Below are 72,089 nucleotides of genomic sequence, written 5' to 3'. Positions count from 1 at the left end.
GGTTTGGGGGAGGCTTTCAAGGCCTACCTCCCTCAGGACACCCTGAAGGAACAGGCCCCAGAGACACTGTTCTGTGCCGCCACTACAGCTCGCCGACCAAGCTGAACAAAGGACCCAGACCCCCATTCTCCATCTCTCTGTCTCTGTGTCTCTCATGCACACAGGGGCATCTGTCTCATATTTCTCCTTTTAATTAAACGAAATTTTTAGTTTCGGTAAAATATTCATCACATAAAATGGACTGTTTGAACCATTTTTTATAAAGATTTTATTTATTTATTTGACAGACAGAGATCACAAGTAGGCAGAGAGGCAGGCAGAGAGAGAGGGGGAAAGCAGGCTCCCTGCTGACCCAGGACCCTGAGATCATGACCTAAGCCGAAGGCAGAGGCTTTAACCCACTGAGCCACCCAGGCTCCCTTGAACCATTTTTAAGTGCAGAATTCAGTTGTTTAAATACACCCATACTGCTACCAACCACCAGAATGCTTTTCAACTTGCAAATCTGAAACCATGTCCATGAACCGCACCTCCCATCCTCCCCAGCCCCTGGCCACCAGTGTTCTGCTGTTTGCCGCCATGCATTGACCTGCTCCCGGTGTTTCTCGGAAGTGGAACCACAGAGTCTCACTTGTGCTCAGCTTATTTCCCTGAGCATCGTGTCTCCAAGGTCCCTCCATGTTGTAGAAGGTGTCAGAGCACCTTCCCTGTTTAAGGCTGAACACCCTTCCATTGTGAGTGTATGCCACACTTTGTGTATCCATCTATCTGTGGCTGGGTTGCTTTTAGCTACTTTAGAGCTAAAATATAATGCAGCTATTGAAGTCTATACTAGCTTTTAGCATTATTTAGGATAATGCTGCTATGAATGTAGGTGTACAAATATCTCTTCAAGACCCTGCTTTTCCTTCTTTTTGGTATATACCCAGAAGCAGAATGGCTGGCTCACACACGAATTCCATTTTCTGGAACGGCTACACCATTTTATACTCCAACCAACAGTGCACAAGTGTTCCAATTTCTCCACATCCTTGCCAACACTTACTGGCTGGGTTTTTCTGTTTCTTGTTTGTCTGTTGGTTGGTTGGTTGGTTTTGATGGCAGCCATCTTCATATATACGAGGTGGTTTCTATTTGCCTGGTGTCCATTTCTTCTTGACTCCTCGTCTTCAGTTGTGCTCTCTTGCTATCGTCCTTAACAAGTCTGTCAGCTCCTTCAGGGCTTGGTGTTTGCTAAACGGTCCAAGGCATTCATTATTGGCTTCTCTACACATTTTGGAAGCCAAAGACTTTTCTGACAGACATGTTGCTGTTTCCACTTTAGATGACTTCTGACACGAAGTGGTGGAACAGATGATCTAGAAGATCCAGGGTGGGAAAGCCAGTTCCAGCTAATTCTAGAATATCCATTTCTCAGCAGTACCTTTGCCTGGAGGTTTGCTTCTTCTAGTGAATATTTGTTGAGATTTGGGGCTTGTTTTTTTTGTGTTGTTGTTTTTTTTGTTGTTGTTGTTTTGGTTTTTGTTGTATTTTGTTGTTTTTTGACAGTATGGGCAGATTTTAGTAATCTCCCTGAGGACCAGAGAACCTGAAGTATAAGTGGTGTTCTAAGACTCTATTATGAAGGAAGGGGCCATGTGAATGTCTGAGCGAAATCACCCCAGGAGGGCACAGTGAGTGCAAAGGTCCTACAGTAGGATCTTGCCTGGAGTCCCGACTGCAGAGGACTGTGGGACTGTAGTGCCACTCAGGGACAGGGCAGTGGGGAGATGGGGACAGAGGCGGTTGCCATGGTGACGGAGGTGGATCCTTCACCGGTGCTGCTAACTGGATGTCTTCAAACAATCACAACTTGCTGTCCATGGCTCTGGAGGTCCAAAATTGAAGCATCGGGATGCCTGGGTGGCTCAGTTGGTTAAGCAGCTGCCTTGGGCTCAAGTCATGATCCTAGCATCCTGGGATCGAGTCCCATATCGGGCTCCTTCCTCGGCAGGGAGCCTGCTTCTCCCTCTGCCTCAGCCTACCTCTCTGCCTACTTGTGATCTTTCTCTCTCTGTCTATCTCTCTCTGATAAATAAATAAAATCTTTAAAAAAACAAAACAAAAAAAAAAACCCAAAATTGAAGCATCAGCAGGGTTGGTTCCTTCTGGAGGCTGGGAGGGAGCACCCATCCCTTGCTTCTCACCTAGCGCCTGGTGGCCATGGCTGATCCTTGGCATTCCCTGGCTTGTAGATTCTTCCTCCCAGTGTCTGCCACTGTCTCTCACGGTGTTGTCCCTGTGCATCTGTGTCTAAATTTCCCTCTTTTGCTAAAGACATCATCATATCCCTTCTCCCATAGGACCTCATCTCACCTAATTACATGGGTAGTCCCCTCATTTCCAAATAAAAGCACATTCTGAAGTACTGGGGGTTAGGGCTTCAATGTATCTTATTGGAGAGCACAGAAAAAGAAAAAGGCAATACTGTGCTGAACTAAGAAGCTAAGAGAGAGAGAAGAAGAAGAAGAGGAGGAGGAGGAAAAAGAAGAGGAAGAAGAAGGGGAGAAAGAAGACATTATTTAATCATAGGCTAAACAGATGCCTCACAGTGGACAGAGGCTCAGAGATCACACAAGTACAGCCTCCTTGCACCTAGATATTGGGGGGATGGGTGTCTGGGAACCAGAACAATCACTGAAACCAGGAGATGAAGGTGGAAGGAACACTTGGCAAGCCCACAGACCTATGCAGGCTGGGCTCAATGGAAACATAAGTGGGTCAGAATGTGGCATAGTAGGATAGATGTTAAGAGCAAGGACTCTTGAACTAGACTCCCTGGGTTCAAAATCAAATGTTACCATTTAGAGTTGTGTGTTCTCAGGCAAGTTCCATATTCTCTGTTTCTTGGTTTCTTTATCTGAAAATTGGGAAAAATAGTAGAATCTGTCTCAAGGGTTGTCACAAGGATTTAATAGGTCAATATGGGAAAAGTGCTCTCTTTCCTCCAACCTCCTGATTTCCTGGTGGTAACTTCCCATTGCTGCTGCCGACTTCCCAGTGTTCATTTTCCACTGACTGAACCCAACGGAGGGTTGAGGAGCAGAAGGAATAGGAGATTCCAAGTCCCAGAAGGGCAGAGTATGGATCTGGAAGTTAAGTGCAGAGTTAAGAGCTCCCCCTCTGTACCTTGGACTTGTCTTACTGGGAAATCCAAGGCACTATCATGAAAACAGTGTACGTTCACCTGGAAAGGATGATGTGGCAGTTAGCGCTCACCCCAAATTCCACGTGCTTCCTACAGTCAGTTTGGGGCCACACACCTACTTTGGGCCAATGGACTGGGGGCAGAGATAATGCGTGTCACTTACTAGCCCAAGTGGTTATGAGCCACTGAGCGTCCTCCATCTCTCTCTTCCTCTCCTGCAGTGACGCGGTGCTCTGGAGACCACGGTTTCCAGACATGGCAACTTCAAGCTGGAGGAGGCTGTCCAGCCTAGATTTAACCTACGTGGGGAAAAGCCCTCTTTGGGGAGAAGCCTCAGAGATTTGAAGGTGCACCTATTACAGCAGCATTGCCTATCATGTCCTGAGGTGAGCTAGATATGGAGATGGCCAGGCAGGGGAGAAAAGTCCCAGTTGAGACCTAGAAATATATCAGAGATGGTAAGAAATCACCCTACCTACCTCCATCCTTGGGGGTGATGGGAAGTTGCCTGTTCTTTCTGACTATCCTAACTGCTATGTTGTCAGAGGGAGTGGGTCTCATGAAAGGAGAGGCTGGGAGCAGAGAGTGGGGGGGGGGGACCTGACTCAAGGTGCAATGGGGGAGGTAAGCCAGGGTGGGGAGGATTGAGGGAGGACATGGGTGGGGCATTTCCACAGCCTCCTCAGCCCGGCAAGGGCCCTAATTAGAAATGATGCATTTCAGCAATGGAGCACTTTTTTTTTTCTTTTTAAAAGGAGCCAAGAAGCTGAGGTTAGTATTATACCCTTTGAAGATCTATTTGTGTTGTGAACATCAAAGGGTAAGGAGGGTCCCTTTCTGAAATTTAAATATAAGGTTTTACCTCTGGCATTTTAAATGTCTAGAACATCACAGGATTCACAAAGGAAGCAGAAGTCCAGCTGCATGACCAGGGCTCAGAGGGAGCAGACCTTTGGACAAGTCCAACCAGTGAGTGCACCCCCTCCCAAGGCCCAGCAGGAGGCATAGGGCAGCTGGACCCACACAGGTCAGAGCCTGGAGTCCAGTGATCAATGGTAGGGCCCCAAGCCCAGAAACCCAACACACACACACACACATGCACACACAGATTTGGACCCAGAAACAGAAGCCTTGACCTGAACCTTGGGGCTGACACCTTTGGTGGGGCTCTCCCAGGACCCTGACATGGGCAGAGAAGATGGCCGTGCTGGAGAAAGGGAGGCAAGGCTGAGAGAAGGCACCCAGGAGAGGAAAATTTCCCAACTGAGTGGGGAGCTGCCCTTACTCTCTCGGAAGATGCACGGCCTAAGCTGGCAGAACCCCACTGTCCTAACCCACACATCATGAGCCTCGCACGGTCTCCACACAGCCGCTGGAAGCACGGTTCTCTACGCGCCGCACAGGGGACAAATGTGGAAAGTATTAAACATTGCTGATACCTACGTCACACCCCAAATCCCTTCAGTCAGAATCTCATTGGTGTATAAACCTCCCTGGCGCCTCTCAGGTGCAGCTGGGCCTGCAGGGCTCGGGGAGAAGAGCAGCGGTTCTCAAAGTGTGATCCCAGGGAGGGGTAGCCCTGGGGCACTCTTTGGGAAACTCCTTCTCTGGCCCCGCCCCACTCGGCTGAATCCTCCAGTCATGGGTTTTAACCAGCCCCCCGGCGATTCTCAGGCTCAGTGAAGTTGGAGAACCACCTCATTTGGGTGGATGAGTCTGCCGTCTGCTCTGCCTCTCAGGGTCGGGATGGGCCATCCCTGCGGGAGAACAGCGCGGCAGCGGCCCCTCGACCGCCGGCATTGGTGCAACCCGTGCTGAGCTAAGGGCTTGCGGTGCCTCATGGGACTGGAGAAACCTCACAGCATATCTAAGACGTAGGTCTTAAGACGCACATTTTAGTTTTTCAAGACGCTGAATGACCTAAGGGCACAGCCAGCAAGCGGGCAGAAGCTGGAGTTCCAGAAAGCTCCCAGGGTCCTGGCCCCCTCTCTGAGGCAAGGGCTTGATTTTTTTTTTTTTTTTTTTTTTTTTAACAATCTGGAAATGCCCCGAGCAAGTCACAGGGTGGTGTGAGGAGGGCATGACACCGCAGGGCTGCTCTGTGGGCTTCCGTCCCCCCTTCTCCTCCAGCCCCCGCTGTCTCTAAAGAGCAGTCACACTCCGGGGGCCTCCGGGCCGGTTGCTAGGAATGACTAAACCCGTCTGCTGCTTCCCGATGCGCTGAGCCTTTCAGAGGGTGCCAGCTGTTCCTTTTCATCTCAGCCCCGACTTCCCTGCCAGCCTTGGTCGGTTGCTCCCCTGCATTCTGTGGAGCAGGTGTTCCCGGACCGGAGAAACTCTGCACTCCCCTTGCTGCGTCGCGGGGCCCCTGTGCCCTCTGGATGGTCTCAACACCGTGATCCAAGAGATAGGGATGAAAGCCGGTGCCTCGGAGCACGGGGGAGGCCTGGGCAGGTTCCTGCCACTTTCTCCACACCCGAAATGCAGGTTGGAGTTAGAGCTGGCTGAGGGGGAGAGAGTAAGAATCCAATTTCTCAAGAAACGTCCATCAGCACTGTATTAGCCAGGGCCCTCCAGAGAAACAGAACCAACAGGAGATTTTAGAATACAAAGTATGCTGGTCTGAGAGAATGATACACGGGAGCAGAGGGAAATAGGGAAGAGAAGGAAACAGACAGAGTTCCAATTATGCTGGATCTCCTGGTTCCTGGAATCCCCGGCCTTCCCCTTCTTCTGATTCCTTTTATGTGAGTGAATCAATTCCAGCTTTTGACTTAATAGGTGTGTATTTGATTTCTGTTGCTTGCACGGAGAGAGGCCAGAGTTCTCCAAGGAGGAAGTGGGAACTGGGCCAGGACTTGGGTGAGACAAGCAAGCACCCAGGGCCCCGGAGGGAAGGAGGCCTCCCAGCCAAGCTGATGCAAGTCCATGGCTGGCCTCTGAAGTGAGCACCTTCTCCCATTCTGTGCCCTTGGCCTCTTGGGCCTTCCTTTCCCCGGCCCCGGCTACAAATGGAAGGTTTGACTCTGGGGAAGTCAAAACTATAATCACCCACTGACTCATTTGTTTGTTCATTTACTAAACAAGCATTGATTGAGTGCCTCCTGAGTACCCAAGGCTGTGGTAGGTGCCAGAAGGGGCAGAGAAGAGGTTTCTGTCCCTAAGGGGCTGACTGCTTGGCCAGGAAGACAAACTGGGGGGAAAAAAAACAAAACTGAGAGACATGTCTTAAAGAAAGGGAAGCGTGGTGTGCGGTGGGCACCTGTGGCAGGAGGACCTGGAAACTGTAGCTGAAGACTGAAGGAGAAATACAATGTAGATTAGAGACAGAGAGAGAGAGAGAAGCAAACGCACACTGGAGAAGAGTAAGTTGCCCCAGATAGAGAGGCAGCACAGAGAACCTCCTCAGATATTTTCTGTGTCCACTTGATAAACACTTGTTCAAAGCGTATTAGGAACCAAGCACAGGTTAGTCTTTGCAAATTATAGAGACAAAAACCTTACCCTCAAGGAATTGACCCTAACAGTGAAGGAAGCAGGTAGGAGAACTTGACCAAGCAAAGCAATGGATTCTAGCGGGGCGGGTTGTGGCTACAGAACAGGGTATTCAATTCATCCAGAGTGGACTAAGACAGGCTTCCGAGAGGGGCTGGATTTTGAAGGATAAGTAGGTATTATTCAGTCAAAGAAATCGGGGCAAGCCAAGAGAGACCAGTCAGCAGAAGGCAGGGAGGCGAGGGAATGCAGTGGGGTGCTTTCGGGGATGGTCCGGTGCCCAAGCTAGCCCATGGGGTACAATATGGACCTGAAGGACTATAGATGTTTACAACAGTAGAGAATTCTACAGGGGAGTCTTAGCCACTTTGTCTGTCGGTAAGTCCCACACGTCAGCTTTTCTTCCAGCCCAGAGCAGGTAACCATTTCTTTACCCGGGCACAGGATGAAGCACTTGGCTTGCATCCCAGGATTTGTACCGTGTGCTGTAATATGTCATTAAACTGGAATGAAATTCGGTGCCTGGGGATGTTGTTCCCTTAGAGTCTGACAAGCGAGAAGGAACTGGGATGGACCAAGGGAACCTCAGATTTATAGCTGGGAGGTGCCACACACTCTCTAGGGCACGGCTAAGTGGGAACAATGGCAGGCAATTGTCTACACTTTAAAAAGTGTTTCTCTCTCTCATTATCTCTTGTTACCTACGGATGAAAATTTGCCTATGATGCAATTTTTCTCTGTGCCAAGAGACATAGCCTCTTAGGAAAGCAGATGGTGAGACCAGCTGCCTGGCTTGAATCCCAGCTCCACTCTCCGTGTCCTCGGGGACTTCCTTCTCTCTGCCTCGGTCTCCTCATCCGAAAGAGGAGGATAATGATACTGTTAGGAGAAATAAATTAGTGCTTAAGAGAATGATTACACAAGGGAAGCACTCTCTAATTTATTTTTTCAAAAAGATTGTATTATTTACATGAGAGAGTGAGAGAGAGAGCACAGAGGGAGAGGGATAAGCAGACTCCCTGCTGAGCAGGGAGCCCCCGATGTAGGACTCCATCCTAGGACCCTTGGATCATGACCCAAGCGAAAGGGACATGCTTAACTGACTGAGCCACCCAGGTGCCCCGAGAGACCCTCTTTTAAATGCGAGTCATCGCCATTGTATCTACTGGTCTATTATTTTAAACTGACTTAGAACACCCATGTTACCACCATTTAGACTGTTTCTGTGGAAAAGGCAGGAACGAGACTGGTGCCCCCAACAGGAGCCATTGTGGAAGTGTGGATGGCACAGGGAAGATGGAGGAGACAAGGTTGGGGTTTTGACAGTTGCGGGGAAGGAAGGAAAGTTGAGGAGCCTGACATCCTCTCCCATGCCATCCTCCGGCCCTGGATCAGGGCTCCAGCACAGATCATCAGCGTCTGTCATTCCGCAGCGAGGGCAGTGAGGGGAGGGTGAGGCCAGATAGCCAAGGTCTGTCTGGCAACTCTTTATCTGCCCCATAGCGGGCCAGCTTTGCCCGGAACAAAACACTGAGAGCTTTGTCAGAGCTGGCCAGAGGTAACCCCTCGGAAGGTAAGTTGTCTTTGATGTGTCCTCCAATTCCTCTGATGTCCTGCCTGTCTCGTCTTAGCCCCACAAGACTAGAGTCTTTGTCCCACGAACTCAGACTTGGCACCCGTGAATCCATTCCTCCCTCTCCTCGGCCAAGCCCTTGCTCCCCTCTCAGACCCCTTCAGCCTCCGGCCCTGCCAACCAGAGTGCACAGGAGCCTTGACACCACCTGAAATCTTATTAGAAATGCAGAATCCTCTTGAATGGCTCTGTATTTTAAAAAGATCCCCAGGTACATTGTATGCACGTTACAGTTCGAGAGACACGGTGCTAAACTTACACGATCGGTTTCTTTTTTGGACTGCTCTCCCCTGGTCCTCGCCAATCCGTAAACTGGCTTTACCCGCTGCACCCAGAGAATGGTCCTCCTGTTATTGTCCCTTTGGGTTCAGGCTCGGAGTTCACCTCATACCTTCGGCCCGTCCAGCAGCTGCCCCCGCCCCGTCCTCCCCGTCTTGAGAACACGCTTCTCCCCTGAGTTTCCCATGGCAGCATGTATAACTGGAATTGAAGTCTTAGGCTATTACAATGGAGCACAGTGAAATGTAAAAAAAAAAAAAAAAAAAAAAAAAAAATTATGTTTTAAATTGCTTTTTTAAATCAAAGTATCACATCAAAGTTTCAACAGTCAATAACGACTAAAAAAAAAAAAACAAAAACAAAAAAACAAACCCAAACTAAATAATAGTAATACCCTGTTCCTTTCTGAAAGTCAACCATTCTTCTAGGGTTTTCTTCAGGCAGACATTTCCATATACCACTATTTCTTGATACAGTTATTTTTAAGCTTTATCTAATGGCATCCTCTTTTGGGTACACAAGGAGTTCCTTCTTTAAAAATCTGTCCGCAAAATTTGCCCATCCATTCCTCCCTCTAGTTCCCTCGCGGGTTTCCATTTTCGTGTGTTGCAGTTCAGGGTAACAAAGGTGCATCTGAGATGTATTGTTTGCTTTCCTCCTTCTCCTTGTTTGAGAGTGTTTTTTTCTTTTCTTTTTTTAAGACTTTATTTGAGAGAGTGCACTGCAGGGGGAGCGGGAAAGGGGAAGCAGGCTTCCCGCTGAGCAGGGAGTCCAATGTGGGACTTGATTCCAGGATCCCGGGATCATGACCTGAGCCGAAGTCAGATACTTAACTGACTGAGCCACCCAGGTGTCCCAGAGAGTGATTTTTGACACAAGGAGGAAGGGGCAAAGTGCCTGATTCCACCATCTAAAAATTCAGCAGACACATTACAGACTCTTTTCTTTTTTTTTTTTTTAATATTTTATTTATTTGACAGAGAGAAATCACAACTAGGCAGAGAAGCAGGCAGAAAGAGAGGAGGAAGCAGGCTCCCTGTGGAGCAGAGAGCCCGATGTGGGGCTCGATCCCAGGACCCTGGGATCATGACCTGAGCCGAAGGCAGAGGCCTTAACCCACTGAGCCACCCAGGAGCCCCCAGACTCTTTTCTTAAAGCCCCTGTGCAATCCTTGCCAGTGACGGATTTCACGTTCACCATATTTTCCCCTCGCACGGTTTCCTGCAGGGGGAAGGCCTTTACTCCCTCTGGATTCCCTACATACAACCTCACCCCTCCACTTCACTTGCTTGTCCTTCTCCCTGTGGAGCAGTTCAGACCTCTCTGTTTCCAGTTCTTTCCAGGGATCTTTTCTCACTCAAACGGTGTCCTTGTTTCCTAGAGCTGCTGTAACATCTTTCACAAACCCGGGGGCTTAAAACAACAGAAATAGATTCTTTCCCAGTTCTGGACACTGGAAGTTCAAAAGCAAGGCTTCAGCTGGGTCATGTTCTCTCTGAAGTTTAGGGAAGAATCTTTCCTTGCATCTTCCCGGCTTCTGGTGGTTGCTGGCAATCCCTGTCCTTCCTCGCCTACAGTTGCCTCACTCCAGTCTTTTCTTCAGTGTCACATGTCCTGTGAACATCTTCCCTCTGCGTGAGCCTGTGTGTTTTCAAATCTTCCTTTCCTTATAAGCTCACCAGTCACATTGGATCTAGGACCTGCCCTAAGCCGGCGAGACTTCATCTTAACCTGATCAGTGGATGTGATTCTTGAGGAGACAGTATTAGACCCAGTACAAATGGTTTATAAAATGTTTTGCTGAGCAAAGTCTAGTTGTCTCTCTAAAAAGAACTCCCCTTTTAGCTCTGAAAGTAATATCTGCTTTCTCCTCACTGCAGGAATTGTTTTATTTCTTAAGCCTATTAGTTTAGTTTCTCCAATTATTCTGAAGTGACATGATCCCCCGGACCCCTGCCATGCTTAGCGCAAAGCTATGCTTCATAGTTAGGTCCTCAATAAATATAGAAAATAAACTTTGCTCTCATATTTGCCCAATGCTCTGGTGGATCTGTTCTCTGGTGGGAGAGTGATCTGATGCGCTCACTCCCTCTAAAACTGATGATTATTGCCCTCCTAAAGCTTCCACATTATCATAGTTCCCATGGGCAATATTTTGTGGGTCCTCAGTGACCACCAAAGAAAATTAAAACTCAGCCCACCCAACATGTAAAGTTCTTTACAGTCAAGGGTGGGGGGACTTTCCTAGTCTTTTCTGCCATTTAGCCTTTGCTGTCTTTGCCCATTCCCCAAACCAGCCAGTTCTTAGTTCGGTCCTGGAGTTCTCTCCCATCCCCTAGTGAACTTCTATTCATCCCTCAAGACCCAGTTCAAGGGCCACTTCCTCTGTGAAGCCTTTTTTAACGGCTATAAGCAGAACTCGTTTCTTCTGCTTTGATGTTCCCCACCATTGTGAACACAGTTCCATTTTAACACTTGCCCCATTGTGAGGGAATTAGTAGTGTCTGCTCCCACTGCCTACTAGACTAGGAGGAGGTCCTGCCACGCTGACTAAGCACGGTGCCTGGCTTAAAGTAGACTTGATTAAATATGCCCAAGGAGGTCATCATGGTGACACTGATGGAAAGCAGGCATAGAGCCTTTTAGGGTTTCTCAACCCATACCCAGAGAACTCCCATGTAATTTTTTAGCACGGTGACTGGGAATTAGAGGAGGGACTGAGGGATTGTGTCAGTGATTCAAACTCTATTATTTAAGAATCAATCCAAGGTGACAGTCTTTTATGGTTTTTAAATCCCAGACAATATAGGGTATAGCCCGTTCCCTGTGGGAGGCTGGGGAGGGTACGGAGTTCTGGAGAAGAGGAGTGACTCCTTCTGTCTTCCCTCTCAATGTCTTGCTTGCACTTGTCCAAATCTTGGGGACTTATTGTAATGAATCTCAAGATCTAGGTAACTGTAAAAAATAGAGAGCCCAAGGGGCTGACCATTCCATCATCATCTGCCTCACACCGAGCTCTCACTCTTCCCTCTTAGTGAGGCAGATACCTCAGGCACCTTGCCTGTGGCTGTCTGATCTTTCAATGTGCTTCTGTTCCTTCCACGGCCGGTATAAGCATCTCTGTACCTAGGGAGCTTTTGTCTGAGGCCATGTGAGGCAGTTCTTCCTTCCTCCCTCCCTCCCTCCATCTCCCTCCCTCTCTTCCTTCCTTCCTTCCATTTTCTTCTTTCCTTCCTTCCTCTTCCTTCCTTCCTTCCTTCCTTCCTTCCTTCCTTCCTTCCTTCCTCTTCCTTCTAAACTAACTTCCTTCCTTCCTAGATTTATTTATTTATTTGAGAGAGAGAAAGCATTTACATGAGTGAGGGGAGAAGCAGAGGGAGAGAGTCTCAAGCAGTCTCCCTGTTGAGTGTGGAGCCCGATGGGGGCCTCAGTCTCAAGACCTATGAAATCATGTCCTGAGCCAAAACCAGGAGTCAGATGCTTAACTGACTAAGACACCGGGTACCTGGAAGGCAGCTCTTTCTACAAACTGCAGGTCAGAGTGCCAAGGAATTAAACTCTGCGGGCACAGCCCTCCACCAGTGATTTCCAGAAGTTGCTGTATGGATGCCCCAACCCTGTTATCGCTTGGCTAGGGCCAACCCAGGTGTGTGTATTCAGATATCCCCTTGGAATAAGACCTTGTCGCCTCCTTCGGTGGCAGGCTTGATAATGCACCATTTCGTGGCTGCCTTTTCTAGTCCATATCCCTTCCCACTCCTCTTCTACAGTTTCCTGGGACCACTGACCCAATATTTTGAGTGCAGATTTGCACACAGATCCTTGTCTCGGAGTATGCTCCTACAGAACACAAACCAAGAAACATGGCAACTTTGGTCTCTTGAACTTCTGCTCTCTTCTCTTTTTACCATTCAGGTTCTCCTTGCCGCTCATCTCTGCAACCTTTCCAAAAACTCATAGGTCTGCTCTCATGGCTTTTGCTTTCTCATTTTAATGATTATTTGTACTTTCTCATAATCCGCACCGTCTGTCACTCCTCGTGGCCCTCCCTGTCACAGTGCGGCGTCTCCAGTCCTTTCACCTACTATTCCCACTGCCAACTGCCTCACTCTTCTCTAATTTTTCAGTTCACATCCTCTGTCGGAATTTGATGGGCCAGCTCATCTTTTTTGTATAGAGACTTGGCCAGTGCACAGATTGGCTGCGGCGGGGTCAGGGGATCACAGCCCATGCAATCAGCTGTGCGGAGGCAAGGAGATGGGACAGGAAATGCCTGAAGGTTTGATGGCCGACACAGAGGAGAAAGTTGTGGAAGGTTTAGCCTCTCCCATAGTCTTTTATATGGACAGTTGATGTTTTCTCCATTTTTTATGTTGTTTTTTAGATGTTTTCTTCATTTATTTTGAGTGTAACTTCAAATTCCCAATCAGATTGTCCCGTTAGATCACTCCAAGGGTGAAATTCTTTTTTTTTTCTTTTTTTTAAAAAGATTTTATTTATTTATTTGACAGAGACCACAAGTAGGCAGAGAGGCAGGCAGAGAGAGAGGAGGAAGTAGGCTCCCTGTAGAGCAGAGAGCCCGACACGGGGCTCGATCCCAGGACCCTGAGATCCTGACCTGAGCCGAAGGCAGAGGCTTTAACCCACTGAGCCACCCAGGCGCCCCTCCAAGGGTGAAATTCTAAAGCCACCATGGGTCGGTGTAAATTAACACATGGCGGGCCACCTAGGATCTGGATCTTCAGCCAAGTTGTGGGCAAGGACTTCCTGTGTATAATGAAGCCAATGTATTTGATAGGGTTAGTACCCCAAGCCTGCTGTGAAGAAAAAAAAAGAAAGAAAGAAGAGGAAAAAAAGTAAAGAAAAAGAAAAAAAAGAAAAGAAAAGCCGCATGGAGCCCCAGCGCACTGAGATAATCACTCCTTGCGTTTTAGAACCTTTTCCTTGTGTGTGTCTGTGTGTGTGCATTTAGAGGGAAATATTTCTTCCCCATAATAAGAGGATTGTCCTACATATGCTGCTTTTTATAACCTGCTTTTTTTCGCTTTATCACTGAACACTTTTCCGTGTCATTAAATATGCTCCTACAGCCTCATTTTTAGTGTCAGCCTGGACTTAAGGCACGGGGCTTCGGGCCCTGCTGAGCTGCCTTCTCAACCCTCCCCTCCCCAGGACGCTGAGCTGTAAAAGGCACCGATGGACGTGGAAAAATCTAATGAGCTCATCTTCTTCCCACTCCATTTCAGCCAATCCTATGCCCACGGCTGCCCTGTGGGACCCAGGCAGCGGGAGCTTCCCCACCCGTCCCAGGCCCTCCGGGGAAATCACCAGTCAGTTCTCTGCAGCTTCCTCGTTCCCCACATGCTCTCTGCAAAGCCAGCTCAGGACATGGTAAACTCAAATCATCAAAAAATTGGAGCTGGAAGCTCCCGTGGGAGACTGTTCCAGCCCCTCCGAGAGGGAAATGAGGAACCAGGCCCAGAGAGGGGAGGTGACATGCCCACACTTGGTCAGGGAGTGGGTGGCAAGGTGAGGATTCAAGCCCCCCCATCCCCGTGGCTAAGCCTGGTCTCTCCTTACCGTCCATCCCAGCACCTCTCAGGAGCTGGGGTTCTCCTCATAAGGCCGGGTCTCCGTGGCATTCCCCAGCCGCAGTCAGAGCTTGACCAACTAAAACCCCAGGCCAAGGATGGACTTTGGGGAATGCGGCTGTCCCTCTCCTGCACGCTCCCCTCGCAGCCTCCTTCTGGATCAAGTCCTGGTTCCAGATCCCTGGGTGTGGCGTGGTTAGAGCAGCCACCTAGCAGATACCGTGCCTCAGGGCTGAATAAACAGTCCCGGGACAGGAGGCCTTCCGGTCTCTAGGACCCTCGCTGGTGAAGCCTCTGGGCTCTGGAGAAGCAAGGAGAGCACAGTTTTGAAGACTGCTGCTAAGCCGCAGGGACTTTCTTCCGGCCTCCAGGCTCTCTGAGTCAGGGGACAGACTGCAGGGGGTGGAGCTGCCCCAGGAGTCAGGGACAGGGACACCCCAGCTGCACTGCCCTTCGGAGACCCCTGTAGGAGTCTCTGGTTACCAGGGCAACCCAGAGGAGGCTCTGGCCCAGCATGATTAAATTTTTTTTTTTTTTTTTTTTAAGATTTTATTTATTTATTTGACAGATAGAGATCACAAGTAGGGAGAGAGGCAGGCAGAGAGAGAGAGAGAGGAGGAAGCAGGCTCCCTGCCAAGCAGAGAGCCCGATGCGGGACTCGATCCCAGGACCCTGAGATCATGACCTGAGCTGAAGGCAGCAGCTTAAACCACTGAGCCACCCAGGCGCCCCTGGCCCAGCATGATTAAAGGAGGAGTGAGCCCTTGGGGAGCAGTTCATCTGGCTGAAAGCCAGTTCCCTAAGTGTGAAATGGAAGAAGGATTATCCCAGCACCCCATCTGCCATTCCCAGGCGTCTTGCACACTCTGTGCCTGATTGCAGGAGCCTGGGGGCCTTGAAACGAAGCAGCGTGAGTGGACTTCCAGGCCTTATGTCCCCCCTTTGCAGAGCTTGAACCCCAGCCTCAGAGATCCCCCAAGGCCCAGGCCTGAGGCAGAGCTGGGCCAAGTGCTCTCCGCATCCTGACAGCCAGCGAGGAGTCTGCTTCCCACCCCCTGCCCTGATTAAGGGATACAGGCTGCCTTTACCCTGTTGTCTAGTGCGTGGGGTCTTTCTTCCAGGGGGACCCATCTGGGGGTCCTCCTATCCAGGGGGATAAGAGTTTCCTGTGACTTCAGACCCATTCGCTCTTTTTCTGCTTAAGGCACACACCGCTTTGTTTCTTCAACCTGCTTGCTTCCCTGCACGTCTTATGTGGTAAGCGGGACCAGAACATTGCTGGTGGCCACTTCATTTGCTAAGCGCTAACCCAGTTTCTGATCCTCTAACAGACAAGAGAAGTGAGATAATGCCGGACCCTGGGGACATGACAGATGGGCCAGCTCTCCAGTTGAAAGCACAGAGATAGATCCTTCCTGATTTCCCTGATGACTGGATGCAAAGCTCGATGCCCACCAATCTTCTCTCGGGCGTCCCTCTGTCTGGGGCACTTTGCTGAGCCTCACACTCTACGTCCAGGCTCAGAAGCTGGAATTCTTACTCTACCATCTTTATGAATTTTAAAAGGATGCTGAGATTCCCCCTCTGCCAAAGACAGTGTCTATTTTCACCCCTGCACGCCGACCCACATAGACTGTTCCCACCGTCACAGCGGAGAAAAGAGAGAGGTGCCTCTGAAGGAAGGGGGATGCCTCCTGATGGGCCAGGGGCACCTGATCTGGCACAAGGGTGAGCGTTTTTGACCTTGGCGGCCAAGCAGAAGGGAAAGTTGGAGGACAGGGTGGATAGCCAGGGATATGGCAAGGAGTGTTGAGTGAGGAAAGAATAGAGGGGGTATACTGGACAACCAAATCCCAAATTCATCAGTCCTGCTGCATGCAGTGGGAAATGGCGGGGGGGGGGGGTGGGGGGGGAGGAGCAGACCCTGCCCAGCTCTGCCTACTCGGGAAGGCAAGGGGTCAATGCGGCCAATTTCTCAGGCAGGACCAACAAGGTAGAGCCACTGCAAAATGAAACTGCGGGGCCTGATGTTCAAAACTCGTTAGGAACTTCCAAATGGAGACTGCAGAGTACTGAACCAAGTGTGGGGCCCTGGCAGGTGCCTGTACGCCAGGCTGTGGAGCCCTCCCAGATTCCCCGGGCTGGATGCGGCGTTGGGATGGGTCCCTGGGCTAACTGAGAGACAGTGCATTAGAGTAAAAACAAAATGGTGGAGGGGCACCTGGGTGACTCAGTGGGTTAAGCCTCTGCCTTCACCTCGAGTCATGATCTCAGGGTCCTAGGATCAAGCCCCGCAGCAGGCTCTCTGCTCAGCAGGGGTCCTGCTTCCCACCCCCCCACGCCCCTCCGCCCCACCTGCCTCTCTGCCTACTTGTGATGTGTCTCTGTGTGTCAAATAAATAAATAAAATCCTTAAAAAAAAAAAACCAACTGGCAGACGGACACAATCGGATTAAGCTCAGGGATGGATGTTACCTCTGTAACATCTGATTATCGAGCCCCTCCTATACATCAGGCTTTCTTCTAACAAAGTGTATATTCTCCAGTTCAATCTTAGGATGACTGTAGGGGGCAGGGACTATCATCATCATCGTCATCTCCCAGAGGAGGACACCACGTTACTGGAAGGCAAAGGAAAGTAACATAACCTTCATGACCCTTAGTTAAGCAACAGGCTGAGTAATTTGCTCAAAGGCATGGAGCTCCTAACTTGGAGCCAGGTTTCCTTGCAGGCCGGTGGCCGAACCACAAGCCATTCGACTGAAAACATAGAGCCCATCCCAGCAAAGGGACACTTCTTTACAAAGAGCCATCTCGCTGTAGCAAAGAATGTTCTAACAGAGGTATTCAGAGATGCATGGCCTGGAGACATTTGGAAGCAGGCAGGAGAGCCCTTTATAGAGGAAAACCCAGCACCACTGTGGAGTTAAATAACAATCAGAGTCACACAAGTCACGCTCTCTCGGTCTTTGTCTTGGGTCTCCGCTAAGTGTCAGACCAGCGTCATTAGATCCCCGGATGCCAGTAACTGGTGCCTGTTCCACAGAGAAGGAGGAGAGAAGAACAAGATCATGGATCTTGAAGCTGACACTCCTCAGAGTCAAGGAGACAAAACTTGAACCCAAGTCCAGCTGCTTCCAAAGCCCTTGCTCCCAACAGCCATACCAGACAGACTGACTGTTAAGGTCCCTCCCACCCCGAGATGCTGTCATTCTGAATCTCCACAGAGATAACGATACCGTGTCTGCCCGGACGATTTCACTCCGAGCTCGTGTTGATATTTTTACAGACAGTTTAGAGATGGCCAGGGGCCCCCAGAATCTGTTCCCTGTCTTGAATCAGTCCTCTGGAATGTTGGCGCAGACCCTGGCCAGGCTGTTCTGACTCTTTCTCCTTCGAATTTGACAATCTGGGTTTTATGTAAGCGCTGCTGAGAGCCCATGCTTCTGATTTCATCTGCATTCAAACAGACAGCTTTGTGAGTTCTGGCCTCATGTCCAGAAAAGCTCATGGACTCTCACCTTCTCTGAGCCAGGAAGTCTGTGGCAGCCCCTGCACTCGGACTGAACCCCAAGATTCCACCCTTGAAGTTGTGGGCAAAAGCCCCAGGTTGACAGATCTCTGGTTTAGGATTTAACTAGAGCCTTCTCCAGGTTTCTCTCTCCACTTCCAAACCGGCCCCAAGGATGCGATTATCTGGCACCAAAGCCTCACGTACCAGCAGATTCTTAAGGAAATGATCCCCAAACACATGTGCCAGGCTCCAGCTCGCCCATCCCCATCTGGATACAGCTCTTCCAGAGACTCACCGTCTAATCTGCGTTAACTTCCCATACCGGCCTTCACAAAGTACCACTACCAGGTGGCTTAAAACAAGAGAAATGTATTCTATCTCAGTTCTGGAGCCCAGAAGCCCGACGTCGAGGTGTCCATGGGGCCATGCTCTCTCTAAAGGCTCTGGAGGAGAATCTGCTCTGCACCTTCCTCCTAGCTTCTGCTGCCAGAAATCCATGATATTCCTTGGCTTATAGACACAGCTCTTCAGTCTCTGCCTCATGGTCCCGCAGGGTTCACCTTGTTTGTCTCTGTCTCTTGTCTTCTTCTGTGGACACCATCCTACTGGCTGAGGGTCTACCCTAACTGAACATGACCTCATCTTAACTTAATTACAAACAAGACCCTGTTATCAAATAAGATCACATTTACAAGTACCGGAAGTTAACACTTCAACATATCTTTTCTAGGGGACATAGTTCAACCAGCAGTATCCCCCTATCTCCATCAGGATACTGCTAGGGACATGTAAGGTACCATTTCCAGTTCATTGGCTCTGTTTATCCTGTGAGCCTCACATTGACCCGAGGAAGTAGGTTCTACCATCTCCACTGGACAGATGAGAAATCAGACAGCCAGAGAAGTTAAGCTTGGCCAAAGTCACACCAGCTACGGAGAGCAGAGCTGGGACCCACACCCAGGACACAAAGCAGCACTGTTCGCAGGATGCGGTGAGCGGGGAAAAAAGAAGTCTGAGCCCACCTGTTGAGACCAGCGCACTCTGAAACAACTCAGCAATTCTATGAAGGGACATCCAGGTTCCGGGCTGGATGGCCTAGATGCAGACTCCTTTCCTTCATGTGAGATCCTTTCTCTGAAACCCAGTTTCCTCATCCATAAGAGACAAGGTCATGGAAGCTGCCCTCCTTCTCTCAAGGAATACCTGGGAGGGTCCACTCCCGGACTTGTGTCCCTCGGAAGCCTGTGTACAAGTGCTATCACTGCCCATCCACCGAGCCCGCGCTTCCTTTAGCTCTTTGCTCAAATGCCACCACATCAGAGCAAGCTTCCCAGATTACCTTCTTTAAACTAGCGCCATGCACCTTGACATCCCCTTATCTCGTTCCCTGGATTTCTGACTACTTGACGCATTTATTGGCTTATGGTCTAGCCCACCTACTTCAGAATGTAAACTTGGAGAGAGCAAGAGCTTCATCTCTTCTGTTCCCTTTTGCAGCCCCAGTGCCAACAACAGTGCCTGACACATAGCAGGTACCCATTAATATTCATCAACTCAATAAATGAGAAGCTTAACATAAAGTTGGCAGTTCCTTCTCATGGTTGCAGTGGGAACAGGTTTTCCACTGGAACTAAGCTCCGTGAAAGCCGGGGATCATGGTCTTTTGATTCATTGCCACATTCCCATTTTTTTGCCGGGCACAAAACAAGGTGCTGATAAACATCTGTTAAATGAATGGGGTGAGGAAAAGGCTGCTGGACAGATGGAGACCCCACTGTCCCCTGCTCTGCAGAACGAATGGCTGTGGAAGGCTGGGGTTGCACCTGAACTGGACCTGAGAGGATTTGGGATGGTGGGAGAAGGAAGGGGGTGCTTTCTAGCTCAGAGAGACAGAGATGGGCTGCGCATTCAGGTGCGGTGACAACGAGCGAGGATCCTTTGCAAAATGAGGAGAGCTGCCTTCTTTGAACAAGGTTGGCACCCGGAGGCAAAGGTGCAGATTGGCTGCATCTGATTATGAATTACTTCAATGCCGGGTGAAATGAGACACAGTTTCTTCCCAGCCATGTGCATCAGGGACTTCACTAATACACCACTAATAAACAAACGATGCGAAGCGTGGAATGATAAGAACTATTTGGTTTAGCTTGCTTCCCCTCCCCCAACCCCTCCAGTATCACCGGCGATCTCAGGCTCCGCAAAAGCCAGGGCACATCTCGAAATAACTTCTCAGGCAATTAAACCACATCCAATTTTATAAGTCTGAATATGTCAGAGGATTCTGTTACCTCCATCTTTGGACCCGGAGGCCAACATCTCCTCATCAAACCGAATGGGCTTGTAAGAAGAGCTGACATCTGGGTGATGGAAGAGACATGCGGTCTCCCAGATCCTGTCTCTGGTTTCTGGTTGCCGAGCAGCTTGGGTCTGACTCTCTGGGGGCGTTGGGATTTCAGGGGCAGGGGGACGCTCCCTCTCCTCCAGCCCCCCAGGATGCCAGGGATTCCTTTAATGCAGGTCAGCACCTTTCATTTCATTGCAGAAGGACAGGCTTAGGATTCAAACCGCCTCAGGAGAAGCAATATACTGGTTTGAATGAATACCAAAGTGCAAATGACTAGCGCAGACCTTTGGTCCCTTGAGGACAGATTTTTAAAAAGCCAGGAGAGGAGAGGTGGTGTGGGGAAATGAATGGACTTTATCCAAGCCCAGTTCTTCCTCTTACTCCCCGTGGGACTTTGAACAAGTTAATTAACCTCTCATCTGTAAAAACACAAGAGCTCTGCTCTGACCAGACTCCGATGCCTACAGCTGCCCCCAGGTGCCAATCCCCACCCCCATCACCGTGCCATTTCTCAGGGACGTTTTGTTCTGGAAAGTTCTTCTCCCTTTTTTCCACCTGACTCCTTCTCATCTTTTGGTTGCCCTGGATGTCTGCCTGGGGTCAGATTGTCAACTGTGTTCACATAGTCGACTCAACAATTCACACCCCTCTCCCCACCATGTACACACACCAGACAGGGAGAACCTGGAGGGCAAGGGTTCCTTCTTGCTCTCTTCTGGGTCACCGTTAGGGACTCAGCAATTGTTTCTCCAATCATTGAGAACTACTTCTGTGAACAAAAAGTTTCCTAAACATGGAAAGAAAGCAAGAAAACAACCGCGTGTCCTTTCAGTGTCGTGCTGAGGCATCCAGGTTCCTCAAGGATGATTCAGTTCCCTGGGAAAACTTGCCCATATTTGACTTTGCTGTTTGCTGTTGAAGAGAGCCTGGACACTAAATGTTGCACATTAGCTTGTAGATTTTTGTCAGTAGAGATGATGGTTGAGGTGACTTCTTCTTTGTAGAAAAGACAACCTAGGACTTCACGGCCACATTAACCATTTGTACCTAACTGAATGAACTTATTCTATATCCTTTTTCTTTCTTTTTTTCTTGCCTACAAATACCTCAAATATTCTATGAATCAGCTTTGTCACCATACTTGTTCCCTTGGTATTTAATGAGTTCAGTAACACTTTGACTTGTGCTCATTCTATATTTTCTAAAAGAAATTTTTTAAAGTCATGCTTTTAACTTCTTAAAAATCACATTTTGACATCTTGCAGGAATTTTGAGTGTTCTAAACAATAGCAACCCCCAACTGTTTTCTTAAGAGCTAAGCATTATGCCGATGCTTTATATCTTTCATCTCATTTAATCCTCGAAACCCTATGAAGCAGGTCTTTATTTTATCAGTGAAGAATCTCGGGCTTGGACGATGCAGAAGCTTGGCAAAGCCAGGGACACATATTGTGTGCCAAGAACTTTACCTGCCCTTTTGTTCAATCCTCATGACGACCCTAGGACAAGGATTTCATAATACCCACTTTGTCTATTAGAACACTAAGGTTTAATTATCTGCCCAAGGTATCACCATATGTAAATGGCTAGGTCAGGATTAGAAATCCAACACTTACCTACCACTCGACACTTCTTCATTGACCCAGTGACTTAGCTCATGGGAAAGTTCATGATGCCTAGCACAGTACACAAAATGTTAGTTTTGCTTCTGTTGGGAAGTTTGGTGGTGACAAGGTGAGGTTGAGATCGGTACATTGCCCCATGAAATTATAATCATTTCCCCCTTCTTCTGTAACATAGATCCCACCATGTTCAGCTGGGCCCTGACTGTCCCAAGTAAAGATGATGCTTCCTAGTCGGCTTGGCAAGGGCATGTGGCCTTGTAATTAAGCAAAATTGTCATGTGGTTCTTTTAGGAGCCTTGCTTAAAATGTGGTTAATGAGCCCCTTTTTCTCTATGCCTTCATCCATCTACCTTCCAGTAACACAAGTGTGATGTCTGGAGCTCTAGTTGTGGTCTTGCGCCATGGGGATGATCCTGGCCCTTGAGAAGTTTAAGGGATAAACTGAAAAAAGCATGGGTCCCTGGGGGCTTGGCCAAGTACCACATCAGTCCTGGACTTCTGGCTTCCTGGCTTTTATGTGAGAGAGAAATAATTAGTTGTCTAATGTAAGCCACTATTCTTTTGGGTCTCTGTTGTTTCAGCCAAATGTAATCTTAACTGATATAGTACAAAGAATGAAGATGGAGTGTCAGAAGCAAAGTTGGCCTTTTTCACAGAAGTGCCCAGGGATGGCCTTGCTTCTAAGAACCAACCAGAAAGACCCTGGAGAGCCTAGCAGTTGGAACTGTCATGTAGACAGATGTTGAACGGGTTCTGCCAGCCACGATTTGCCCTGACTTGCGTCATTGCCCCTTCTGCCAGGCCGGTCCTGCCCACTGAGTTTATGGCATTAATAGGAGCTGCCAGCAAAGACATCAAGGCTCCACACAGCCATTCCCAATCTCTCCTCTTCTCAGTGTAAAGAAATGGCACGTCACCAAAACCATAATGAGGCAGTCTGTCAAGCACTGAGTTCTCTTCTCGGTGAGCATGAGGAGGAAATACCTTCTGTTCTGCTCCTCCGGGCTTTGTCCATTGGCAGTGCAAGAATAAAACACACCAATCTCTTCAACAGAGACTGATAAGGCAAGGTGCAGAGGCTCTGTTCTTACTAGAGATTTAAAATTCAGCTTTGCCTTCTCGTAAGCCTCTGGAAAAAGAGAAGGAGAAAGATATGCTTCCCTTGCAGACGTAGAGCAAACTTTGGAGGTTTGGGAGATGACATCGGTTGGTGGTGTGTGTGTGTTTGTGTGCACGCGCGGTGCTTTGAGACTCCTTGAATGAAGACACCAACAGGTGTCATTCCCTGCCAGGACTGTGTTAGCTTCAGCTGCCAGGTGCCCTCTCCTGGTGTCTGGCTGCCTTGGGTAATGTCCTGTTATGTGATCTTGGGTACAATATTGTGTGCCTCAGTTTCCTGCCAGTGAAATAGAAATTTTGACAATGGATGTCTCCAAAGGCTGTTATAAAGACTAAACGATATATTCTGGGTAAAGCTTTTAGATTCCCAGCACATGGTAAGTACTCAATAAATATTGCTTGTTATTATTGTTATGGAGTAAAAATAATACAAGTAACACTTAGAGACCTCCCTGCATGCTAGGCATTGTGCAAAGTCTCCAACATGTATAAAGTCTTTATCCTTACAATCCGAGGGCTACTACTGTTACCTCCCCATTTTACTGACAAAGAGAATGAGACACATTTGGGGCCCCAACCCAGGCTTCTGCCCCACACCCACGAAAATGGAGAAAGGAGGACATCCTGACTCCTTACTGACTACTGGTCTAATCTTACCCAGCATTGTCGGTCTCTTCCCACCTCAGGCTTTCAAAATGCTGCTGCCTTGGCCCGCCTGGTCTCCCAGATCCATTTCAACACTTCTGGGCACCTTCTCAGCCCCTGGCAGACACCTATTTCTCTGTCATACAGCCCCCCTGTTTCTGTGTGTGCTCTGGTTCCTTCGGTGAGGATCTATTCCATGGTTTCCTCGTTTTCTCTCTTTCTTCAGGTTGTACTGCAAGCTCCGTGCCAGCAGTGTCCCCCCACCTGCCCCGTGGATGCCCGGCACACAGTAGGCATGCGATAAATATCGAAAGTGTCCTCAGGTCTGAGTAAAACTAAGAGAAGGGATTCTCCTTCAGATGCGACAGACCTCCAGTGAGCCCTGCGTGCACGGGGACTTTCCTATGATGAGCAGAGCTGGCATGGGTGGGCCTTCACTTCCTGCCAGGCCTGACTCAAAGATATGACATGCATCTTCTCACTTACCCTCACAACCATCCAATGGGATGCATCTTCACCCACGAGGGCCACCGTAATAAAAGATCTTGCCTGGGAGCCCTAAACAACAGAAATGTATTTTCTCACAGTTCTGGAGGCTGGAAGTCCAAGGTCAAGGTGTTGGCAGGGTTGATTTCTTCAGAGGCCTCTCTCCTTGGTTTGTGGATGGCATGCCTGTCATTGTGTCTTCACATGGCTTCCCTCTGTGTATGGCCCAATTTCCTCCTCTTATAAGGATACCTGTCCTATTGGAAGACGGTCCACCCCAATGACCTTGTTTTACCTTAATTACTTCTTTGAAGACTTTGTCTCCAAATACAGTCACATTTTGAAACCCTAAGGTTTAGGACTTAAAGGCTGAATGTGGGGGAGGGGAACACAATTCAGCCCATAACCAGGTAGGTGCTGTTATTATCCCATTTTTTCAGTTGAGGAAACTGAGGCGCAGGGAGACTGGGGAACTCACCGAGGCCCACAGCTAACAGAGGGTGCTGTCCCTACCCCACCACAGCCAGCAGAGGTTGTATTGGCCATTAGCCTCTCTCTTCCTGGAGGAAATCAGGGGTGAAACAAATTGCTCAAGGCCACTTAGCCAACAGGTGGTGGAGTGAGAACTCTAACCCCAGTATTCTTGCTCGGGGGTCCAACGTCTTTCCAGGGCCCCACACCACCTCTGTCTCTCTAAAGCAGCTCCTTCTGTAGGAAAAGGGGCTAGTAATTGGTCCCACAAAGTCAAGGGCAAGTCTTGGAATACAACAGTTTTTACATTGACATTACAGGGAGGTTAATGAAAATGTGATTCCCTCCAGTGCCTCTGACAGGAGCCTTTTATGAATGGTTCTTATGGGTTCAGAGCTGCCCCAGGCAAAGTTGGGAAGAAGGAAGCAGAGTTCACCTCCCTCCAAGATTCCCTCACCCTGCTACTTACTGCCCTCTTGCCTTGCAACAGCAAGAGCTGCCATAATAATCCTAGCACTTTCTGAATGATGACTGTGTGCTAAGCATTTTTATGTGTTCGTTTCTTTAATCTTCTGAGTAACTCTACAGGTCAGGGGATGGCATTATTATCACCCCTATTTTATACAGCACTGAATCAAGGCAAGGCAATTGCCCGGAATCCCTGAGGGAGGACTTGGTGGAGGCTGGATGGAAACCCAGGCAGCTGGCTCCCAGCCTAAGATTAGGTCTCCTCCTGCACCCTGGGAGGGGCACAGCTGACAGTGAGTTAGTGACCGACCTCTTCCCTATGACTCCTTCACTGTTCATCTGTCATCTGTCCAGTGAGAACTTCGGGCACCTCCTCTGTTTGTCTTGGCCCAGGCCAGCACCTGGCTCCTCCTTCTAGGGCCTCCAGTCATGGAGGGCAAGAGAGCCCTTAAAGAGACAGTACAGACCCTGCATAACAGTAGTGTGTCCCCATGCTCTGGGGCAAGGAGAGGAATTCCCTGTCTGCCGAAGTCAGGGGAGGAATTCCCCATCTGCGGAAGTCAAGGGAGGCTGGAGAGGGGCAGTGATGTATATGGTGGGTCTTGAAGGAACAGGAGTTTCCTGGGCAAGGAAAGGTATTTCACCACTGGTGTGTGTAGAGCGGGGGGTAGGGCGGGTAGGAGGAGAGTCCTGAGGAGGAGTTGGGGGTGCCAAGCTACGAAGTGGGGGGGGGTGTCACCTGAGAGGCCATGGCATTTTAAGGCCCCTCTGAGACTGAAAGCAACTTGATCTTCCAGCTCTGTAATACCTGCTCCTCCTACTGAAACTAAAATCCCAAGTCCCTGCAGTAGCCTGGAATGCTGTCCATGACTTAGCCTCTCAGCCGGGGGTCCTACCTCCCTGCCTCATCTCCCACTCCTCTGTTCCTCTGTTCTCGCTGACTACCCCCTCCTCCGCCGCTTCCACCTCCCTCCAGCCCTCAGCCCTCCCTGTAACTGCCGTCCTGCTCTTCCTTAAACAGGCCAAGCATGTGACCTAGACCTTGGACTTGCCGCTCCCTCTGCCTGGAACTCTCCTCTCTAGCAAAGTTCCCTATAATTGGCTAATGACATGCAGCCAAGCTGCAGCATGGATCTCAATAAACTCTTGTTAAATGAATGAATGAGCTCTCCTTTATTATATTCCAATTCATTGAAAGTAAGTATACGGACAGCTCTCAGCTGTCCAATTGTGCTGAATAATTAACCAGGACACACTGCTCCCCTTCAGGCTGCCCAGATCACCCCATTAACTCTGGGCTGTTCCCGGTTTGCCAGCACCACCTCCCCGAGAGAGAGCGGGGCTGGGCTGCAGTCAAAGGGAGGCCCTTTAGCAACTGAACTGCTCCCCAGCCCACGGCTGCTTCTAACAACCCGGCAGCCACACACGTCTCAGCAGCAGAACAGGAGCCGTGAAATTGCCTGAATTGAGAAGCTGACGGGAAAGTAAAATGGGGTCTATCAAAACCCAACCTAAACCCAGAGACAAAAGGCACTTCCTTCTAGCATCTTCCGCATGTTCCTGATGCTGGAAGTGGGGGAGGGGGAGTCTCTCCCACTTCCAGCCCTACCTAGGCCTCCCTTTTCCTGTTGTGGGAGGGGTACTGGAGAGCAGGCCAAGGGACTGCTAAGTGATGGTGGCCTTGGGACCAAATGAAATCACTGGCTGTGTTAGGGAGAGATGGTGCTGACACATTTTGGATGGTCAAAATAGCAATAAGGTCTTTGATGAAAAAGACACGCACAAAAATCCTATTTCCTCGCCTGGAAGTACAGTGGCAAAATAAGCTGTTTTGATAGGTACAAATTCATCCACTTCTGAACCACACGAACAAACAATTGTGGGCTCCCAAATTTTGCACCCTGCCTCGGTGCTCAAGTTTTTTCCTCCCATTATTATTATTCTTTCCTGTCGGAAGACAATATTAGCTGATTATGAGTAAATCAAGGTACTTTCCAGCAGTTGCAGCTGAAAATTCATTTTCAAGATTAAGCCTGATTGTTGAGTGTCTTAACAAGCAAGGTGGAACAGCTAAGTCATTTATGCCCAGAATCCTGGTGAAGAAACTGGGGCTTAATGAACCCTGAAAAGCTACCCTCTTCTTCCCGACAAAGAGAAGAGAACACAGGGCTCTAAGTTTTAAGTGTGAGCCAAAAACTGGTTGTGAAATTGTTATTTAGAGATTGGCGGGGGGGCACTCTGGAAAGCAGTTGGCTTCACACCTCAGGAGAGAGATTTTTTTTCATCTTAGAAGCAGCTCAGGTAAGCACCCGAGAGATCCTGGAGATGAAATCTGGATGCCAAGTTTCCAGTGATTCCGTGCATGTGAATGGTGGGTTTTACACAACCAGAATGTCCAATTTGCAGGGAGCCCCTTGGGGGCTAGATGATGGTCTGGCAGCCTTTTCAGGCTCTCCTGGCAATGGGCTCAGAAGGTTTACTCCTTGAAGATTGCAAGACAAAGTGATTTCCCAATATTTGCAAATTGGCAAGCTGTGGACTTGTAGAGAAGGCCTGTGGGTGTGGGAGAGCCCAGAGAGGTGGTGGCTGGAAACCCCAGCTCAGGGCTGCGCGCCCAGCCGGTTCTGCATTCGGGCACTAGATGGCGCCAGCAGCCTACCAGGCCGAACTGCCTCCTTCCGCGCGATCTGAAAAGCAGGCTTTCTCAGGGCGGGGGGAGGGGGGCGGTGGGTGGTGGTGGGGGCCGGAGTTGGGGGGCTGTCCATCACTGGGAATCCAAGCCCCCAAGGACTTCCCTTTGCTTCCGGAGGACGCAAGGTGGGTGTGTAAGGTGATCAGTGATGTGTCCTGGGCGGCAGGTGAAATACCACTGCTTTCCACTGCCATGCATTGCTTTCCAGTTGCTAAGACCTTGCCAGGAAGGACAGGTTTCCTCCCCAAGACTCTTTTTATCTTGTCTGTCTCCTCAGCAGCATAGCCTACACTCCCCCAGCTACCAGAGATCTTCCCTGCAAGAAGGTCTCCGCACTCTTTGGTAGAAAGTGCTTGGTATCCTCTAATAGGTATTTTCTCCTTCTCCCCTACTTGGGGCTCCAAGCAACCAGGGGTCACACAGCACCTGGGAGTCACCACCCATGGGACAGGGAGAGGTGCTGAGAGGCTCTGTGGAAGGCTCAACGGGGCAGCTTGCCCACCTCCCAGTTCTCAGCTTCCTATCCGTGGTATGAGTGCTGGGTCTGGTTTCAGACGTTATTCCCCAAACTTGGGAAGGGTCTCCATGCACAACAGGGTGTAGAGAGTTATTTGTATGAGACCTCAAGTTCAGATAGTAATTATGTCATCTTATCTTTCTTGGTCAGTACTAGGGCTCTCTGTTTGTCTGTTATTTATCCTCATTCTCCATGGGCAACTGTGGTGTTTCACAGATACCATTGAATTCACATTATCCATGGAAAATGTGTGGTATTCTTGAATATGTATGTGTATATTTATGCATTTGAGGAAGAATATGCTTAAAACACACACACGTGTGCACACAAATGCACACGTGCTTACACACCCCTAATCCAACATCAACATTGTGAATTAGAAATCCAAAACTTGAGGAAGATAGACAAAGAGCTCAAGGTTTCACATGAGGTTGGGTGAAAACATGGCCTCCATACCAGGCATCTTGACTCATGGGCCGGTTCTTCCACCAGAGCATATATTCTTAATTCACATAAATGATTTATTAGGATCTAAGAGGAAAATCAGAAACCATTCTAGGTCTTTCACACAGAGGTAATTTAATATAGGGAACTGATTTGACCAGTGATGAGAGAAAGAGAAGATAAACATGGTGATGAGGGGACCCAGGGATTACCTACCACAGGAAACCACCACTGCCAGGTTGGGGCTGGCAGGACAAAAGCATGAATGATGTTAATGGCCTGTAGCTCCGGCCTCTGGCTGGGCTCCGAGTGGTACTGCCTGGAGCATGTGAAACAATGGCCGAGGGATCATCTGGAAGGAGCCAGAACCACAGGAAAGGCACAGGGGCTTTGGGAGATCTCCCTTCCTCCACACCCCCACCCCTGATCTTCTGTCAGAGTTTCCTATTGGACTGGCCTGGAAGCTGGAGGCAAATGAACCTGGAAATTGTCATTCCCAGTGATACAGAGAGCTCAGGAAAGAGCTGAGATGGATTGAGAACAAACTGGCAGTTCATGGGCAGAATGGTGATGTGCTAAAGACCTCAGGGTGCGTGTGTGTGCATGTGTGTGCATATTGAGTACTGTATTAAGGTGAAGTGTGGACTTCCGGCTTCACATCTCAGCTCCATTTACTAGCTATATAACATGGACAACGTACTGAACTTCTTCGTGCCTCTGTGCTTTGGGGATAATAAGGATATCCGTATACTTGCTGGAATTTGTAAAGACTGAGTTAGTCCATGTCAAGTACTTAGAATGCTGTCTGGCACAGAGTAAGCATTCAGTCTCATATACTATGTTTTTTAAGGACCTGTCCATGTTGCCTGCAGGTGCATACCATTCACTGCACGTTCCCATGGGGTATGCCCACCACATCTCATTTCTCCAAGGAAGCCTGAGAAAAATGCCAATCCTCTGTCCACTTTCATTTCATTTGGGATGGCAGGAGTGGTAGATATGTGTTGAATTAAGCAACGACCATATTTCAGGAACAAAGTCAGAGGACTGCGTGTAACTTCTGCACGAGAGTAGACTGAAATCCATGGTGGCACCTGTAGGGTCAGCTTAAAAGCCGGCTTACTTTGAAGGATTTGTCAATGAGATTTGGACCAAAGGCCCTTGGTATAATGCACTTGACTCAATTTGACCTTTTCATAAATGAAAATAACTTGGTTCTATTCTTCTGTGTCAATGTAAGTTCTGTAAGGGTAAAGTCCACGTCTCATCTCACGGTTTGAACCCCTCCGGATACCCACAGTGGCTCTGTGAGTGGGCTATTGTGATCAGCTGGGGAAGCTGAGGTTCACAGGACTTAAAAAACCTCTCAGTGGCTGAGCCAGGGTTGAACTCAAGTCTGGGCTAGGTCATTCCACTGTACAGCTTCTCTTAAGGCACCAGCAGGGAGCCCGACCCATGGGATGAGGAGTCACTTTTCACTTACAGCTGGGAGAATAGCTTGATTCCGTGGGCCTGAAGCTTGGGTGAGAAGGGCCTGAATCTGTTGCAGACAGTCAGAGAGGGCCACAGACAGAAATTGAGATGGAGTCAGAGCCAAGAGTGTGTGAGAAGTGACTCCAGGTCTGGAACCAGCCAGGGAGATGCTGGGAATCCTTGCCCCAGGGCAAGGCTGGTGGGTGGGAGAAGCAGGCTCACAGGTCCAAGGTCTTGGTGGGAGGACAGATAGTTGGCAGCTCTATAGGAGTTCATTGAGTGATTACTGTAATGCCCCATTGTGTCTTTGTAAATGATTGCATTTTGTAATTGAAAGCTCTTGAGACTTCTCCAACCGGAAGATCTGAACTAATTCATTGGCTCAGCCAGTGTAGATTGTGGTTCATTTGGGCAACTGCTTGCATTTCCAACGATGGATGTGGACCATTTATCTATGCCTTGTTGTCTCAGCAGGTCTAGAGTCGATGCTAATGAGAGCAGATTCATTTTCCTAAAGCACCGTTTCCATCATGTTGCTCCTGGATTGAAACCCTGCTATGACAGCCCATTACCCACAGGGAAAAGGCCAAACGCCACACTTGGAATTGTATCAGTATCCTCCTAGACAGCCCTCAGGGTCTGCCTTTCCAACCTGACCTTCTCCACCTTCCACACATGCTCTAAGTATGTTTATTCATTCATTTAATGCTTACTGAATGCCTACTGTATGCTAGGCATTGCTAGGTTATTGGGACTTGGGCTGTGCCATGCTTTGAGTGTGTGTGTCCCCCCAAATTTGCATGCTAAAATCATAATGTCCAATGTGTGGTATTAGGAGGTAGGGTCTTTGGGAAGTGTTTAAGTCATGAAGGTTGATCCCTTATGAATGGGATCCCATAGACCCCCCTCCCTCCTTCTGGCAGGTAAGTTATAACAAAGTCGGCAGGCTACACAAAAAGAAGGCCTTTGTCAGAACCTGACCATGCTGGCACACTGATCTTGGACTTCCAGCATCCAGAACTGCTTATAAGCCACCCAGTCTCTGGTATTTTTGTTAGAACAGCCTCAACAGACAAAGACAGGCTACACATAAACACAATGTAGCATGCAGTGTGTATTAGTTTCCTGTGGCTGCTGTAACAAGGTACGACAGATTCAATGACTTAAGACAACAGAAATGTATTCTCTCATAGTTCAGGAGCCAGAAGTCTGAGATCAAGGTGTCAGCAGAGTTGGGTTGTTCTGGAGGCTCTCCAGAAGAGATCCATTTCATGTCCCTCTCTCAGGTCTGGGGACTGCTGGCAATCCTTGGCATCATTTGGCCTATAGATGGACTGCTCCAATCTCTGCCTCATCTTCATATCACCTTCTCTGTGTCCTCTCTCCTTCTCCTGTTGTGACACTAATCTTTGGCTTTAGGACCCACCCTAATCAATAACCCTTATCTTGAGATCCCTAACTTAACTACATCTGCAAAGTTCCTTCTTCCAAATAAGGTAACATTCACAGGTTGCAGGTCATGGACACCCAGCAGACATCTCCTCCTCTGGAGGAAAGACTGAGACTATGAGACTTGAGCTTTTCCTGCTTCTGAGATAGAGGTGGGTGAGGCAGTAGAGGATTAGGTGTGAATGTTGGGTTGGGTAGCCACCCATGTCTATCATGGGCAGGGGTACACACAGTGACCTGCACATGGTTCCTGTCTCACTTCACCCTCATAACAACCCTGTCTTGAGGTTTGTTTGGTTGCAAGAAGTGGAACCCAAGTGTAGTGGACCCTGAGATGCACTACCCAGAGCCTTCTTCAGTGCAAGACCTGCTGTCCCAGCTGCTGGGCCAGTTAGCAGACTGTCTTCAGTGGTAAGACCCCTTGTGGATTGGTTCAGCTGCAGAGAGTGGCCTCATCCAAAGTCATGCCATGCCCAGATAGTCCCATACCCAATGACTGATCTATATAGATCTGGCCATTTTGGCCCAAGTAAACAATTCCGAAAGCTCATTCCAACTCCTGAACCTCCCACAGCGGTATGCATTGAATTGTGCATAAACATCTTCCCCTCAGCTGTCCCCATGCACATGTTGAAGCCCTAACTCCAGAATCTCAGACTGTGACCATGTTTGGAGATTGGACCTTTAAAGAGGCCTTTATCGGCAGGCCTTTATTTAATATGACAGGTGTCTTTATAAAAAGAGGAGATGAATATGGACATTGGGGAGGGGAAGCGAACCATAAGAGACTATGGACTCTGAAAAACAACCTGAGGGTTTTGAAGGGTCAGGGGTGGGAGGTTGGGGCAACCTGAGGGTTTTGAAGGGTCAGGGGTGGGAGGTTGGGGGAACAGGTGGTGGGTAATGGAGAGGGCACGTTTTGCATGGAGCACTGGGTGTTGTGCAAAAAGAATGAATACTGTTACACTGAAAAAATAAATAAAATGAGAAAGAAAAAAAAAAAAAAGAGGAGATGAAGATACAGACACACACAGAGGGAAGGCTGTGTGAAGATACTAGAGGAAGGTGGCCAGCTACAAGCCAAGAAAAAAAGCCTCAGAAGAAACCAACTCTGCTGATGCCTTGATCTCAGGCTCCAAACCTCCAAAAATCTAAAAAATAAATTTCTATTGCTTAAGCCCCCTAATCTTTGTTTTGTTATTGTGGTCCAGCCAACTAATACACACGTGTTGGCTGAGGCTGTGAGCCTGCATCCCAGTGTGGCTCCTCCCTCTGACCACTTCTGCTTCCTTCCCTTCCTGTCACTGTGTTCATCCCAAGAAAAGTCCTTGGAAAACATGGCACCCTCTTACCTCCATCTCAGAGTTGGCTTCTAGGGATCCCATCCGGGCCTCCACTCACTCTAGCTGAGGGACAGTGAGAGCTGTTGGGAGGATTTGGGGGAGAGATCTCAGATACGGGAGGGTGGGGAGTTCACAGGCTTCATGGACTGAAAGTGGGAGTGGAAGCTAATAGGGAACAGTGTCTGTGGTCTCTAGTGCCTGCCTAACTGTCTGTCTTCCTCTACTTCCTCTCTTACCTTCACTTCTCTCTGAACATTGGCTTCAGTCTGCAGATTCTCCCTGAAGACCTAGTCTCTCTGCAGTCTCTTCTTTGCAGGTGCCTTCAAGAGGACCAGTCCTACTCCAGCCTAAGACACTAGTCACCCCTTTCTGGCCATTCCATTCTAGGTTTCTTCATTCAAAATCTCAAGAAATTGAGCACCCAAGTGGTCAGGGGTGGGCCTCTGCCAGGCCTCTAGGTGGTGCAGTGAGGGAGGAAAGGATGTGGTGAGGTGCTCCAGGCCACCAGTCTGTGACAACTCTTTGGCATTTTACTGAAGCCAAAACGGGAGCCTCGGACACACTGCTCATTCCCGTTTACTATCAGGAGGCACTTGTCTTGTGCTAGCTTGTGTTGTTATTGCTCATTTCCTCAATTTGATGAGAATTACAGGTCTCGAAGCCCAGGGACTGTGTGCATCAGCCTTCTCTGCATTCTCCCTTTGTCCTCTGCACCTGAACCGTGGCCCCAGCCAGGCCTCGCTCGGAGCTGATGCTCAGTGAACATTTGTGGATTCAAGGATGGGGGCCAGGGTTTCAGATGGGTTACATTCATTTCCAGCTGTGATCACAGCCCGTCACGTAAAGTGTGCCAACGGTCTCTAAGTCATAGGAAATGAAAGGCAGGGGTGTGGCTGGAGGCAATGGTTCTCTACAACGTGAACTGACATAACAGCTATGTATTTTTTTTAACACGGTAAAATATACATAACAAAAATTTACCATTTTAACAGTTTTTAAGTGTACATTTAGTGGCATTAAGTACATTCACATTGCTGTGCAACCATCACCGCCATCCGTGTCCACCTCATCTCCCCCAGCTGAAACTCCGTACCCATTAAACACTAACCTCCCTCCCGCCCCTCTCCTTGCAGCATTGGCAACCATTACCCTGCTTTTTGTTTCTATACAGTTGACTACTCCAGGTACCTCATATAGGACGAATCATACAATATTTGTCTTTTTGTGACTGGCTTTTATTTCACTTAGCATAATCATTTCGAGATTCATCCATGCAGCCTGTGTCAATATTTCCTTCCTTTTTAGAGCTGAATAATATTCCATTATAATATACCACATTTTGTTTATTCATTCATCTCTTAATGAACACTTGGATTGCTTCCATAAACAGCTCTTTTTAAAAAAAGGATTTTATTTTTTTTATTTGACAGAGAGAGAGATCACAAGGCAGAGAAGACAGGCAGAGAGAGAGGGGGACACAATCTCCCCACTGAGCAGAAAGCCCGATGCGGGGCTTGATCCTAGTACCCTGAGATCATGACCTGAGCCAAAGGCAAAGGCTTAATCCACTGAGCCACCCAGGCACCCCCAACAGCTCTTTTTAAGAAAAAAATTAATTTAGCACCCACTAAGTAGCAGGCAGAGTACTCAATTCCTAGTATGCATTATTTAATCAAACTTCCCAATATCTTTAGGAGTATCTTTAAGATTAACCTCTTCTTTTAGGTTGAAAAAAATTGAGGCGTGGAAAAATTAAGGAATTTCCCCCAGTCACCCAGCAAGTGAGCTGCAGGTTCAGATTCCCTCCCAGTGCTGTGTGGTGCCAGAGACTAGAGGCTTCCCACCCCATGCTTTAAGAGGCATCACAGTAGCACAGTTAGCAAAATCCCAAGTGGAACACCACAGGATGAATGACCCAGCCTCTTCAACACATAAAATGGAAAGGGAAGAAAAGAAAGGGAAGGGAATCCAAAGAGACTTAACAGACGAATCAACCAAATGAAATGATTGTGTTTCTTTACATCCTGATTTGAAAAAAATCAACTCTTCGCAAAAGCAATTAGAGAGATTTGAACAATGGCTGGGTAACCTCTCATGATATTAAATTATTACTATTATTATTATTTTATAATAATATAGTAACCACATACTAACGGTATTGTGGTTGTGTTTTAAAAGGAGAGAATAAGAGTCTTAACAAACTGAAATATTTAGAGATGAAATTTATGATGCTGGTGTCTAGAATTTACTTCAAAATACTCCAGAAGAGGGGATGGGTGAGCAAGGGGTAAGGAGCAGATACAGATGAGATAAGATTGAGTTTGTGTTGATAGTTGTTGGAACCTAGAGACTGAACCAGATTTATGAGACTAGCAACCAAATGTAATGTACAGACCTTGCTTGATCCTGATACAAATGTTTTCAAAAGGCAGAAACAATGCCAGAGACAATAAGGGAAACTTGAACTCTGAGCTTTTGAATGACATTAAGAAAATATTGTTAATATTGTTTTATGTGTGATGATGGTATAGTAGTTATGTTTAAGGAAAAAAGGAGTCCCTATTTTTCAGAGATGCATACCGAAACATTTATAAGTGGAATGATATGATATCTGCAATATGCTTCAAACTCTTCCAAGAGCAAGGGATGGGGAGACTAAGTGAGGGATACAGATCAAAAAAGATCAGCCATGTGTTGATAATTATTACAGCTGGCTGATGAGTGTTTGGGGTTCATTTTACTATCGTGTCTACTTTTGAATATCCTTGAAAATTTCTACAATAAAAATCTGAAAAGCAAATACCTATAAAGAAGTAATGTCTCATTTCTAAAATGGGAGACCTGAGGCTTTGGGAGATTAAGTAACATGTCTGGGGTCTCACAGATGGTTGGCGGCAGAAGTGGAAGACACAGCAATTCCAACCCTGGAGCCACGGTTAACCACTGGAACACTGACTGTTCCCCCCTGTCCAGGGTTCACTTTCTTCTGTTAGCAGTGCCGTGACCTTTTTAGGGAGACCCCCTCCCCAATTCTTAGTCCATGTAAAAGAGTAGCTGACCCCAAGTCTGGCTGGAGCTCCAGAAGAATCAGATTATTATCTCATTTGCTCATGGTGGGTGGCTCAAAGAAGGGCAGGAGAGCTGAGTTGATCCAATAAGACTCATCCTTGAGGTTTTCCAGAAGTAGACGGAGAAGCTCCTTTTCCTCTGAACTGTTAAAAAATAACAGCAACAGTAAGAATAACACATACCAAAGCTTACTAGGTATCAGGCAACGTTGTACACACCTTATGCATAATAACCAATTTATTATTTAATAATCTATTATCAATTATCCCCCTTTTTATATATAAAAACCCTGAGGTGCAGGGGTGCCTGGGTGGCTCAGTTGTTAAGCCTCTGCCTTTGGCTCAGGTCGTGATCCCAGGGTGCTGGGATCGAGCTCGGCAGGAAGCCTGTTTCTCCCTCTCCCACTCCCCCTGCTGTGTTCCCTCTCTTGCTGTGTCTCCTTCTGTTAAACAAATTAACAAAATCTTAAAAAAAAATAACACTGAGGTGCAAAGAGGTGAAGATCTGGAGCAGCTGGAGGCCACTAGAGAGAGAAATTCTGTCTGAGGTAAAGTCAACATTGAAGGAAAAAATAGTTACAAGAAGGAGACCAATTCCTGATGATGTCATTCCAGTTTTTGGATCTGAGTGCCTGGATCCAGCTCTACCTTAGGCTTTTTTCTTTCTTGAGCCAATATCTTTCCTTTATTAGTACAAGCCAATTTAAACTTGATCTCAGCACTTTGCAACTCAAAGAGACTTGACCCATACAATTATGGCGGACCTTGAGTCCCAGAGGTACTAGAAGAGAGAGCATGAAAAGGAACCAACATAAACTGCCTGTTGTAAGGCAGGCTTTGTGCCAGAGGCTCTACATACATCATCTCATTTAATCATTATAATAGGTGAATACTATTCACATGTTATACATAAGGAAAACGAGGTTTTGCACAGCAGAGGCACACCGGTTGATTCAACAAACGTTTCATTCTGGGCTGGGTACTCTGATAGGTCATGAGAATTCAAAGATAAGAGCAATAATAATATTATATTATATTATATTATATTATATTATATTATATATTTTATTATGTATAATATATATTCAAATATCTAATATATTTGAACTATGTATTAATATTATTAATAACTAACATTTATTGAGTGCCTATGGTGTGCCAGACACTGTTCTAAGCATGCCTGTGAAGTAAGTCTTATCATCATACCCATTCTATGGGAGAGGAAATTGAGGTACAGAGAAGTTAAATAATGTGCTCAAGAGCATGTGGCCAGGAAGTGGTGGAGATAGGGTGACTTCAGGAACAAGGACCCTAATTTAATACTACATTGCCAGTTTTCCCTTCAGAAGGTTTAAGGTCCCTTGCTTTCAGGTCCTATAAGGCAATCCGAACTGGTCTGCCTGACCCCAGAGCTCAAGCTCTTCCCTTGGCATCATAACAGAATTGCATGTTATAGTAGAGTTAGATTTGGATTTTGCAGGAAATCAGAAGCCATGGAATGGCTTTGGGTGGGAGGGGAATACCATTCTCATCAAAATCATATCATGTTTCAAGTAAGGGATGAATCCTTCACTGTATTTACACTGACCAGAGGGCAAGAACATATCCCTATACCCACCCACCAAAGGCCACACCTTAGTGTGGTTTACATTGTGTGCCATGATGCCCAGAAGTAGGTTTCATTTCTGTTTTTAGGGAGAGAACTTCCTGTTTGTCCCCACCCTGAGTCCCTTGCAGCAGGACACACTGGTGGCCAGCCTACAGAACTCAATTTTTGCATATCTTTTCTTTTGAATTGCCAACAATCCTTACTTTAAAAAATATATATATTTATTTATTTATTTGACAGAGAGATAGAGAGAGAGCAAAAGTAGGCAGAGCGGCAGGCAGAGGGAAAGGAGAAGCTGGCTCTCCACTGATCAGGGAGTCCGATGCAGGGCTCGATCCCAGGACCCTGGGATCATGACCCGAGCCAAAGGCAAATTCTTAACTACTGAGCCACCCAGGCACCCCCAACCCTTACTTATTTATTCTGGTCATAGTCCTCTTCCCTTTGGCCACTGACACTCCTGCATTCCACATGGGTCTGTAAGAGGCTACTGATCACAAGGCCCACTTCCTCTGGCCAGGAATCTAGTGGTGGGTTCATGGGGTGGGAATGTCACCCTAGTAAGGTTAATCAAACTCTTCTGGAATTTCATGTCTGGCATTAGGAGAGAGCTTACCTGTTACTGAGATTGGGTGATGTGAAGCTGAACCTATCTGAGATTATATGCACCTCTCCCCCGTCAAAGCCACAGGGAGGAAGATTATCTTCTGCAATAGGAATGAGCCCAATATCCCAAGAAAGGCATGATGAGAAATGGACACAGAAAGATACACACAGATAGAATAATATTGAGTCTCAGCATCCAGTCATGCCTGAAATCAATTCCATTTCAGGATCTCCCAGTTTCTAGAATCAATAAATATTCTTTTTGCTGAAACTGGCTTGTCTTGAGTTTCTGTTGCTTGCAACCCAATGAGTTCTGGCTAAGACTTGGTTCCACTTCCAAAGACTTTATTATCCACTGCTTGTTGTTCTGGCTTTTCTCACTTGTGACTTTCACAAATAATAGTAATAAGTCAGGATAACATGTGATGATCTAACTACAAGGAGACTGACTGCAGAGCTGTTTACTATGGAAAAAACTTCGGAAGAAACTTGGATGTTCTTTTACAAATGGATTGTTCATCTGTACGATACCCTGGTGTTCCCAGGTCTGATGAGTTTGTGGCCTAATAATATTAATGATCCTCAGGCATGAGTTCATCTCCACCCAGAGTTCCTCATGGTTATGTCTTGGGGTCCCCACGGTGGTTCCCACGTAAGTTCAAGCACAGGCCCAATTACATTTTTCAGCTCTGCTTTCCTTCTTGAGACTTCACAACTGCCCTGGACTCTGTGGGGGAAATACTGGTCCTCTGCTTGAAACTGTCCTTTGCAGTAGCTGCCCTGACCTTGGACATCAGAGCTGAGCTAGGCCTGTGGGGGTGGGAGAAGCAGGGAAGGGAGTCACCCTACAGAGGGTGTAGTGTTTGTGTTTCCTTCTCTTTTCAACAAGTTTCCCCATTTCCTTTCTTCTGCTAATAGATTCCATGACTTAGGCCATAGGAGGAGATCCAGAACCCAGGGCTGGTCAGTCAGAGCTCCCTCTCCCCGGACAGCAGTGGGTGATAGTGGCATGGGACTGAAGCAGGACACACCAGGCCCCTTCCCTGGGACTGAACCCTGGGACCTGGGGAGAAAGATACTCTTTCTTTTGCTTTTTTTTTTTTTAACTTTAGATTACTGGTTTATTATAAAAGGATATAACTCAGGAAAAGTCAGATGGGAGAGATGCATTAGGCAAAAGGTAGGCAGAAATGAGGCACAGCTTCCATGCCCTCTCTAACTGCACCACTCTCCCCAAACCTCCATGTGTTCATCAACTCAGAAGCTCCATACTCTTTATTGATTATGGTTTCTAAACTGGCACTTGTGGGGCTCTGTGTCTAGTAAGAAAATCCAGGAGCAGTGAATCACCTGTGTTTTATCAAGTGGATGGAAGCACCAAGAAAGCTGGTTTACAAAAGATCATGTTGGAAAAGATGCACAGAGAGAACCAGAGAGAAGAGACAGAATCTTAACAACAGCCCATGTAGTTCCTGGGTCTAGATCTTTCCTGAAGTTCTGCTGCAAACCTGACCTGACCTGGGACTTCAAGAGACATATTGGAATCCACGCAATCAACTCCCAATAGCTGGTGAAGCTCACTTTAATTAGTCTTTGCTTTTTGGCAACACAAAGTGTCCTAGCACCTGCACTGTTCTCCTTTCTTCTTCAGATATTGTGCACAAAACTTCTTTCTTCCATAGTCACATTAAAATAAATACCCCTAAGCAAACCGATATATGCAAACCAATCCCTAGGCCACCAGGTCTAAGTCTGGCATCATAGCTTTGCCAAATGAAATCCCTTTAAACACAATCTAGAACTCACAATTCCTCCTACATTAAGCCTAAATACAATAAGTAATGGTCACTCATGCTACGTTGCTCAAGGTTGTCACACATGGAAGAAATAGAAGAGCCAGTATGCAAACCTATCTCCATCTACATAGAATGGTATTTAAACATTCCTATATTTCTATATTTGCATATCAACTAATATTTCAGAACTTTATTTCAAAGGAGTAATCTGTGAAATGTTTATAGTTCTGGAAGTAGGGGCTGAGCAGAACCCCTGCCTCAGTTCCACATAGCCAGCATTCTTTGCTTTGACTGGCCCTTGCTGCGATCTGCTGAGCCAGAGAGAGAGGATGAGGGGACCCTGCATCTGCCCCCTTCAGAGGGGCAGAGAACACAGGCTCATAAGTACCAGCTGAGCTCCAAGGCCTCCCCAGGCACAAGGATAAATGAAGACATCCCTGAAGTGAGGGGACATACACTTGGTGGGAGGCTCAGGAGAAAAGCCTGCCCAGAGTGTGGAAGGGGAAGGGAGATGGCCATAACTAGAGGAGAAGGACTCTCTCAGGCAGCTGCTCCTTAGCTGAGGGCTGCCTCAGTGGTCAAAGAGCCAAGAATAGGGAGGCAAATGTCCTCAAGCTGCTCACAGAGGCTGGAATGCTGCACCATCCCATCCAACCCCTCCCAGGGGAATTTTCTGGGTCACTCATGACCCTCCAGATTCAAATCCAAAGATTAGAACTCTGATTCCTGATTATAGAGGCCTGAGCCTCCCAAGGTCTGGGACTTGCCTCTGAGACCTCTCTGGCTTTTGCCAGACTCTTCCAGCCCAAGCTCTCTGAGCGGTTATGATTCCTTGGATTTGTAACCACGGAGGCAGTCACTCTGGCTCCCCACTCCTCAGTTAGTGTTTGACAACCTTCCCAGGTTGTGTGTGAGGGAAACAGCTGAGAAACGCCTTGCCTATGCCAAGGATGACCAGTCATCATCCCTCCATGGGAGTCCTCTTTCTGGCTCTCCTTCTGTTCCAAAGAGCGAGCAGGCCTTCAGGACAGCACTGACAAGGAGGGCCATGCTCCAGCCTCCACCCTCTTGCCAACCCTCCTTCTTCACCTGCTAAGAGACTTGCAGCTCCCTCTGCTGTAGAAACCAGCCCTCAATTTAGGTTGTCCTGTCCTCACACCAGGGTCCCCAGTTCCCCCGAAGGGCACATCACAGATCATCGTTCATGACCTCGGCATGGTCTCAGTGCTTCCAGGGAATCTTCTGAGCACCAGCACCTCCTGGTTTCCCACAAGCCTCTACAGGCTGCTTACCCACCCCACCTGGCTTCCCCTCCATCCCAGAGCTCCATTAAGAGAGTTCCTCTTCTTGTCTAAGATGCCAGTGCTCTGACTTCTCAGGAAAGCCAGCTGTTATTTATGATTCCCCCTCTTCTCCTTCTTACACCATTTGTATTATCAGAGTTTTCTAGAGAAACAGAGCCACCAGTAGCCTGTGTGTGTGTGTGTGTGTGTGTGTGTGTGTGTGTGTGTGTGTGTACATATATCTACATCTATATCTGATTGGTATCTATTCCCATCTATCTGTGTCAACAGAGAAGTTTATGTGAAGGAACCGGCTCATGTCATTGTGGGAGATGGTATGTGTGAAATTTACAAGGCAGGCATCAGGCTGGAAACCCAGGAAAGGCCTGATGTCACTGAAGGTAGTCTGGAGGCAGAATTCCTTCTTCCTTAAGGGACTTCACTCTCTTTCTCTTAAGGCCTTCAACTGAGTGGATGAGACCCACCCATATTATGGAGAGTAACCTCTATGCAAAGTCCACTGTTTCAAATATTAATTTATTAATTTTATATAAAAAATATCTTCACGGTGCCATCTAGACTGATGTTTGACCAAGTATCTGGGTACCATGGCCTAGCCAAGTTTACACATAGAATATGAACCATCACACCCAGTCATAACCATTGCCAACAGTCACTGTGTGTTTACTAAGTGCCAGTCATCATTCTAGGTTCACCACTTATACAACTTATACACCACTTCATGCAATATCTTATTTAATCCTCCCAGTAACCCCATGAGGCAGATCCTATTGTTATTCCCATTTTACAGAATGACATTAAGTGATACCATGAGTGGCACAGCTCTTATCCAAAACCAGGTTTGACTAACTTAGAAGATTATGCTCTTCATCTGTAATCTGCATCACCTCCCCACAGTTCCCCATATTCCCTATTTTTTTTAAAGATTTTATTTTATTTATTTGACAGAGAGAGATCACAAGTAGATAGAGAGGCAGGCGGAGAGAGAGAGAGAGAGAGGGAAGCAGGCTCCCTGCTGAGCAGAGAGTCCGATGCGGGGCTCGATCCCAGGACCCCGAGATCATGACCCGAGCCGAAGGCAGCGGCTTAACCCACTGAGCCACCCAGGCGCCCCCATATTCCCTAGTCTTGCTCTGTGGTTGTACACATTAAAGTCTCTCTAATTAAACAAAACAAAGACTTGTCATTATCTCTTTTCTCTGCTTCCTAAAGAAATGTCTTCAAAAGAGTTGCCTGTTCTTAGTGTTTCCAGTTTGTATCCTTCCTCAACCCACAGCATCTTGGTGTCAACCTCTAGCATAACGAGGAAGCCATGTTGACTAAGGTCGCAGATGATGTCGCTATTATGAAAGCCAGTGGATGTGGCCTGTACATCTGCTTATTTGTTGTAACACAGTAGTAGTTGTTCATTGTTTAAAAAAAAGATTAGGAAAGCACTTCTGGTCAAGATAGTGTTAGTATAAACAACCATTTGGGGCACCCATTCTGCGGTCAACATGTAGCAGCTACAGGTAAAGGTTTTAAAAACTGAAGGTCTCAGAAGGTGTAACTGAACTCACAAATAAGAGATCATTTCTGTAGACCAGAAACAGAAGAGAAATGTACAGCAGGGAACAAGGCTGAGCCCTGGTCTCTGGCTCCTGGACAGAAGCATGCAGAGGTGGACAGGCTCTGGCTCCTGTGTGTAACTGAGCTAGTCTGGCTCTCAGGAAACAGCAAACATCATCCGGGTGAGGCATGGGCCAGGACAAAACTTAAGGTTGAAGGTAGAACTTGAGTTTTACCCACTTAGGACAAGAGACTGATAAATGCTCCTCCTAACCACTGCTCAGGTCTATCTATTCTCTGAATGCCTTGGTGGACAGTGACCAGAACAACACAGGAACCACGACCTGAAGTGAGCCTCATACTGGCTGAGTGAGCCACCCTCACTCATCAATATAAGGTTCAAATGGAGATAGTGGTGATGGAAGAAATTATAAAACTTAGGGAAAGAAAAAGAGTGGAGAGAAAAAAAGAAGAAAATGGAGAAGAGAGAAAAGTATCAAGCTTAAATGACTCTGTCAACCACAAAGCTGAAAGACACAAAGAAATCTATCTTTAACTGATAATAACCAATAAATCAACTACTGATAAATTGTTCACCTCAGGTGAAACTAAAATAATAAAGCAGTCTGAAAAATAATTTAGCTATTTTAAGGCATTTATTTAGAAAGTGAAGGAATAATAAGAAATAAATAAGAATTAAAATTATGAAACAAAACTAGGCAGGAATGAATTAAATTATTTTTAAAATTAAATTAAAAGATAGATTTTTTAATTAAAGAGATGATACAAATTAAATACAAATTAAATTAATTAAAAAGATGGATTTGAATTAAATATAAATTTAAAAGATAGCTATGAAAAATAATTTTAATTATCAAAATTAATAATCTATATTATCTAGTATAAATATAGTGTCTATATATTTATATATATTTTATAAATTATAAGAATTAGTTAGGCATCTTAAAAATATAAATTGTAATCCCTGCAAAAAAAATCTAACAAATTGGGACAGAATCTAAACTTGATGCAGTCTTGAAAAGAATTGAAAGTATTCACCCAAAACATGGCACAGAGGGACAAAAGTTTAAAAGTATGTAAAAACAATTAAAACATATGGAGGGTAGTTTGAGAGGTGACAACATACAGCATAAAGAAGTTGCAGAGAGAGAGATAGTAGAGAAAATAAAGGAATGATGGTACAGAATTTTCTAGAACAGTAGAAAGACTTTGCCTACTCCCGGACTGGAAAGTGCATCCTGAGTAAAGTTGCAGAGCATCCAAGATAGAAAGAAAATCTTAGAGGCAATCAGGATGAAGAGCGATATTACTTAAAAAAGAGCCACAATTAGCCCAACGATAATTTTCTCATTAGCAACAGAGGAGGTCAGGGGTGGAAATTGTAAGAGCTATCACTTGAATGACACGATGTGCCAGGCACTGCACCAGGTGTATCCACTAATTTAATCCTCACAAGAATTCTACGAGACAGGAATCTTACTGTACCCCTCTTATGGGAGGAAACTGAGCAGAAGAGAAGCGTGGCACTTCCTCTCCAAGGTCTCACAGGCAGTAAGACCAGGAGTTGGAAGCCAAGCAGAGTTATCTGGTTCCAAATGCTCACAACCACTACCCAATATTGCTTCTCACTGAAAAGAGGTATGTGCAAGGTATTGAGGGAAAATAACTAACAACCTCAATTTTATCCCCAGCTAAATTAAGAAATGTTTTGGCATACAAAGATGAAAAACTTAGTGTTACTCACAGACTTTGCTAAAATAAATATTAATGTATACTTCAACAAGAAGAAAAATTAACTTGAAAAGAAAGCATGGAATCAAGAAACAATGATGAATTGACCACCTGGGTTGGCAAACCTTGTGATGAAATGTAAAAAAGTTGAATTTTTAAAGAAGAGATGAAACAGGAACTTAGTCAACAATAACAAGATCAGTAGCAAAGGAGAGTTAAAGCAGTTTGTTTCTTTTCCCATTTTATAGGAGAGAGGAATATCAAATGAGTTCAGGGTTGCTTTTTTTAAAATTATACCTATAGATAAACATGATTCTGACTTATAAGTGCCCCCCAATCCTGCTCTGTTCAGCATCAGTCCTACCAATAGTTTGGACAGAAAAGGGACAAGGAGGGGAAATTAACATTTAAATATAGTCAGATTGGTGGAAATCTTTATCCAAGTCATCCCATAACTCAACACACCATTGTCTTTCCCAGTGCCTTTGCTCCCTGGGGAAGCCTTCCACGACCATCCTCTGAACTTAGAATTCCTGCAGCACAGTCATAAATATCTGTTTCTTTTTTCCTGCCCCACATTTTTTTTTCTTTTGGAAAAATTCCCTATCTCCCAGCACTTTGGGATTCTGATGGGCTGTCAACCACAAGCCAGCCTTGCCCCCTCCCCCACCACCACCTAAGGGACATGAAACTTGGGCGGCAAGCCAGAGTTTCCCACTCATGGAACACAGAGACTTTGGCTGGAGCCAATGGGCAATCCCTTTTCTATAGCACAGAAGAACAGTGCTAGAAAATGAGGCCACACAGAAAGAAGCAGAGCTGAGAGATGACCAGAGAGAGTTTTGATTATATCACAAGGGTGCCCTGGATTTAGCTGTGCCTAAAGTCAAATGACTACCCCACTTGAGCCAGTACATTTCCCTTTTGCTTGAACTACTTTGAATTTGGGTTTCTGTCACTTAAGCCAAGAGTCTCTATCAACTCAGCCTCTCATTTTTAGGACAACTCATTTGACACATAATGGTGTTGCAACTCAGCAGAGCATTCCTCAGAACGTCCCCCTTTTTCTACAGAAAGCTTTGACTCATCTCTGCTATATGTCAGGGCAATCAGGCCAGGCTCCTGGTTTCTTTCAAGTATAAGCCTCTCTCTTTTGGCACTTTTTTCTTTCCATATGGTCGATCAGGCTTTGATGCCAAAATAATTTAGAGGCACATCAAATTGCTTAAGGTTGCTTATGAGGAATTTCCACCATTTGCTGACATTGTCTGAGGCCTTTCCCTTGGGAAGATACATGAATATATATGACATGTATATATCAAGACTGTCTCCTTCCCCCCTCACCTCTCCATCTAGAGAATAGGTGTGCACAACAACCTCACTACCCCACTCCCCACATGCCCCCTTCTCAGCCCAACACCTCATTTGTAGACAGATCTTGAAGTTTCAGGAGCCCTACACAGAGAGCTGTGCTTAAGGCCTCAGGGGGCCCCAGGATTTAAGGCACCCCGGGTGTTTTCTAGTGTAGCCTCCCATCTGGAGCGGGTGGTATTATTTCTCATCTGTGGTCATAATTCAAGATGCTAGGGAGCAGAGGTCACCACCTTATTTGATCACATCTTTTATCATGTGAACCCTCACTCCATAGCACACATTGGCTCCCTAGTGCTACCCAGGCCCAAACCAAACTTTTGCTGGGAACTGTCCTGTCTAGGCTAATTTTCTTCCTGCGCATTCTTTCTCCACACCCCCAGACTGGCTGGCTGACCCACTCCCTGCCTCATAGAAATACCAAGCTCATTCTCCTCTCACGGGTTTTGTTCTTGATGTTCTTTCTGTCCAGAATGCCCTGCTTTCTTCTTCCTCCACCTCCAATCCTATGAAGTCCACCTTAAGTTCCACCTCTTCCATACAGCCCTCCCTGATTCTTCCCTTAGTCCTTTCATCTAGGATTTGGCCCTTTTCCGAATAACAGACGTTCCAGAATGAGGACTACACAGCTTATTAGTTAACTGTGACACTCTGTGGGATTTGAATCCATCTTGCCTCCTAATTGGAATATGTGCTTCTCGAAGGTAAGGACCATTACTCACCCATCTTTTTTATGCTCCCCTTCCCCCCACCCATCTCAGCATCTGGCAGGACTAGGCATATAGTCAGGAGATACTTTCTCACACTTGGTTGATCATAAGGATCACTTTGGGAATTTCTCTTAGAAATGCAGATTCTGATTTTTCTCCCAGAAATTCTGACATACAAGTGTGGGGTAAGACGCTGGGATCTGTATTCTTGAAAGTGCCATGATGTAGCTTTTGCTGAGGCCAGTTTGGAAAACAAGGTGTTAGAGTCAGCATTTTGCCAAAACCCAAATCAAGACACGTATCTGAAAAGCTCAAGTGTTTTTATGAGAACAAAGCACAAGATATTTTAAACATATATGGGCTGGGAAATTCCAGGCTGTGAAGTTTTGCTGCCTTTAGTGATGTGGCGCCATTTTGGACATAATGGCAGAGAGAATGGGCTTGGAGTCTGGCAAGCATTTGAATCGTGCTTCAGACCCTCATTTCACCTTTCTGAACTTCAGTGTCCTCATCTGTTAAATGGGAATAATAGGACCCACATCCCAGAATTGTTATGAGAATTAAACAAGATCTTGTTTGTAAAGTATCCAACTCCATGTCTGGCACAGCACATAGTTACATATTAGTAACTATTATGTATATTACATATTAGTAACAAGCTCTAGTGGATGTTAAATTTTAGAACCTGGGAAACCTGCCAGGTTGTCAGAGGTTGTAGGCTATAGGAAATACTTTGTTGGTGGGGGCATTCTCTATTCCTTTTATGAGGGACCTCTTGGGGACACCTCTTAGTCCTTACGTGAAGGATTTCCTACCACTCAGAGTGGGGACCCCCAACAACACGAAGCAACTGAAATGCAGACTGAGAAGTTAAGTATTCTACTAATCATCATCATCATCTATGCAATAATAATATTATCTTTCTAGCATTGTATCTTTGCTGAGTCAGAGAACACTTTCCTTCCACAATCCATATTTATGCTGCATCACAAGGAAAATTATTGCTTGTTTTCAGGAGCTCTGTATAACCCCTTATCTTACTTTTGGTCAAAAGAGATTGGGAGCTTGATCTTCTTGCTCCCCATGCCAAAGGGAAAACTGTGACCAAGATGTGGCCTGGGCGAGGACAGTGTGGTGACTATGTGGTTATCATTTCAGACAGAAAAACCCAGGCTTTGGAAATCACTGGCTGTATCTTACATGAGGCAAGGGGTCAAGACCATAGTCCAATGGGAAGGATGGGGTTTCTTGTGTAGGCAATAAGCCAGTTGGTCACTGGATTAATGGGTGAAGGGATCAATGGATCAATGGGGTTTCTCTTATAGGCAATTGATACTCCCAATTATTTTTGGGTCAGAAAAAGGACAGGGTCTTAGTCTAGGCAATGAGAAATTCTCCTCTCCCCTTAGGGGACAAAGGGCAGTTGGATCTGTGTTATAATGGGAGGAGGTGACTGGAAAGTGCCATTCTGGGGGAGGTTCATGGTCAATGACACCACTTTGGGAACAGGGGTGTCACAGTCCATGTCACCTGGAGTTTTGCCAGGGAACTGGGGATACTGAACTCAAGCAATAGTTATAAAGCCCCTTCTGCTTTGTGCTTCTTTTGCCCTAAAACTCAATAAAATCTTGTGGGAAGAATTTGGCAGAGATTTGTCCTATCTTAGACTAGCGGTTTCAGCAATAAACACCAACAAAGAAGCTGGGGGGAGGGAACCCAAGAGTCCTTCCTGGAGGAGGGAGTGCTGGGATGGATTGTCAATCAGCTCATATTACTGAACCAAACGTTTGTGGTTGGCTTGGCAGGTTGCCATTGACCCCCGATCCCTCTCATGATTCTTAGAATTGACAGTTCTCAGTGCCTCACAAGGATAATTTCAAGGTCCAGAAATTTTGACTCCCTAACCTCTCAGGTCCACTGTATAATGGGTCCCCTTACCCTCACCATGCAGGGCCATCTCCCTGGCTTGGGTTCCCCTGTGGCCACAAAGCATTCTCCCTCCTCACACCCTGACACACGCTCAGAAATGACAGGGTTCTTGCGGGTTCAGCCTGCCAAGAGCAATGTTTGCCAAAGCTGTCCTGGAGCCAAGCGGGTGGCCTCCAAGTGAGCAATGGGTTATTCCAGGCTGGAAGGTGAGGGCAGCCTCCCAGCTATTTCCTCCAACCTCAGAAGCGAGTCAGTGGCTGGCAGTTCACATGAGGTCCCTCTGACATCTCTGGTCAGGAATGCAGCTTGCTGGGGATTCTGAAGCAAAGAGGTCATTGACAAGAAGAGAAGGCATTAGCAGGCATGTACCCAGGGACGTCCATCTGCCTCAACAAGTGATGATTCTGCCCTGGGCCAGCTCTCCCTGTGCACCCAGGGGTCACGTGTGGTTGCTCATGGGTCTTCTGGGACTCTCTGACCTCCTGAGGCCTGGCAAAGCAAGACTGGGACAGCCTAATCTTGTCTTTCAATCCACAAATCCTTGAATCTCACAAATGAACGAGAGGAAAAGGTGGCTGGGGGCAGATCCATAGTTGCATTTTTGTTGACTGCCAACATTTACAGATTTCCAATATTCTTTGGTCAAGGGGTCCCAGGACGGAATGGGAGGGGGTTCAGGAGCTCTACTCTTGAACTCAAAGTACAGTTGTTCCTGATGCAAGCTCTCCAGTCATGACCATAGGTTCTTTTCCATATATGTTATTATGTTCTCTAACATATATTATGTTCTGCTGTGGCCAGGCTGACCACTTCTGGTGGCTGCTGTCCCCCAAACCAGGACTGTCTTGGCTCAGTATGCAAGGAGCACACCGCATTCTAGAGCATGTACTGGGCGGGAATATATTCATCCCCCTGGGACTAGAGAGTACTAGAACAGTGCTTCTTAAACTTTAATGTGCCTAGGAATTATTTGGGGCTCTTATTAAAATGCAGATTCTGATTCAGAAGTTTGGGTGGATGTCAAAATTCTGCATTTTCAGTAAGCCCCCCCAGGCAATGCTGATGGTGTTGGTCCATGACTGCGCATGGAGAAGGAAAGTGCCAGAAGGCTCAGCAGCTATTGCTATGGGGTCAGGACTTGGAATTTCCAGGAACAGAGGTCCAAATAGCCCCCTCATTATAAATGGCCAGATGACTCCCTGCTGGGGCCACTTAGCCCCCACCAGCAGCCCAGACCTGCCTGAAGCTTTGGTACCCAATGTCTTGAGAGATAGATACGTAAGATCGATCCTTGGATGGGGTTTTAGGAGTCATTATTTCTCCTCTACTCAACCTGCTCTCAGTCTAAGAGTCTCCCCTGCATCCTCCCAGCTTCCAGGGTTGACTCATCTCTGCTTCAGTCACCTCCTGGAGTGGCCGTCCATTCCTGATGAATAAAGATCTCCTCTTGACTTCCTCAAGACTCAGTGCAATGTCACCTTTTCTGGGACCCAGTTAACAAGAGGAACTCTGGCTCTTCTAGGCTACCTCTGTGACCTGGAACATGTAAACATGGTATTTGTCACACCGTGATTGCGATTATTCACTTTTGTAACTGTCACTCCCGCAGTCCTTGAGGGCAGGGAATAATAATGCACTGTTACGCCATTCCGTATAATTTTTCGATTGATTGTGCTATTCTTCTTGGTCCCTCATCCTCAGGAGGCCCGTCCTTCGCTTCCTTAGAGATATTTCTAGGTTAAAGAGCTCCAATTTCTCCAGCCTCCATGGGACCTCTCTAGGGGAGTGGAAGACACTGATTCTCAGTCTTGAAATTTGAATTAAGGGGAGAGTTTTAAGAATATTGACTCTAACCCTCGAGATTCTGACTTATTTGGTCCAACCTAGGCATCAGGATTTTTAAAAACTTGAAGATTCTCATGTGAAGACAAGATTGAAAACTACAAGGAGTCAAGAATTTTAGACTAACGCCCAGCATTTCAGCCCCTTGTCAGCACAGCAGTCAGGCCCATTCCAATCGTGGGTCCCCAGCACTGGTGATTAGCATTCATCCTGGGTTTGAAACTAAGCTCCTTCGGATAAAAGGAGGCTACAGGACCACATGGGTATGGGACTAGAGGCTGGCATAAAACCAAACCCTTGTTCCACGGTTTAACTACAAGTTTAACTTGAGGCGATTTTCTCCATCTCTCCAAGCCTTGGTTGCCTATCCAGCAAAATGTGATGAAAGTTTATTTGTCAGTTTCTACTGGGTAATAAACCATTCCAAAATTTAATGGCTGAAAGAACAAACATTTCATCTTTCTTGCAATCGTTCTTCTGGTCTGAACTGGCTTTGGTGGGGCTGGATGGCTTAGGATGGCCTCCACTAGATGTCTGGCAGTTGGCTTGATGTCAGCTAGAGGGGGAGAGGGGGCCTGGCTGATGTCTGCATCTCCCATCAACCAGCATGCCAGCCTGGGCTGGCTTACATGGTGGCCATCATGGAGTTCTGGGAGCTACAAGGGACTGGGCCAAGATATGCTTTTCATTGGTCTGCTTGCTAACGTCCTTTTGGTCAAAGTTAGTCAAAGCTAGCCCAGAATCAGTATGGGGGATAGGTTACCAAAGGACATGACTCTGCTTCCTATAACTAGGTATCATTCAAAATTAAACTAAGATAAAAAGCCCCATTGATGTTCCAGCTCCGGGAACCGGGCAGCCTGCCTGGGCTTCTCCTCTGTATTCATGTGCCAACTGAGAATAACAATGGTCACAATATATATTGAGCTCCGGGAGTTTAGCCACTGACAGCAGTTCATCTGATTCTCAGGCCACCATTTTTGTTGCAGATGTTTCGCTGCATGTTGGGTCATTAATTCATCTGAGTGAAGATTTTAAAACAAGTAAAAATGGGCCCTTTCCTCTAGGAGCTCTGTGTTCCACTGTGACAGCAGGAAGTCAGTTTGAACTTTGGATTTATGTCTACATGTGCTTATTCTATGTCCGCCTGCGCACAGAAATCCCTCCCCTTCCAAGTCCTCCATCAGATGCATAGTCTGTGAGCAATGGGCGTATGACCGGAAGCTTAAGAGAAACAAGGGGCACGTGGTACCCATTGCAGTCAACAGCATCAACGGCCCATCTGGACGTTTCTGTTCTTCACACGGCGTCCTCTGGTGCTCACCTCCAGAAGCATTTTATTCACTCCAGTTCCCTGGAAAATGGCCCAACTCCACCAGCTCCACTTTTCTTCCCAGATTCTCTTGAACAAGGGACTTTCTTTCCTCTTTGTCATGCAAAGCAACATAGCTCTCTCTCAGCTCCCCCACATCATCATATTTCTTCTTCTATTATCAAAAATTAGATCTGCTCGGTATAGAAGTCAGGGTAGGGACCATCTTGTGCTACTTGATCACATACCTCTAGATTTTGTCCCTTACCTCATTGCAGAGGACTTAAATCGAATTATTTATTCTGCATTCTCCCCCAAAAGACTCTTGAGTAAAAATAATCTCCATCCTCTTACAGATACTTCTAATATCAAGCACTTTGAGCTTTGTGAAAGGGCACAAGTAAGGAGTGATACTTTCCAATGGAAGCATGAGGGAAGGCTTCCTGGAGGCAGTGACACTTGAACCAAGCCCTGATGGGTCTCCTTTGAGAAGGATAGCTACCAATTTCAAAACTAATGGTTTAAAAATGTGTTCACTTTTCTGATCAGTTAGCAGTTCCTCAGGCTGCTGTTCCATCCCTGCACGCATGCCATCCCCCACGTGATCTGATAGTCATTCCACTCTCTCTCTCTCTTTTTTTTTTTTTTGAGACAGGGTGGAAGGAAGAGCACAAATGGGAGTCGAGAGGGGCAGTGGGGGAGGGTGCGGAGCCTGGGGCTCAATCTCATGACCCTGAGATCATGACCTGAGCCAAAATCAAGAGTCAGATCCTTAACTGACTGAGCCACCCAGGCGCCCCCGACAATCACTGTTAACTGGAGAATTGGAATAAAGGAGTTAACATGAGGTTTTTTTCTGGTTAGTTATTAGGAGGAAACAAGAAGCCAAGTTCCCACCTATTCATGGCATATAGAATAAGACATAAAAAAAAATTGGCCCTACAGTTTCAATTGTTCCCCAAATATTGTCAGTGTATCATTGGTTTTTGTTTGGCAAGTATTTGTTGTTATTGTTTTCCACATGCTTTGGGTCTAGACTAATCTTGGCACTTAGATGTCCCCATGGCTTCACAGAATAGGATGCCTGGAACTGATCATCAAAACAAGCCAAGGAGTGCAAAGAAATTCCTCAGTAATTACTACATTATTTTGTTCTTTGTGTCAAATGTGAGTTAGGTGAGAGAATTCATTCATCTCTTGCTACACTAGGAGGGACAGAGGCAATTTTTCTCACAGGATTCAGGGCTAAAGCAGATTGTCTTCTGAACTTCCCTGCAACATTTAACTGATGCTAAATTTGCAAAAAAAAAAAAGAAAAAACCAACTTCCTTTTGACAGATCATTCCCAGAAATTTTTAAAAAAATTGCATAATAATCTATTTGAAGGAGGCAAAGATTTAATTTCAGGTGGCACTTTGAGAGGTGTGTGTGCATACACATGTGTTGCAAGATAAAACAATCCAACTGACACAGGCTTAAGCAAAACAGGGGTTTTAGTTGTTCATATAACAGAAAAGTCCAGGGTGATCAGTCTTCAGTCATGGCTAGATCCAGGTACTCAGATGACATCATATGCATTCTCATTCCTCTCTAATACTCAGCTCTGCTCTTCTTGTCAGACAAGCTCTCCCCACCAGGAGCTTCAGATTTAATTCTGCTAGCTTGACAACCTTGGGGAAACAAGACAAGAGGTGTCCACTGTAGTGGAATGCCTACTTAGTGGTAAAATAAGTAAAAGAGGGGAAGAGAAAGGTAGGTGGTAGGGGTTTGGCTGAGGGCAATGGGTAGACCTATATTAAGTGAATTTGGGTTGGCAGGCCTGATTTTCAAACCAGTTGCATTGACTATTTATAAAAATAATAATACTCAAGACCTATAACATTCCATACTTAATTTCATCTGAGTATCCAGTAATTGCTGATCTTCACAAATGCCCATGTCAACCAGGGCTGCTGGTCAACCATGGGCAGCCTGGTAAGTGGGCAGCTGTCCATCAAGACTGGAAGAAAGAAGTCTGAAAGCCAAGAGAGAAGTCAGGAACTTGGCCTGCGTGGTGCATGGGGAAGGGAGGAGGGAAGGGGAGAAACCTCGGCAATTTGTTTTTAATATTTTGCTTGTTCTGGATACCATGAAAGCTGCGTACATTGGCTTCTGACTAATGAAAACAGAGGGGAAGCCAGGCTGGAAACCTGGCCGTGTTTCCGTGCACAATTAGGTTTGTTTGTTTAGGTCTCTTTTTATTTGTTTTCAGATGACTCAGATAGGAGTACTGCAGGCATTTCAAAGCGAAGTGTTCTTCTGTGTATTTTGGGTCTAGGGCTTCACCAAGTGCAGAAAGCCTTGGCTCCCTGAGGTTATTTTCCTATCCAAGGGTTTTTCAAACTTTCAAGTGGAGTTGGAAGAATGCCGTTGTAAGCCAGGTTATTTTTCTTAACAGACCCCAGCTTGGGGTTGCACGGGGGACAGCGATCACAAACATATAAACACAAAAGTCCCCAAACAAGGCACAAGGGCACCCATTGTGCTGACCTCTGGCACCATCTCCCCTTGATGGCTTTACCATCTGTGCAGTCTAGTCCTTTCTGGAAACATCTTCATGAGCCAGCCTCCTTCTTTCCAGACAACCAAGTTCAGAAATGGATTCTCGTTTCTAATCTCTCTGTATCGGTCTACAAACTGTTGAGCTCTGCAGACTTCCCTCTTGGATTACCATGGTTTAGAGTCTAAAGCTTCTCCTGTGAAATGCAGAGAGATTTACAATCTGGCAACCTGCTAAACCCCTGGCTGAGTTCTTTTGCCTCAGGGGAGTGACTCCCATGGGGATTGTTTGCTCCTGGTCAGTTGACCCCAAGTTCAGGAAAGGCCTTTGGGGAGGCCTTGGAAGGGACTGGCCAGTAATCTCCTTCCTAGAGAAGCAAGATGCAAATCAGGTAATGGTGAGGCCTCCTCCAGCCTCTCTTCTTGGAGGCTTACGTCCAGTAGCCCAGCCTGTGCAGGATGAGTCAGAGGACAAGGATGCTCGAAGTGGTCTTGATTGTTTTTAAAATACTCTGACTTTATGCAGGCGGCAAGAGCAGGTTTCCCGAGTTCCCTGGAATCTGGGTCCCAGCCTGAGTCTCCCACAGTGTCTCCTGCCCATGTTATATAAAGGATACTGGCCAACATGCTGGCTGGAGAAGTACTTTCATACTTGAGTCACTCCAGTGAAACTTCTGTTAACCAAGATTTTGTTTTTCAGTGCTCCTCTCCCTCTGAATGGGGCTATAAACTGCCCCACTTTTAAGACTCTCCTCTTTCAGTATTTGAAGTTGGAACCTCCTGAAGCTCAGAGCAGAAAGATTCATTCTACCTAAATGTGCACATTTCAGGAATTTCTTTTCCAAACCACTCTCTTCCAGAGCTATATTGTGGGGTCCAATAAAATTCTTCCCCGTCTCCCACACCTGCTACAGATACACTTCTGCACCATGACAGGTGGCAATACTGTGTCCTAGCCGACCCCGAGACAAGGATGGGATTGAAAGTGAACCCAGGAAGCACCCAAGGGAGAGGTGGAGTGACTCTGGGCATCTGGAGCTCAGTCCTGATTAGGACCCTCTGACTGTGTGGAACATACCTTGCACTGTCCCACAGGCAAGGAAGCTGTCACTGGTTGTTAGAGTTTGCTCCTGGCGTCTCCCAAGCTCACTTTTGCAGCCAGAGAACGTCCTCGGGCTGAGAGACGTGAAGCCCTAGGTCAGTGTGGAATTCTCTGGAGGCCACTTCCGGGGAAAATCGAAGGGATCTGGAAGGGGCACCAACCATGGTGTCTATAGCATTTACTGCACCCAAGGATGGCAAAAGGAAGGGGACAGTGATCCAAAAGAGACTGGACTGTTTCCACTCAGCTGAGTTGACTCAGACAGGGAAGAGGACAACCATTAACACCGGTGAGCAACAGCTGAAATGACAAGAGCTGAAAATCAAAAGGTTTTTTTTTCCATTCTCGGTTTACCTATGTATTTAGCAAATGTTAACAGACTGCCTACTTGCTTCAGGTTCTGTGCTAAGGGCTGGGGTACTGCAAGGAAGAAACCAGGGTCTGTCTCTGCCTCAGGAGACCACAGTCTGGTGGGGGATGGAGACAAGGAAAGAGTTCAAGGCAGGAGACTGTGACAGTACGGCCTTAGCAGGAGGGGTCCCTCATCTAGGCTGACAGCACATGGTGTCTCTTCCTCAGGAAGGAAGGGGTAGAGAAGGAACAGAATGTGAGAATGCCTGGAGGCGCCCGTGAGATGTACAGACTCAGGGCTGTTTTCTAGTAGATGATGAGAGGGAGTGGCTCCTGATAAAGCCAACAAACACCAGGTCACATAGACTCTTGTCAGCCACATCGCAGTGTTTATGTCATATGCCAGAGCAGCGAGGAATGGCTTCTTCTTATTATTATTACTACTATTATTTAATTAACACTTACTTGTTTGTTTCATTGCTTCTTAAATCCCATCTCTTCCTTCTGGCTTTCATGTCCCTCTTCCCGAAAAGTATCTTTTGCTAACTTCTCACTGATGTGTGTGAAAGGCGAGCTCCCTCAGTCAAGGGCAGATCCAGTTTTCATGGGGCCTGAAGCTTATGCAATTTTGGTTCTTCTTTGGGGAAAAAAAAACAAAGCAAACTATAAATACAAAATTAAGACTAAAAGTAAACCTTGATGACAAGAAAAGAAATCTTAGCAAATTCTAGAAAGTTGACAAGTAAAAACAAACATTATCTACAAAACCAGAAAAATGACATTAAAAAAATTAATTCACTATAATTTTTTCCAGCTTCTCCTCATGTTGGTGGCATTGGCATCACTATGGGGACTTGAAAAAGAGGAAAAAGACTTGGCCTACATTTAGTATGGGTTTCATGGGATATATTCGATGGTTTGCAGTCATTTCCATGTATAGTTCAGTTATTGCTGGGTGTTCAGATTCTGGAATGGCTTCCAGAAATACTCCTACCCTCCACATGCTGCCTTGCCTGGCACCCAGCAAAAAAAATCCTACAATGTTCAATACCAAAAATATGTGGATGGTAGAGAAGCAAGGTTTAAGATATATAGAGTCAGCTACAATTTTCTAGTCCATGGAAAACTCTTCTTCTAATATCAGAAATGTAAAATTGTAAGTGGAGGATTCATTCCTACTCAAAGGCTAGTCAAAATGGAAGTTTTCTTTCATCAATCATGTATCTGAGAACTCGGTGCATGCAATTATAAACCCAATAAGTATTTACAGCTCATTTGTGAAAGAAATTTCACAGAGGCCTTTCCAAGGTTGACAACAATCTTAAATGCTTATATGCCATTACCAAAAAAGAGTGACAAAGCCAAAAGAAAAAAATTGTAATGATCAGTAACAGAAAGTAAATTTGATTAACCATATTAGAAAAAATAAAAACAAAAAACCTGTATTATCTTTCTCTATGGTCTATAGAAGATGATTTTACAAAATCATCACATGAAGAGGTGATTAAAGAATATGTAGCTAAAAAAGGAATAAGTCTAAATGCCATCTGGTATCCTGGATTAGATCCTGGAGGAGAGAAAAGACGTAAGTGGCAAAACTGGTGAAATCGGTGAATAAATTGGTGGATATAATTACACGATTATTGAAGATGCACACGTTCAAGGATGCTAGGATGCCACTGAAACAGGTACTCAAATATTTGAATTTCCAAAGGCTAAAGCAAAAGCCAGAGCTGAAAAGCAGATATTGGCCAAATATGGAGGCCAAACTTTAAGTCTGCTGCATCCCTTGAGAAAACCCAATCCCTTACCCTTCCGGCCCATTCAAGGTCAAATGACCATTCCCAGGGCTGTTTGGCATCACCTCCCGTGCTAACCACTCTCCTCAGTGTCCTCTCCATTTTTGACACAGGGACCTTTGTCCCTCTTTTTTGCAGACTCAGTTATGTACTTAAATTTCTAGGTGTTTATACTATGAGAGTTTCCAAGTTCGTTAGCTCATCAGGTTTGGGCTGGTTTTCAGCAGGAGAGTGGGGTGGTGAACTTGATGATTTAGGAAAGAATCCCGGCTTCAGCATGGAGAATGGATTTAAGGTGTGGGGTAAAACAAAGACAGAACAAAGACGTTCTGAAGGAACTCAACAGCAGAGACGACCCAGGGCAACCCGAATGAGAGGAATCACAGCGGAGAGGGAGAGAAGTGGATGCTCTCAGGCATTTCAGGTCAGAGGAGCAGAATCTGGTGAAAGAGTGGCTTTGGTGACAGAGGGACAGGGAGGGGTCTAAGATGTGCCTATTGTGGGGTGGGGACTGCTGGGTGGATATAGTCCTGCTACTTCTTGAAATAAGAAACAGAAGAGGGGCAGAAGCAGCCCTGTGGGGCAAGATGAGGAGTTCAACGTTAGACATGCTGGGTCTTAGAAACCTGCATAGCATCCAAGTCTCAGTGTGACACACAGGTTGGGAGAGAGATCTGATCAACCCCAACTTGTGGACTGGACTTGCAGTGGACACTAAGTCTATGTGAAGTGCCTAGAATGGAACCTGGTTCAGAGCAAGACTGTGTGACGGTGGGCTATACGAATGACCACTGTAGTAGAGGGCAGGCACCAATCACATAAACCCATGCAAAGTACACCTCTGCTGAGCTGATGAAGAGAAATATCTGAGATACAGAAGCCCCTAGCAGGGGCATTTGACACAATCAGGAGAGTCAGGGAGGACTTCCCTGAGGAAGTGGCGCTTGAACAGGAATCTGAAGAATCATTAGAAGGAATCAGGCAACGAGGGGAAGGAAGAACATTCCAGGCTGAGGGAACAGCTTACACAAATCTCTTTGGAGAAGGGACTGTGGGCACATATAAGAAGCTGAGCTGTTATTATGGCTGAAGAAGACCAGGGAAGCCTGTGCCTTAGGAAAGACATGTCATCTCTCTGAGAGAAGAGACTTGACAATTTGCAAGGTCCTCCTTCTAAGTCTCGAATTCTAGAGTTCTGTGATCCTTGTAACTTCTGGTTTTGGTAAAAACAATTCTACAGAAAAGTTGTGATAGAACAATGAACTCCCTAAATCTCCACTAGGATTCACCAATTGTTAAAATTTTGCCATATTTTCTTTATCATCTATCTCTCTACTTACCTATTAACCAATGTACTTTCTATACATATACAATGTCTGTATCTAAACATAATACATATTATTATTATTGCAGAACAATTTAAGAGTAAGTTACTATCCTCATGACCTTCACCCTTAAATATTTCAGTATGTATCTCCTAAGAATAACAACATTCTCTTACATGATTATGTCCAGTGATGGAATACAGGATAGACTCCGTGATCCAGAATTCTATGATCTCTTTAAATATGGGTGGGATTCAGTAGCAACTTATACTGAGCACATACTGTGTGCCAGGTGCCATCCTCTGTACGTAGTATTCAAACTGATATGAGAGACAAGTCCTCAGACAGATACTTACATGGAGATGTGGAGAGGGCAATGGCAGATGTAAGCAGGAATGCCAGGGGGATGCAGAGGAAGGAAATCTGGGCAGAGACTAACTGTCTATCACACCTCTACCCTTCCTCTTCTTTTTTCCTAACTGGACCTCTGCACTATTGGGGTTTCCAATGCACCCAACTCAAAAACTACATTATCCAATTTATCTGTTGGATGACGAAAGGTATATATTAGAAGTCACTGGATGCAACTTCTGGGAGAGCTTATTAAAGCAGCCAAGCTAGCTGGGAGGCACACACTTTGGCCCTTGACTCTTCCTCTTTCCTGCTGTTAAGACTGTCATTATAATTGCTAGAGCTACAACAGCTATCTTGCAGCTATGAGGAGACATTATAGATGGAAGCCAGTGTTAAGAATGGTGGAGCAAGGGGAGATGGAGAGGAGAGGGAGTTGAGGGAAACTGGAAGGGGAGATGAACCATGAGAGACTATGGACTCTGAAAAACAACCAGAGGGTTATGAAGGGGCGGCGGGAGGGGGTGGGGTGGGGTGGGAGGTTGAGGAACCAGGTGGTGGGTAATAGGGAGGGCACGTACTGCATGGAGCACTGGGTGTGATGCCAAAACAATGAACACTGTTATGCTGTAAATAAGCAAATAAAAATAAATAAATTAATTAAAAAAAAAAAAAAAAAAAGAATGGTGGAGCAAAAAAGACAAAAGTATCTTGGATCATTGGCGATAAAAGTAGCCACCATGCCAAGTCTGAATTGTATACTCCAAACTCTTTAAGAGAGAGGAGTTAATGATCTCATTTAAGTCACCATTAATTAGGGTTTCTGTTACATGTAGTTGAAATTAGTCCCAACTGATAAATCACTTGATTCTGCCTTGGGGATCCAAGGAAAACTGCATATGTAATATGAAAAATAAGATTTAAAAAAAAGAAAAAAGAAAGAAAGAAAGGAAAAAAGAGAGAGAGAAGCTTGGATTAAAAAGGTAGGAGGACGCTCCAGAACATAAATTTTAGCTTAAGAGTAGCAGAGGCCATTGAAAGGACTTGAGGAGAGTATCAGGTCTAAATTTCAGGTTTAGGACACAACAGAGGGGAAGTTGTCTTGTTGATAGCTACACTGCGGGCACAGGGAGACTAAAGTCAGGAAAACTAGTAGGAGAAACGATGTGAAAAACTCCATGAGGAATGACCCCAACCTGTAATAATCCTGCCCAACTTGCTAAAAAGCAAGGGTTCTGCTGTCCGCAAGGCTTGAGGCCCGTTTGGGCTTTGCCTCTTATTACCTACATGACCCTGAGCAAATGACTTCTCAATGCTTCGGTCCCTTCCTATTTCCACCAGGCTGTAAAGAGAATTAAATGAGGCCATGCGTGCACAGTACTTAGAGCTTAGAGTACTACCTGCTACATACTAAGCACCCACTAAATTGTTGTGGAGCTCATGGCAGTGCAAAAAGGATTCTAGGAGTAAGGTAGAATAAGATGAAATCAACAGAATGCACAACCGGTTGGATGGTAGGATGGGTGAGAAAGAGAGAGAAAGGAGGAAAGGAGTTAAAAATGTCTCCTAGATTTCTGTGGAAGGAAGCATACAGTTGATGGTATCTCTCCCTATCCAGATGGAGACAACCAAGGCTCACCTGCATGGAGAGATAGGGAGCCCAGGCAAAGATCTGAGCTGGAAACAGACAGGTGAGCAGCTGGAGCCCCCAGGGTGTGTGTGAGAGGGGGTGGGGGGGACTGAGAGAGGGGAGTGGGCCGAGGTATTGGTGAGGGGATCACAGCTCTCAGACGAGTGTATGAGAATGAAAAGAAGAGAAAGCCAAGAGGGAGCCCAGCTGCTGGAGGACAAAAAGTAGCCAGCAAGGAAACAGAGGTGGACTGGGTTCAAGGTCCTAGAAAAAGCGGAAGGAGTGTCCCAGGAAATTCCAGGGACAGAAAGTTTGCAGAAAGCATGTTCAGTAGCAGGAAATGCTGCAGGGCCATCAAATGCGGTCTGAGAATTAGGCATCAGGTTGTGGGGCAAGGAGGTCAGTGGAGACCTCGGCATTAACTCAAGGTCATTGGGGACTTCGGAAGTCTCAGGGTAGACCTGTAGGAGAGCAGGATCAGGGGATGTTTGTGTGAAAGAGAGGAGGGAATCATGCAGTAGTGGCAGCTAATGAGAAGAAACGGGAAGGAAAGTAAGATGCTAGAAAGGTTTTTGGGAAGAGGAGTGCGGGCTTGAGGTCCAAGACTGGATCCAGAATCGGGCCACGGCCTTTGCCACCTACCCAGACTAGGGAAAATGGCCCACAGCAGTGTTGGGAAGCCAGGATGCCTGCGGGGCTAGGCTGAAAAGCAGTGAGGGACCATCTCTAGTCCAAGTGATCGTGGACCGGCCGAGGACGGCTGGAAACCGAGAAAAACAATAATGACTCATATTTCTTGCGGACTCACCCTTGTGCCAGGACGGAGCAGAACCGTTGCAAGTCCCTCACTGCGGCCCTGTTTCACCAGTGAGCACCTGAGGCCCAGGGAGCTTAAAGGCCAGCAGAAACCGGCAGGGCTGGGGGCCTACCCCGCGTCTGAGCCCACGGAGTCACCTTGATCTCCTCCCTCCACCGCGGGGCGGGCAAGACGGCGGAACCGCGGGGAAGACGCGCGGACGCGGCCCCACGACGGAGGAGAGGAGCCGACTCCGGCGGCTGCAGACCAGGCCCAGGGCGGAGCCGCAGCACCCGACCCCTGAGGGCATCACTCCGAGGGCCCGCCGCCCAGGCTCCCGGCACCCGAAGCCGCTCAGGGAGCGAGGGGGCCTGCGGAGCGTCCCCAGGAGGGGGCAGCAGCGCGCCGCGGAAAGCCGCCGCCTCAGCTCCGGGGCCGGGGGCTCGAACCGGAGACCCGCTGCTTCCCTGGAAGGGGGTCCCTGCCTCTCCCCATCCCCGACGGCAGGTCAGGCCGAAGAAGCCCTACCCCGGGGGCATGTGCTGCGTCTGCGGCCCCCCAGGAGGCCCGGAGCGAACTCTCGGGCGTCACAGCCTTGGGAACAGCCTCTCCAGCCCTGCGCCCCAATCTCCGTGCAGGGCGAGTCCCAGGAAATGAGAGCCATGGTTGTCCTCTCTGTCCCCTCTTTCTCAGCGCCCTCCTCCTCTGTTCCTAGACACGCAGACTGGAGACGGCCCCCACTATTTTTCAGCCCAGCCGCTATGGGGCATTCAGGCTTCCCAGCATCACTTTGGGTCGTTTTCCCCACTCTGGGCACATGGCAAAGGCTCTGGCCTGGTTCTGGATCCTGTCCTGGACCTCAAGCCCCCACTTCTCTTCCCTGGTCTCTTTTTAGCATCTGTCTTTCCTTCCAGTTTCTTCTCCTCGTTAGTTCCCGCTATTGGGTGACTCCCTCGTCTCCCCACCCGGGTCAGCCCGCTGCAGGCTGGCTCCCCTCTTGTGGAAAAGCCCCTCCCTCTTGTTTAGCTGCTACTCACAAGGCTTCCCCAGCCCATAGGACAGGAGTGGGGAGCCCTTCGGCTCTGCCAGGATGTCGCCCCCTGCCCCCCAGGAGCCCGCCCTGCGGGCCTTCTTTCCAGGCTCACTGGGGCTCCTCCCCAGGCCATAGCAGTCCAGTTCAGGCCTAAAGCTGGTGTCCCAAGAACTCAAGAGCAGCGGGTTGCACAAATAGAACTCACCACATATCGGATGTGAAGGGAAAATAGAGTATCATTATTTTGCTTAGAACTAATCTGGTCTTTCTCCTCTGAACCCCACCCACTAGTTAGTGGGATGGGGAAGAAAAGCTAAATGTCTGATCCAGTTAAATTTTGAACTGGTATTTTAAACCTTTCAGATAATGCTCAGTCTTTAGGAAAAGCACTCAGTGTCTCCCATAGTCACCCCCTCTGGCCCCCACTCTAGAGGCATGGGCTTATGGAGTGAAGAAGCATTTTCCTCTCCTGGCACCAGAGGCAGTGGGTGGGTTCTTTGGTCCCACCGAGGCCCTTGGATGTGCGCTGTGCACTGGTCTTCGGGGAGAGGTCCTTTTCTTTTGGCCAGGGTTATACTTAACCTCCTAGACTCCAGGCCTGAAAGTATGTCTTGTTCTTCCAGCCCAGGCAATGCTCCTGGTGACAGTTTGGTGCTTCGGCCTCTCTTTCCGTTGGCTCCCCAGTCTGTTAGCTGACAGGTCCACTCCTTAGATGTGGCTGGGAGGTCACCTGGTATCAAAGGAGAAGGCCCTTTGGTGGCCCATTGTCTCCTGCCTTAGCATCTGCACCCCAGGGTGTGCAGGTTGAGGGTGTGCCCAGGGAAGCTGACCTTCAGGCTTCCCCAAGACAGACCACACGGAGCTCCTTTTCTGGGGCTGTGCCCTGGATTCCAATGGGGTGGCTTGTGAAGAGGCTTCCACGGGGACTCTTAAGGGTAATACCTTGCTATCACCTCCCCTCCGCAGGCCCAGAGATGCGAACAGCAGGGCAATCTCCCTGACTGCTTGGCTATTCCCACTCTATCCACTTCCTCCTCTTTTTAAAAGATTTTCAGGTACAGAAAAAGGGTGGGCTTTTCCTTTACTTCTATTTCCTCCTTTCTGACTCTTACAAGCCCTGAAGGACTGGCTTCGGTCTCTTATTCTGCAAACGGAAGAACTCTGAGCTCTAGGTTTAGTCTTGATACACCGAGGGAGGAGGAAGAATTTGGAAAATCCCTTCTCAAGATAATGGTCTGGCTCCTAAACACTAGAACTTTCTGCATAATCCTATTTTGAATGACCCAAACTAAACATTACCTGGGTTTCTCTTGGAATTCCTTCTGAATCAACATGAATCTGCGCACACAGATTCCCCCCACCACACACACACACAAACCCACATGCCCCACCACGCCCGTACAGTGTACAGGCGAGCCTCCTCCTACCTGCAGATGGATATCTAGAGTGGATGGGGGAGGGTAGAAGGGAAAAGCCTATGAAAGCCTTAAAGCAGGATCCCTCTTCCTTTCTCTTGCAGCACAAAGAACTCTGTTCTAATCGGATCCAAATTACTGAGCTTTTCTTTTTCTCTTCCTGTTTGTAAATCCTGGGTCCTGTCCCTTTAGCTCCCTTCCCAGATGGGCTTGGCAGCATCATTCTCTCCTGAGATACCTGGTGAAGATGTTTTTGCTTCCTTCCTCCTCTCATCACCCCAAAGCACGGCCCAGTACCCCCCTGCAGCCCCACCTCCATCTCACACCTTCAGGCAGGGTGCTTGGAACCATTCCTCTGAGACACAGAATGTGCTTTCCTACCTCTGTGCCAACACACATGCTGTGCCCTGGCCTGGGCTTTCCCATCAACCGGCCTCTGTAAGGCTTGTCTCAGTTTATCATCCATGAGAGGCTTTCCTGCCTCTGCCCAGTCAGTTCGAGTTCTCGCTCCTCTGAGGCCCTGAACCGCTTTGAATTCCTCACGTCCTACCCTGGATTTATAGCTATGCTCGTATTTCTCTCCCAACTACACTGAAGTCTCTCAGAAGGCAGGCACCGTGTATCTCTTGGCTACATTTCTTCCATGAGGCTGTGAGTTAAACCGACCAGGCGCCTCTGATATAAATTGATAAGTTGAATGTGACTACCAACAGGACTAGCCCCAGACCACATTTTAAAGTTAGTTCAAAGCACATCAGCTCACACAAATGATTTCATGTCTTTGGCCTCAGTTTCTTTAGTTGTTAAAGAATTGAGTGGGTTTCCATGATGTCTTAGATCATCTCAGCCTCTGACAATCTGTAATTCTACCCATATTGTCTTGTGACATGTGTGTGCGTAAGCATACATGTGTATGTATGTATGTGTGTGTATGAGAGAGAGAGAGAGAGAGAGAGGTGGGCAGGGGTCACTGAGTGGGGAGACCAGGTGGAATAGAGGAACGGCAAAACCTTTAGATTAGGACAAACCTGGGTCCAAACCCAGGCTCAGGCACTCAACTGTGGGGTGACCTTGGGCAGGCTACATTCTCTGAGTTAATAGGAAAATGAGGATATTTACTGAGGGCCTACTGAGTGCACACACAAGCTTGATGGTTGGGGATATGAAGTAAATATGGGGTGTCCCCTCTCTGTGGGAGGCCAGAGTCCATTAAGAGGAGACGAATCTGCAGACTAGTAAGTGTAATCAAGTGTAGAAGTTCTCCACGAGAAAATGTCCAGGACATAGTGGGGCCACAAAGGAAGGAGAGGTAGATGAGCATATTCCAAGGATGATTTAGCTGGGAGTGGGCCAAGGAAAAGGTCCCTAAAGACATGAGAGCAGAAAAGAGCACTCCTGGAACTTTCGGGGAGAGGGAAATAAGCAAGTTGGGCCAGGTCTATGACTGCTGTCATGAACCTTCTTTGACCCAGACTGGCGAGACCTAGGAATCTTGGATCCTGAAGGCATTTCCCAAGAGGGGGTCACTGTTGACATTTAGACCACTGGCCTGGGCTCTGAACCTCTTGGTCTTCCTCCAAGCCCTAGTCCCTTTCCTTGTGGCTGATGAGTCATCGCCAGTCCCTCAGGTGGCCTCTGGAGCTTCTGTTTCTCCTCAGTGACCTCTGCCCACCTACCTAATCTTCTTACAGGGTAAAACAGTGCTTGAGAAGAGGTAACTGCTTCCATAAGAAGTGATGCCCTCCTCAATCCTTCCCCCATGCCCCTGTACTGGATCCAAGGGAGATAGTGCCTGCTCCGAATCCATGAGAGTTTCTATCAAGGAAGAGTCTGAAAAACAGCACTAGCCGAAGGAAGTTGTTCAAACACCATCCATTTTGACACTTGGCAGGATTAGCAAAGCACCTCTTCCCCCGGAGAGCAGGAAAGTTTCCAGAATTAGTCTGCCGGCAGAAAGGGAGGTCGAGCAAACAGGCATATTGTTTTCTCATAGCTGTCTCTCTTGTTAATGTTTGGTCGGCCAGCCGTGCATTTTTGCAGTGTTACATAGGCTTACGTTCAGCTTTCATCAGAGAACAATTAGGACGAGTGTGGGGAGAGGCCAAAGGGTCGGGGACAACAGATGGGCCTCCACTTAAGCAGGTTAGAAGTTCATTCCTCCAGAGGAAGAAGATCCATCTCTGGCTGGGGGCCTGAGGGGTTCGGTAGAAAGAGGCAGAATGGAAAGAAGGCGAGGGCCTCTCCTTTCTGAAATAGCCCTTTAGGACAAGTCTCGGTGTCTTAGGCAGTTGATTTAGTTTTCCATGAAGAAGCATCGGCAGCCCTGGCAGCATCAAGAAGCCAGAGGCTTGGGGCCATACCAAAATAGCAGCATCGCTGCGTTTTCCAGCTGAGGGATTACTCTTTGGTGAGCCAGAGAGCTTTGGAACATCATTTGGAAGCAAAACCACATTTTTTTCCAAAAAAAATTTTTTTAAAGAAAACTTTGCATGCAATGAAGTTAAGCCTTAACTCTTGAGGGGAAGTTGTATAGGGACGGCCATTGGTGGAGGGTGAATTTGCCTTCGATGAGCTGAGGTACCTGGGAGGGTCAGAGGGTTCCAGAAGTGTAGGTAAATAGGAAGAACGTACTGGTATGTAGGTAGGAAAGAACCAAAGGCAGAAAGCGAATTGTGTGAGTTAGTCCTTGCTGCACAACATACCATCCCAACCTCAGTGGTTACAAGCAACCACTCTTGTATTTGCTTATGTTTCTGGGGGTCGGCAGTTTGGTCTGGGCTCTGTTGGGTGATTCTTCTCCTCATTTCACCTGGGGGCATCTGCAATCATTTGGCAGCTCAAAATGGCTTTGATAGTCCAAGATGGCCTTAATCACTATTCTAGCAATCGGTACTGGCCGTTAGCCAGGCCATGCATCTCCAGAGACCAGCCTCAGCTTCGTCACATGCTGGCTGGGTTCCAAAAGCAGCCAGAAAGAGGAAAAGGCTCAACACACAATCATTTTCCCAGTCTCTGCTTATGTTACATTGGCTGTCCCATTAACAAAAGTAAGTTGCATGGCCAAGCTCCGAGTCCGTGTGGGAGGGGATGACACCAGGGTGTGGATGTACGAAGGGAGCCCTGGCTCTATTGGGAGCCATTACTGTAACTGTCTACCCACAAGCAGGAAGTAAATCTGAAATAGAATCGAATGCCCTAACCTCAGTGGGATGCAAACCATGCAAGTCAGTCCATATGAGCTCAAGCTGAGGGAAGAAAGACCAGAGAATCATCTCATTGGGTTTTGGGAATGAGCCTGCTATTTCCTGGGGATGTTGGGGTAGAGAGACTCTTGGATTAGTAAGACTCGAATAACTCAAGTGGGCGTCATTTTTAGCATCTCATAAAACTTTATAAGGTCCTCTTCAGATATATCTCCACATAGATAGAACCTGGGATTCTTCAGCTTATGGGGAAGATGGTGGAGTTGAAACAGTAGAACAGGAACTGTGTCACTTCTACAATAGAGGGAACTGATTATACTGGTGACAAAGGAGGGGAAAACCAAACAGGCACAATGAGGCAACCAGGGATGAGCAACCTTGGGGAGTCACTGCTACCCCAAGGTTGGAGAGGCAAGAGATGAGGCCAAGGTTATAGAGCTCTGAGCAGGGTGATCTGGTACAAGCCAGAGCTATGACAGGCTTGTTTGGTGTGAGCTGGAGCCACAAAGAAATAGAGTCATTGCTAGAGGAGCTACCCAGACATTACCATCTTCCTTCCACTCAACTCCCACCACTCCCCATGTCTCCTGCTAATGCCTGGCCAGAAACCCACTACTGTAGGGGATCCTAGTTAGTGTGGGCTGCTGTAGCAAAATACCATAGATCAGGTGGCTTAAAAAATAAACATTTATTTCTCACAGTTCTGGGGACTGGGAAGTCCAAGATCAAGGCACGGACAGGTTCAGTGTTAGTAAGAGCCCACATCCTGATTCAGAGATGGCTGTGTTCTCACTATGTCTTCACATAGTGAAAGGGGTAAGAGAGCTCTCTGGGGTCTCTTCTACAATGGCACTAGTCCCATTCTTGAGGGCCCCGCCCTCATTAGTTGATCACTACCCAAAGGTCCCACCTTCAAATATCATCACCTTGATGGCTAGAACCTCCACATATACATTTGAGAGAGACATAAGCATTCAGTCCATAATAAGAGGTCTCAGAAATATAGTCGACTGTGTTCCAGCCCCCTGGAACACAGAGCAGAGCAGGAGAAAGACAAGGAATGTATCCAGGGTAAGGAGGCCCAGGACCAGCTCATAGACGACATTCCCAGTAAGAGCCTGCATCCCATCCCTATTAGTAAAGCAAGTAAAGTAAAGTAAAGAAAAGTAAAGACTCCTGTTCCCCTCAATGTCCCATGGGCAATTTCTCTGATCCTTAGGGTATCTCAGGTGAGCTCAAGAAAAACTGCCTGACCCCCCCACTGATGCCCAAAAGCCATTGAGAAGGGAGGGACTTCTCTCTGAGAATGCTCCCCTGCCCCGGCTATTGCCCTCTGCCACCCCAGGTCTCCAGACCCTTGGGGTGTAGTGTGGTGGTATAGACTCCTGAGGCCTCCATATTACAGCACCTCCCTGGCCTTCTCAGAAGTGGGATTTGTCCTGTGTACTCTGCAGTTGTCCTTATCTATCTATCTATCTATCTATCTATCTATCTATCTATCTATAACTCATTTGGTATCTTTCTGCAGCTCCTCCTCCAATTCACATCTCTGGGACCAGGTCAGGAAGCCATGTCTAAGGCTAACTCCCCCTTTACTCATTGGGAAACATCTGACCAAACTGTCCCCTCATTCTCCTTTGAAGACACCTCTCAGCAAGCTCACTCCTGGGTTCAAGCTGAGATCACACACTCAACACACACATGGCCTGCCGGCACAAGCATGTGCTCACACCACAATGCTGTAAGAGTGCAAGAGAAATAATATAGTGATCCTTGATTAAGTACCTCTAGTGTGTCACATACTTTATGTTTAATTCCTTTATTCCTGATGACAATGACATTATTCTCACTTATGCGTGACTGAGTCCACAGAGGTTTTCTTTCTGACACAGCAAGTAGGCAGTAGATCAAGATGTTAAGACAGGCTCATCTAACACCAAAGTCCACGTCCTTCCCATACCTTGTTGCCTCTCAATATAAATGAATAGGATTTTAGGATTTTTGTCTTGGTGCTATTTCTTATTTCTCCTAAGAGACTTAACAAGTGGTTTCCCCCAAAGTTTCTAGTACCTTTTCTAGTACCTTTGAGTACCAAAGAGTGTCATCTCCTGTTGAGTGGTCCCAAGACTAAATAAGTTAAGGCTGTGTCTAAAAGTCATTAATGTGCCGTTTCATGCTCCCATCTTGTTTTCCAGGGACTGCTGTTGTTATAAGATGGGAGTACTAACTAATGGCCCCTGGAGATGATATAGCCTGGGGATCAGGAGGCGATTTAGCATTGTAGTTGAGAACACAAACTTTGGCACTGGGCACAGCCTTGGGGAAGGAATTTTCCATGTGCACACAAAGCTGCATTGTAGCTGCAAGTGTGGGTGATGCCAGCCCAAGACTCACAGCCAAGGCAGGCCAACCCTGTAGAGTCCTAGCAGCAGTATGGATCTGGAGAGTAGGGAGAAGCCAAGAAAGCAGGGAGACCGGTCATTATAATGGACCCTGTGAAAGGTGATGGGTGGTGACCCTCCAGCTCTGGGTCAGGGTCCTGTGCCTGGAGGGCTGGTGGGAACAGCACAGCTGCTGGAAATAAGAAATGCTTTTTCTCAGGGAGTGAATATGGTCCTGGCTCTCCCACTCTCCCTCCTTGAAGTGACTGGGCTGGCCCCTTTGCTCTCTGATAACCAGACTGATCCTGAGAATTGGGACCTCAAGCTGCCTTGTTCACGACTCTATCTTGGGTACCTAGACATGGCAGGTGCTCAATGAATATTCACTAAAGGAACAAATCAAACAAATCAACTGAAAAACCCATTGTAAATTTCCTTCACACAATGTCTTTATTCCCATTATCATGTTCATATGGTGCAAAGTTGCAAACAGTGATTCAGTTCATTTAAAACATTTTTATAATACTAACAAAGAGATGTTACAGAATGATTAGAAATTGAAAGAGAAAAAAATATGAGCCATAATTGCTACTTTCAACGCAACTATTACCATGCTGCACATTTCCTTCACGTCTTTGCTCAAATGCTTATATTTTACCCATTTGCATTTATATGTCCATTCCATTTTGTTTCTTCTTTTTTAACCACAGAACATTATACCATCAGTATTTCTGTGTTGCTCCTTAATCTACATAATTATTTTGCATCATGCCATTGCATAGTCTTTAGGTCAAGGCCTCACAGATTCAGTTCCTGCATCATCAGTGTCCCTCCTCCATGGGCTATCTTACCAGCATATGGATGTCCAGGAGTTTCTTTCATCTTCTAAACGAAACTCTCTCTTTTCATACATCTCCTTCTGACCTCCATCCCTTGTCTCTCTTTCCTTTCGCAGCAGAAAATTTCATCAAGTATTGTCTATCTCTTATTCTTTTTCTTTTTTTTAAGTAAGCTCTATGCCCAACATGGGGCTGGAACTCATGAACTCAAGAGTTGCATCTACTGACTGAACCAGCTGGGCACCCCTCCCATTCTTCTTGAACCATCTCCATTCAGACTTTTATCTCCATCACTCCACAAATTGCTCTTATCAAGTTGACAGTTACCCTAGTGATGCTAAATCCAGAGGTCAGTTTCCAGAACCCAACTTGCCTGGCCTGTCAACGGCATTCATCCCCATTCATCAGCTTTCACTCCTCCTTACTGACTCCCTTTCTTCTCTTCAATTCCAAGAGAATTGGCATTATACTCCTGACTGCTCCTTCTCAGTCTCTTCCAACTCCAAATGCTAGCATACTCCTGAGTTGAGGGCACAGAGCTTGTCTTTCCTCTCTCTACTCATTCCCTTGTAGCCTCACCCATGCTTCTGCAACCTATGTGCCCTGAGGACTCTCAGTTTTGCATCTGCAACCTAGAACTTTCCTCTGAACTGCAGACTCTTATTGCCAACTGCCCATTTGTCATCACCTCACTAATAGCATCACAAGCTTCACGTGTGCAAAATGAAACTCCTGACCCTCCTCTCTAACTTTCTTCTCCCCTAGTCTTCCCCTTCTCAGTAAATGGAAATCCTGTTTTTCCAGTTGCTCAGACCAAAGATCTTGGCATAATCTTTGACTCTTCTCTTTCTTTTTCACCTTACATCTGTCAACAAATCCAATGGCACTTCTTAAAAATATATGTAAAATCCAATTGCTTCTGGTCCCCCCCACTGGTCAAAACCACCATCTATCAAGCCTGAATCACTTTAAGAACATCCTTACTTTATCTAGTTTTCTCCCCTACACCTTATTCTCAATGCAGCAGCCAGATTGAGTTTCTGTTAACATAAGTCGTAGGATGTCATCCCTCTGCTCCAAATGTTCCAATAGCTTACCGTCTCTGTCTGTTTGGCCTGCTAAAACAAATATTACAGACTGTGTGGCTTATAAACCCCAGAAACATATTCCTCAAAGTTCTGAGAGCTGGGAGTTGAATATAAGACACTGGCATAGTCTGAGGAGGATCCTTTTCTGGGTCACAAGCTTCCTGTTGTAGCCTCATATGGTAGAAGAGGTGAGGGAGTTTCTGTGGAGAGTCTAAGGGGTCTCTTTTCCAAGGACCTTAATCCCATTCATGAGATTCTTGCTCTCATGGGCTAACCACCTCCCAAAAACCCCACCTCCTAATATCACTGGGCATCAGGATTCCAACATATGAACCTGGGGAGGGGGGGACACAAACATTCAGACCATAGCACGTACCATCACACACAGAATGAAAGGGAAAGCCCTCCCCATAGCCTGCAAGACCTTCCTCATCTGATGTCCCCCCGACCTGTCCGCTGCTACCATCCCACCACCATAGGGAAACAGCTCTCCTTACTATCACTCCAGTGCCAAGCTTCTACCACAGGATCTTTGTGCTTGTTGATTTCTGTATCTGGAATGTTCTCTCCAGAGCTATCTGACCTTCCCACTCCTTCTGGCATTTGTTCAAGTATG

The 72,089-nt window shown here is 46.9% G+C and overlaps 1 long non-coding RNA gene across 2 annotated transcripts; it reads right to left on the bottom strand.

Annotated features, from left to right (window-relative positions):
* Positions 1-34,352: 34,352 nt before the first annotated feature.
* LOC123930993 lies at positions 34,353-62,054 on the bottom strand. 2 transcript variants are annotated; one of them, XR_006816197.1, is made up of 3 exons: positions 61,527-62,054; positions 56,079-56,250; positions 34,353-35,987 (listed from the first exon to the last, which is right to left on the bottom strand). It is a non-coding gene; the product is annotated as an uncharacterized LOC123930993 (long non-coding RNA). The 2 variants fall into 2 exon arrangements; XR_006816198.1 differs by lacking the exon at positions 34,353-35,987 and adding an exon at positions 53,038-53,292.
* Between the last annotated feature and the right edge of the window lie 10,035 nt (positions 62,055-72,089).

Source organism: Meles meles, chromosome 2, assembly GCF_922984935.1.
Source record: "Meles meles chromosome 2, mMelMel3.1 paternal haplotype, whole genome shotgun sequence".
Taxonomy (NCBI): domain Eukaryota; kingdom Metazoa; phylum Chordata; class Mammalia; order Carnivora; family Mustelidae; genus Meles; species Meles meles.
This window is presented reverse-complemented; position numbering and strand designations above follow the sequence as displayed.